The sequence below is a fragment of the Pinus tabuliformis genome, chromosome X (genome assembly GCF_031772625.1).
Source record: "Pinus tabuliformis cultivar Carrire ecotype Pingquan chromosome X, CPIR1, whole genome shotgun sequence".
NCBI classification, from domain to species: Eukaryota; Viridiplantae; Streptophyta; class Pinopsida; order Pinales; family Pinaceae; genus Pinus; species Pinus tabuliformis.
In genome coordinates this window covers 1146851550-1146923638 of record NC_142308.1, presented here as the reverse complement: position 1 = coordinate 1146923638, position 72089 = coordinate 1146851550, and the positions used below count along the sequence as shown (strand labels likewise).

The following is a 72089-nucleotide window of genomic DNA, read 5'->3' as shown; positions in this document are numbered from 1 at the left end:
TAGAAAAGATTTTTTTGAAGAATTTACTGACAATGTTGATGGAGCATTATACTTTACAAACCAATCAAAAATCAAGCCATCAGGGCTTGGCACAATCAAGCTTAAATTGCCTAGTCTTCCAGACTTTCTTCTGCATCATGTTCTATATCTCCCACAGCTGAAGAGAAACTTGTTGTCCTTGGTCCACATCTGCCAGAAAGGTCACTCGATTCATATGTTTCATGGCAAGCTTGAGGTGAGAAAAGCATCTGACCGCTCACTTGTCATGAGGGGAATAGAAGAAGAAAGGTTTTTCAAGCTGCAAGGTACGTCTGCTCGTGCACAACATTTCTCATACAATTCTCATTCTGAAGAAGGTACATTTCCATCAAGTTTATTATGGCATGCTAGATTTGGATATTTGAACTATGACAACCTCCGCTTGTTGAAGAAAAATGGTGTTGTTGGTTTGACTACAATTCCTAGGAAACTTAAGCAATGTGATGCTTGTATTCTAGGAAAGCATAGCAAACAGTCTTTTCATGATTCAAATTCAAGAGCACATAGAAAACTTGAATTCATTCATTTAGATTTATGTCGTCCAATACCTTTTCCTTCTGCAAATGGAAATAAATATATGATGACATTTATTGATGACTACACCAGAATGTGTTGGGTTTATTTATTAAAGAACAAATTTGATGCTTTTCAAACATTCAAGAACTTTCTTACATGGATTGAAAATGATTCACAATCTCATATTGCATCTATTCGCACTGATAATGGAAAAGAATATATTTCAAATGAATTTGAAAACTATCTTCACCAACATGGGATCAAACATCAAACAATTGTGCCTTATAGCCCCCAACAGAACGTTGTAGCTGAAAGAATGAATAGGACAATCTTAAATATGGTATGCTCCATGATGTTTTTAAAAAATGTAAGGTTGATGTTTTGGGCTGATGCAGTTCTATGTGCTGTATATATAAAGAATAGATGTCCATCTAATGCTATTAGAAACAAGACTCCATATGAAATGTGGTATGGGCACGTTCCTTCGATAAAGCATCTCAGGGTCTTTGGTTCCACCTGTTATGCCTTGATACCAAAGGTACATAGAAACAAACTTGGTGCAAGAAGTCATAAGTGTATCTTCTTGGGGTATTCAAACACCTCCAAAGCATACTGTCTCTATGATGAAGTAAATAAAAAGTTTGTTGTATCTAGAGATGTAATCTTTCTGGAATCATCCAAAATTGACAATGTTGTTGAGCAACAACTTGATCGCTTGGATAGATTCGCAAATGCAAAATCATTTCAAGAATTTGATAATTAGATTCCACATCTTGAAGGGGGGATTCCTATACTAGATCAAAATGTGGAATCTTCTTCTAAAAAACTCTCTCCCCGCATGAAACTCCAACAACGGGTGATGATTTAAGTGATGTGATTGGTAGAATTGGGAGACTCAATCCTGATTCAGTCCTAACTCAATCAATGGAGTAGCCTAGACCATCTGAGAAAGGTCCCCCAAAGTAGTTGATAAAGACACTTGAAAGTGTTCATCTTGATGAGGTTGGAAAGTCAGGAACTAGAAATTCAAACTGGAAAAATGGAGGTGATGTAGATGACTCTGCTTCACCTGTTGATATGGATGTTTCTTATAATTGTGAATTAAATTTTTCTATATGTTTCAAACTAACTTCCTTCAAAGAAGCTGCTTCTCATGATGAATGGAAATGCAAAAGGAGTATGATGCCCTAATAAAGAATGGCACTTGGAAGCTAGTTGATCCTCCATTAGGAACCAAACCAATTGGCTGCAAGTGGGTCTACAAGAACAAGTTTAAAGCTGATGGCTCACTTGAAAAGCACAAAGCCAGGATTGTGGAAAAAGGTTTTTCACAGAAGGAAGGGGTCGATTATGAGGAGACTTTTTCCCCCATAGCAAAATGGGCTACCATCTGGACACTCTTTGCCCTAGTAGCTCAGAACGGTTGGAAAGTCCATCAAATGGATGTAAAAACTGCTTTCTTGAATGGAGATCTAAAAGAGAATGTTTTTATGTCCCATCCTAAAGGATTGGCTGTGAAAGGACAAGAACATAAAGTATGCAAACTTGTGAAACCATTGTATGGCCTCAAACAAGCACCACGAGCTTGGTATGAAAAACTAACTGATCATGTTTTGAAATTCAATTTCAAACGTTATGATCTTGATGATGCAACTTTATCTGTCAAGAAAGTTGGCAAAATAGTTGTATATCTTGTGGTATATGTAGATGATCTTTTGATGATAGGGAACAATGAAAGCTACATTGCATCCGTAAAGAAGGAATTGAGGAAAGGTTTTGAAATGACTGATTTGGGCTATGTTCATTACTATCTTGGTATTGAAGTAACTCAACATCCAAAGTCCATATTCCTTTCTCAAAAGAAGTACATTGGAGATTTTTTGAATAGGTTTGGCATGACAGAATGCAATCCTCTTACTACTCCAATGGAACAAAACTTAAAGCTCACATCCATTGAAGGAAAAGAATTTGAGGATGCAACAAAGTATAGACAGCTTGTAGGAAGTCTCAACTACCTAACTACTACTAGACTAGACATTTTGTTTTCTGTTGGAATCCTCTCCAGGTTTATGCAAAAGCCTTGTGAGGGACATTGGTCTACTACAAAAAGAGTTCTAAGGTACTAGAAGGGAACTCAAGACTTTTGAATCAAGTATACACAGGTGGATGACTTCAGCTTGATTGGATACTCTGATTCAAACTTCGATGGAGACAAAGAAACTGGGGTATCTACTTCAGGTTATGCTATGAGTCTTGGATCGGGAGCTGTCTCCTAGAGATAACGCAAACAATCAGTTCCAGCAGATTGCACAACAGAAGCAAAATATGTGGCAGCAGTTGAGGCAACAAAAGAAATTGTGTGGCTCAGGAAAATTCTTGAAGATTTGAAGGTAAAACAAGAGCAATTGACTCCACTTATGATTGGCAACACCTCGGCAATAAATTTGGCCAAGAACCCAAAGTTCCATGATCGAATGAAGCACATCAATACTAAATATCATCTGATTTGACATCATGTTGAGGCCAAAACAATCCATCTACGCCATTGTTCCACTAATGAGTAAATTGCAGACATCTTCACCAAAGTGCTTGGAAGAGAAAAGCTTGAACGATTCAGAATTATGCTTGGACTCACCAACATCCCTTCAGATTAAGGGGGGGAATGTTGACACCTAATCATCAGGATTGGGTGAATAAGTGTAACTGATGTAAATAAATAATAAGAAATATGACTAGTCACTGGGACATGAAGTGAACACTCTCTCCCTCATGTATATAATAAAGACCAACCTAAATGAATAAATTTAAATTGATTTGGAGTTACTGCGTGGCCTAACAATTATTAATATTTATAAATATTAATTTTAACATTAATTATTAATAGTAATAACGTTAAATAATCATGGTCCACTTTGGTCAAATGTTTCACTGTGATAGATTTTCTCAATATGAAAATCAACCATGTTCAATCATGGTTAATTATGATCAATCATGGTCAACCATTGTGCAACATCAGATTGTGACAAAAATTTCCTTCATATGAAAATCAGCAATGGTCATCCATCCTCGACCATGGTTAACGTTGGTCAACCATGCTTAACCATGGTAAATAATCATAGTCACATTGTGACGAATATTGTCTCTTTGTCCAACGTCACATCATGACAATGATGGTCATCCATGGTCAACTATGATCCAACTTCACATTGTGATAAATATTGTCTCACTATGAAAATCAACCATGGTCAACCATATTCCAACATCACATTATGACAAAGATTATCTCAATATGAAAATCACTCATGGTAAACCATGGTCCAACATCCTATTGTGACAAAGATTGTGTCAATAGGAAAATCAGCCGTGGTCAACGATGCTCAACCATGTTTATTTTATGGTTTATATACATTGCGTTTATAATATTAAACCCTTGGGTTTTAATATCAAACCCTTGGGTTTATTAGTCCCTTTGGTTTATAATATAAATCCCTTGGGTTTATTAGTCCCTTTGGTTTATAATATAAATCCCTTGGGTTTATTAATCTAAAGGTTCATATTCCTCGAGTATAATATTATTCATATGGTTTATAAAATTAATCCTAGGGTTTAATATAACTCCCTTGGGTTTATAATCATGGCCAACCATGGTCAATGACGGTCCAATGTCACATTGTGACAAAGATTGTCTCAATATGAAAATCAATCATGTTCAACCATTGCCAACCATTGTCATCCATTGTCATCCATGGTCAACCATTGTCATCCATGGTCAACCATGGTCCAACATCACATTGTGACAAATATTTTCTCAATATGAAAAACAACCATGGTCAACCATCTTCAATCATGGTCAACCATGGTCAAATGTCGCATTGTGACAGATTTTCTCAAAATGAAAATCAACCATGGTCAATCATGGTTAATGATCATCAATAGCCATGGTCACATTGTGACAAAGATTGTCTCATGGTACAACATCACATTGTCACAACCATGGTTAACCATGGTCGAACCTTGCATTGTGACAAAGCTTGTCAATATTGAAACCAACCATGGTCGAACATCGCATTGTGACAAAGCTTGTCAATATTGAAACCAACCATGGTCGAACATCGCATTGTGACAAAGCTTCTCAATATTGAAATCAACCATGGTCAGCCATCATCCAACGTCACATTATGACAAATATTCTTTCAATATGAAAATAAATCATGGTTAACCATGGTTCAACATCACATTGTGACAAATATTGTCTCAAAATGAAAATCAATGATGGTCAACCATCTTTGTTTTAGGGTTTATATACCTTGGGTTTGTTGGCATTATGATTCAAGTGTTGTCCTTGATGGCAACTCACTCAGAGGTTGGTACAGGTGCTCAGAGGTTGGTACAGGTGATGGCAACTTAATCAGAAGACAGATCTTAGTACAGCATGCCAAGGAAGTTCATATACGCAGGTTCGTTAAGCCCAAGTCGCGTGTACACGCTAGTTGGCTTCATCAAAAGCGCGTGTATGTGGAAAAGTACCTTTGGTCCATGGCGGTTAGTCCTTGGAAGTTGTGCCTATGGTTTCGGACCATTGTGTCTCGACGGACGTGTTGATTCCTAGTTTTGAAGTTGATGGTATTGTGTTACTATGGTTTTGGCTCTTGGTATTGAGCAAGGCCTAAGGCTATATAAGGAGAAGAAGATCATTAGGCAAAATCATCTTTCGACAAGGCTTGAATATCTAAGAGAGAAAGAGATCTGATATGCAGGGTCTGGGTTGCTTGATATGAGCTAAGGAGAAATCACATCGGATGATGGAAGACTAGATCTAAGGATAAATCGGGATCTAATGGTTTGAAATGCACTATTATGATATGGTTGATTATGCGTATTTCTAGATCTGCATACTGTTGCAATGTTATGTTCTGGGTCTAACTGATGTCTGGTACAGCTGCAAGTTGAGAGAATCTATTTTTAGATCTGTACGCAGGTTGGCTTAGGTAAAAGCGCGTGTATACGCGGGTTTCGCTCATTGAAGTAGCGTATATCTCTTAAAGCTTGATTTTTGGGTTTGCAGTTGGATCTGACTGTTATTGCAGAGTTCTGTAGACTGCTCTGTGTTCTGGTATCTGGTGATTGACAGGGTTCAGTGGTTCAGTGATTCAAAGTTTGATAATACTAGTATTGGTTGTTTTATGCTTCAATGATCTGTTGTGAAAGTTGAATGAATTGGGGTCTACAGATTGTAATGTTGTGCTTCAGGAATATCCAGTCTGAAAATGTATGAAAGGTGGTATCTGAAGGAAAGAAGATTGTAGGTCAGCACCTACGTACTAGTATCTTGGCTAGTACAAGAGCAAAGGGGGTTGGAGCTCCCTTCCAAGGAAGTTTGGAGAACGAGAGAAGGTTGTAGCCTTCTGCAGGTTGTAGCCTGCGTACTGGTATAAGGCTGCACCAGTACAAAAGATTGTAAACTGAAGTTTCATATTAAAGAAAGATAGAGACAACTTGCAGCAGGTGGTTTTCACCCACATTGGGTTTCCACCTTATATCTTGGTGTTCATGTGTGTGGCTTTTGATCTGTTCTGTTATACTGCACCTGTTTACTGTTAATGTGGTGAATAATGTCCTGATGAACTTAACTGAAGAATAAGCTAACTAAATTATGAGTTTTCTTCTTATACGCTGTTTTATTTAGTCACAGTAGCGTGTACACGCTGATTCACTTAACTGAAGTAGCGTATATGTTTCTGAGCATTGAAAAAGTTTGATTGATCTGATAATACTGATTCACCCCCCCTCTCAGTATTATTTCCAACAGGGTTTACAATAATAATCCTTTAGATTTTTAGTATTAATCATTTTTTTATTAATGCCTTGCATTTATAATATCAATCCCTTGGGTTTATTAATCTAAGGGTTCATATTCCTAGGGTAGAATATTATGTTGGGGTTTATATATTAATTCAAAGGTTTAACATAAATCCTTTCGGTTCATAATCCATTGCAATTATAATATAATTTCTTAGGGTTTATAGTATTAATTATAGGATTTATATTCCTAGGATTTAATATTAAGCCTAGGGTTTACAGTATTAATCCCTTGGGTTTAAAATAATTCCCCCCAGTCTATAATCCATTGAGTTTATAATATTAATCCCTTAGGTTTATAATTTCATAGGGTTTACATTCCTAGGGTTTAATATTAAGCCTAGGCTTTACAATATTAATCCCTTGGGTTTATTAGTTTTAGGAAATGGTCAAAGTGAAAAGTATTGTTAATATTGATATTAACCATGGTCAATCATGGTTGAACATCACATTGTGACAAAGATTCTTTTGCATATGAAAATTAATCATGGTCAACCATGGTCCAAAATCGCATTGTTGCAAATATTGTCTCAATATGAAAATCAACCATGGTCAACCATGTTTATTTTAGGGTTTATAATATTTAGCTTTTGGTGTATATAACTTGGGTTTACAATATTAATCCTTTGGATTTTTAGTATTAATCCCTATTTTTTATTAATATCAATCCATTGGGTTTATTAATCTGAGTGTTCATATTCCTAGGGTAGAAGATTATGATAGGGGTTTATGATCCATAGGGTTTATAATATTAATCATAGGGTTTATATTCCTAGGGTTTAATATTAAGCCTAGGGTTTAAAATATTAATCCCTTAGGTTTATGAGTTTTAGGGTTTATATTCTGATGGTTTAATATTATTCCCTTGGGTTTAAAATTATTCCTTTAGGTTTATAATATCAATTCTTTGGGTTTAAAAATAATCCCTTTGGCTTATAATCCATTGAGTTTATAATATTAATCCCTTAGTTTTATAAATTCCTAGGGTTTAATATTAAGCCTAATATTTACAATATTAATCCCTTGTGTTCGAAATTATTCCCCTTGACTTATATACATTGAGCTTATAGTATTAATCCCTCAGGTTTATAAATTCCTTGGATTTATAGTATTAATCTGTTGGGTTTATAATATTAATCCTCATGTTTATAAAATTAATCTTAGGGTTTATATTCCTAGGATTAATATTAATCATAGGCTCTAATGTTATTCCCTTGGGTTTATAATCCATTGGTTTTTAATATTAATCCAATGGTTTATTAATATCTTAGGTTTATAATGCATAGTTTAAGGATAGAGGAGAAACAACTATCTGATAGAGAGGGTGAGCTCTGCGACAATAACGATTTATGGTTTTTGACAAACTCTGCGACGACATGCCTACTAGGATAATGGCAACCTTGCAACTATTCCTCAGTAATACTGGCAATAATTTACAACACCGACTAGAGTACCCGTCATGGAAGACCTTCAGGGGGAGGACATGGGGCCTCCCCCCAATGATCAGGACAAAACTCAGATGCACATGGGAAATGATGGGAAGAAGCCACAGGAAGAAGTGAAAACGACTCATAAAGCACAAACAGATAACACAGGAAGGGATGAAGCCCCCAAAGCAACCTCAACAACCTGCAAACTTGTTGTAGCAGAAAGACCTAAGATTGAACTACCAAGTCAAAGAATCAATACCCAAATCCAGTACATGAAGGATCACGCTTTAATAGGAAAATTTATCGGCTTCTGGCCCACTAAGAAAGCCCTGCATGGTTGGATTGCAGCCAAATGGAAACCAAAAGGGCACATCACCTTGCAGCTGGGACCAAAAGGTTTTTTCACAGCAATCTTCAACTACATAGAAGACCAAAATAGTATCATCGATGGAGGTCCATACTTCTTCAATGCAGCTGGTCTTTACCTAAGAGACTGGATCGAGTGCTTCAACCCAGACAAAGAGGATCTAAGTTGGGCACCAGTCTGGATCTGTCTTTATTCCCTTCTTCTGGAATATTGGGATGAAGAATCACTAACAGATATTGGAAATGGCCTAGGGGAGTTCATTAAGATCGCTGAGGAGACAAAATTCAGAAGATACACTTCCTATGCATGCATTTGTGTCTACATGCATCTAAGAAAAGCTCTTCCGGATGTGGTAAGTTTATATCATGAGGATTTTGAGTGGATTCAGTCGATAGATTATGAACATGTGCCATTCAAATGCGGAAAATTTCATGCCCTTGGCCATCTCTTTCATTATTTCCCATTAAATATGAAACCCCCAACTCATTCCTCCTCAAAAAAACCTGATTCGGACGGTTTCACCAGGGTAAATAATCACAAAAAGAACCACAAAAAACCTACATCAAACCCTCAAAAGCCTTCTACCAACGCCTCAATACCATCCACCAGTAACAACTTTGATATCTTAGCTCAACCTGAGCCGAAAGCATCTGAGTCCCCCTTACTCTCTGAGGAGCCTCCCAAGGCAACCTCTAAGCTAAACCCCTTGGGCCCATGGCAATCTCAGAAGTCGTCGCAACCCACTGATTTAACCACCTCCACACCCAATCTGAAACCGATTTGGAAACCTCATGGCATGGACATAGACATTTTGCAGCAAGAGACTACTGTAGCAACATACTTCGCAGTAGAAAGTAGTGAGGCCAAGCATATTGAAGAAGAGCCCAAAAGTACAGACATAGGAGATCTAGACATAATGGGACTAGAACAAGCTTGTAGGAAAAAGAATTTGACAAGATCCCAGAAAGACAGTTGGAAAGTTTGGAAGTCATCCTATCCAAAGCACACCAGCAATGATCTCTAGGTATCCAACCTAGAAGTTAATGGGATGGAAAAAGCAAAAGAAAATCAAAAGCATGGGAGAATGATAGAATTCCAAAGAACCATACATATTAGGGAAATGATGGTGGAATCAGGAAGATATTCTAAGCTTACAAAGTATTACAGTCCCCTTCCCATTATTGAAATATGAAGCTCACATCTTGGAATATAAGAGGGCTAAATAGCCCAGGGAAATATAGAAGGATAAAAAACATGATTCAGCAGGAGAAACCCCAAATCTTCTTCATGCAAGAAACAAAATGTAACTCTACCACACTGGGCCAAACTCTCACCAAAGCTTGGTCAGGCAGTAAAGCAATAGCATTGGATGCCTTAGGAGCTTCAGGAGGACTCGTGATAGCCTGGGATGAATGAGCTATCAAACTAACTAATATCCATGCAAATCATCATTTCATTTAGGCCACATTTCATATAATAGGAACAAATGTGCATGGTCACCTCACCAATCTCGAATTCCCCCAGGAGGCTGTGGATAAAATAGACATTCTAAATAGATTAACTCTGATCAACTCCACTAGAATTCATCCACTCTAGATCACAGGAGGAGACTTCAATATGATTACTAAACTGGAAGAAAAAAGGAAGTAGGAACAAACTAGATAGTGAAAGTATCCATCTAGAGAAATTCATCCAAAATAACTGGCTAATAGATATGCCATTCAATAATGGTATCTACACATGGAATAATAGAAGAACTGGAACTCATCAAATTGCCTCCCGACTAGATAGATTTCTGCTTTCAGACAATGCCATTCATCTTGGAGGAGATCTTTCTGCCTCGATCTTACCTCTTACTGGCTCAGATCATTGGCCGATTTCGCTCCAATGGCAAAGGCCCGGGAACACCACTCGGAGACCTTTTCACTTTGAAGCTTTCTGGTTAATGCATCCAGACTTCAACAACCTGATACACACAACTTGGAAAAGCTTCAGTCCACCGGAAGGTTCAAAAATGTATCAATTTCAACAAAAACTCAAGCATCTCAAAAAGAACATTAAGCAATGGAATCAACTGACCTTTGGCAATATCTTCCAAGCTCAGAATGCTCTAGCTCAGGAAATGAACAAAATCCAACAGACTATCATCACGGAGGGAAGAACTAAAACCCTCTCAAAGTAGGAAAATCTCCTTTAGATACAAATAATAGAAAGATAAAAACAAGAGGAGACACTCTAGAAGTAAAAATCTACAGTTAGATGTCTTAAGGAGGGAGAGAGAAATACAAAATTTTTCCATCGAACCACCATACAGAGAAGATTGCATAACAATATCAATCATATTTAGAATCAACAAGGAGCATGCCTAGAAAAACATGAGGACATAGAGCAAGAACTTCTTACTTATTTCGAACAAATGCATCAAGAACCACAAGTTAATCGATAGCCATCTATAGAGAAGATTATACAGAACATTCTGAAAACTATAACTGAAGAACATAATCAGCTCCTTCTTCATCTGACAACTCTACAAGAAGTCGAGTCCGCTATGCGACAGCTCAAGGAAGGAAAAGCACCTGGTCTAGAAGGTTTTACCTCAAATTTCTTTCATAATTTATGGGATCTCACAAAAGAGGAGGTTTGGCAGGTTGTTGAAGAATCCTGGACTTCACGATGGATGCTTCCCTCACTGAACGCGACTTTTATTGCCCTCATCCCCAAAGAAGCGCAATCTTTAACACTGGATAAATTTAGGCCTATCACTCTTTGTAATGTTATTTACAAAGTCATATCTAAATTTATTGCCTCCTGCCTAAATCCATTGGTACCTCTGCTCATCTCTCCAAAGAAATTGGGATATGTGGAAGGACGGAAAATCACAGATGGCATCATTCTCACCCATGAGATCATACACTCCCTGAAGTAGCTCAAAAAAGCAGGTATGCTCCTTAAAATTGACCTTTCAAAAGCTTTCGATAAACTAAGTTGGACTTACATTCAAAAGATGCTGATAGCCTTTGGATTCTCCCCACCCTGGGTTAGGTGGGTTATGAGTCTTATATCCTCCACTTTTTTCTCCATTCTGATTAATGGCTTACCTTCCACCCCCTTTCACCCCTCTAGAGGTATACGACAAGGTGATCCTCTTTCCCCCTTTTTGTTTGTTTTAATGGTGGAAGGGCTTGGACGAAGTATAAAAAATGCTCTTCAATCCCAACAGCTCAGAGGTCTTTCTTTCCCCAACACCCCTCCTTTTACATACCAACAATTTTTGGACGATAATATGCTGTTTGGCCATCCCTCGGTTCAAGAAGCCCGTAAATTAAAATCCCTTTTGACTGAGTTCTCTGAAGCCTCTGGTGCCAGCATTAACAATGCAAAATCCCAAATTTTCTTCTTTCATACCCCTTCCATCACTCAATCTTCTATAGCATGCATTTTTGGATTCTCAGTTGCCTCTCTCCCCTCTAAATATCTGGGTGCACCCATGACCAACTCTGCTCTAAAGCACTCCACCTGGCAATTGCTCCTCGAGAAAATGGAAGATCGCCTTTCCTCCTGGACTTATAGAGCCCTCAATATGGCCAGTCGTCTAGTATTAGTCAAAGTTGTCCTGCAATCCATGCCTCTTTATCTATTCTCTATCTTAGCAGCCCCAAAATGGGTGCTTAAGAAAATAAAAAATATTCAGAGGAATTTTTTATGGGGATCATCGGGACAAAATAGAAAATGGGCACTGGTCAAATGGGCTATGGTTTGCCATCCAAAAATTTCAGGGGGCACTGGTCTTCATGATCCTCAGCATAGCAATGCAGTTATGGGAGCACATTTATGGTGGAAATGGATTTCTGCTCCACACACACCATGGGCCATCCTCTGGAATGCCAAATATGCAAACAACCGACTGACAGATGAGTTAATTCACCTCACAGAAGTGGGAAAAGGTTCCTTAATTTGGAATGCGGCTAGTCAGCACAAAGCTCTAATCCAACAACATAGTTTCTAGGAAATAAGGGATGGCAACAATGCATGTTTTTGGGATGAATCACGGCAGCAGAGACTCAAGCTAAGTGAATTGATTAGACCTCACCTAATACAGGAATTGGAAGAGCATCAGATGGATAAAGTTAGCCAACATTGGATGCCTAATATCACGTAGGGATATAGACAGTGGATAAGCACGGACAACATCATCTGACAAGGAACCAAATCTATTCACAAGAAGCTAGAGACAGAGCTCATCAATAGGAAAATACTTTTTTCTGACAAGAAGGATATAATATGATGGGGTTACAAGGCACGAGGAACTTTCACCACTCAAGAGGCTTACAATCTAATACTCGGCCATCAAACAATTAAATATCCTCTATGAGACAAAATATGGTCCCAAAAGTTTCAACTTTCCTCTGGTTGTTATGTCAAACAAAATAATTACTTGGGAAAATCTAGGGAAAAGGAGCTTCCATGGGCCCTCCATATGCCCTAATTGTAAACAACAGGAAGAAACAATTCTGCATCTCATGAATTCATGCCATCTAGCAAACAGACTTTGGGAAAAAACAAGCTTTAGATGGCAAAAAGAAGGAAGAATTAAAGAGGATATTACCAACACCATTCGTAGGTTGGCAATCAATCCGTACAAGAGAAAACTGTTAAACTCTTTATGGAAAATCATACTAGATCTTCTTATGTGTACTATATAGAAAGAAAGAAATCGACGCATCTTTAAACATCAATCTACACCATTAGAAGTCCTATGGAATAGCCTTTGCAATAACCTTCAGGAAACTTTAATGCTTAAAACATGGATTGAAGAGGATTTTCCTTCCCTTCCTCAGGAGCAGAATATATGGGCAAATTGGAATATTCAGATGAACCAGGTACAGGCAAAAAAAAAAAAATCCTCTTTACATCACACTATACCGAACAAATGGATTCCTCCACCACATAATATGATCCAATTAAACTTCGATGGCACCTCCAAAGGTAACCCAGGCAAAGCAGGCTATGGAGGAGCATTCAGGGATCACAAAGGCAAACCTCTTCTAATCTTCCTAGGCTCAATAGGATGGGACACGAACAACTCTGTAGAGCTAGAAGGGCTATGGCAAGGGCTTATTTTAGCTCAACAACACAGCTTCTTCCCACTAGTAATTGAAGGTGACTCTCAAATTCTCATTAACATGGTTAATCAGATTCTGCAGGGGACCCCGGCATACAAAGTAGTCAGCAGTTGGAGATTGGTAGCAAGATTAGAGCTCATTGAACAATGGCTCACCACCAATAGAGCAGTCACCTTCAAACATATCAGAAGAGAAGGCAACAAATTGGCTGATTTCTTGGCTAATTTAGGGGTGGACAGTGATCGGACTCTACATACAGGTTTGCTCAATACTTTGGCCACTGCTTCCCAAATAAAGGAATTTCATGAATTGGTACAGAGTGAAGAGGCATACCCAGATGCGGGTGATAATGAGGCCATTAATGAAGAATAGACGGCAGGACGGCGGGCGGCTGGGCCACATGGCCACCCGCGTCCCTCCCCATGCCAATTTATGGCAAATTCCAGTCGACCTGCAGGCACATTTACTCTGGTGCTTCAGTCGAGAAATACACAGCAAGCATAAGGCAATGGTGGAAGCAAGCCACATTTCATTCATCCCTCCCTTGCTAAACTATTCTTGTCCCCCTCACGCAGTGGAGCCAAGCTCACGCACCATCACTAGCAGGAGGTGTTGGATACTCAGTTGTGTCGACTTGGGAAATGGCTTCCATTTCTCCCAAACGACACACTGTGTGCTAAATCATGCTCAGAATTCCTCTGTTCTTCCTCAGCATAACCAATTCAATCCCTGAGAAACCTCTGCCTCCCCACCTGCAAATCCTGAAATCATCACAGTCATGGCGCGCACTCACCATCGCATGCGTTGCAGACATGGGGGTAGTTGAGGTGGAAGCATACGCCCCCCCACAATGCCCAACCCTGATTCTGCTACTCCATTCTCCTCCCCATCCATCACTCATTCCCGTGGTCCCTTCTCCAGAAGATACCCTGATACACGTAGTGGTAGAGGGAAGTCACAGGCCCATGGCATCCAAAGCACAAACGCAGCTACCCAAACAGAGAATTCCCCCACCCCCCCTCACCCCTCTCACCATACCACCCAATTTCGCTTCCAGAGTTCGCTGATTTGGCTAGAAATCTTAGCCACGGTTAACATAACCTTCAGTGAGGAAACTAGTTCGCAGGCTGAGCAGGATGCTCAGACCCATGACTTTAGACCAGGGAAAAGGAACAACGACGCAAAGCAGAAGGCAACTAAGAGGAACAGGGATGACAGTGAACTAAGAAAGCAACAGAAGGCAGGGAAAATTGAAATTCTGCATGGCAAGGAGCTCGCTGGAAGCGAGCATGCAACTGAGGGCAGAGCGGGTGGCACGAAGGCTGCTGGTGGCACCCCGGATGACACATCAGGCATGCATGTAGTGGAGGGTAGCTCAACAGGCATTCAAACAACAAGTGGCATCTCATGTGGCACATCAGCAAAGGATGAGTACGTGTTTCATGTTGTGGAAGAGCCCAACCCATACGACATCAAGGGGTCCCTTGCATGGTCAGAGTGCCCAACCCATATGTCTAGTCGCCAGGTGTCACCTTGCAGATCAACAGAGGTTTTACAAGCTTGCTGTCTGAGGTTTTTACTCCTGTTTTTTCAAACCTGTTGGTATGTTTTGATTGATTTTGAACTAGGACCCCTGTGTGGGCCTTTTAAAGTTAAGTTTCGAGACCCCTGCGTGGGCTTTTTGTTGTAATCTCACTCGGACTGGTTTCCCCTCGAAGGGCAGTCGAGTTTCTTTTTTTGACAATTATGACATAACGTTGTTCCGCACCGCAGAGGCTGGAGCCTCGATGTATTATTATTTTGCTTAATTTCAATAGAATAGTTTTACTTAGAAAAAACAAATATCTTAAGTTTATAATATTGATCCTAGTGTTTCTAATATTAATCAGAAGGCTTATATTCTAAGGATTTAATATTAAGCCTATGTTTATAATATTTATCTTAGGTTTTAATATTAATCCCTTTAGTTAATAATCCCTTGGGTTTATAATATTAATCCCTTTGGTTTGTTAATCTTAGTGTTTATGTTACTAGGATTTATTATTAAACCTAAGGTGTAATGTTATGTCAACCATGGTCCAAGAAAAATTTTAGGGGGTAATATTCACAAGTGGGATAATTTTCCATGTTTTTTCGAAAAAAAGATTTGTCAATTTCCATTTTTTCTAAAAATTATTTGCCAACATTTTATAGTATAAAAATATTTAACCTTAAAAATCACCAAAATTTCATATAGACTAATATAAAATCATTAGAAATATAAATATTTTTACAAAAATAATACCAAACATTTTACAATTTACATATTAAGGACTAGTAATATTCACCAAGGTTTCTAAACTTTAAGATAAACTTCCATCCTTAAAATTTTCCTTTCCATGGTCCAAGGTCACATTGTGACAAAGATTGTCAATAATAAAACCATCCATGGTTGGTCAACTATTCCAAATTCACATTGTCACAATGGTTCTTTCAATATTAAAATCAATCATGGTCAACCATGGTCCATCATTGCATTGTGACAAATATTGTCTCAATATGAAAATGAATCATAGTCAACCATGTTTTTTTTAGGGTTTATAATATTTACCTTAAGGTTATATACCTTGGGTTTACAATATTAATCCTTTGAGTTTGCTGGTTTTTAGTATTAATCCCTTGTTTTTATTAGTGTCTTTTCATAATATCAATCCCTTGGGTTTATTAATCTAATGGTTCATATTCTTATGGTATAATAAAATGATAGGGTTTATATATTAATCCTAAGGTTTAATACAAATCCCTTGGGTTTATAAGCCATTGGGTTTATAATATTGATCATAGGGTTTAAAATTATTCCCTTTGGCTTATAATATTATTCCCTTGGGTTTAAAATTATTACCTTAGGTTTACAATATTAATCCCTTAGGTTTATAAATTTCTTGGATTTATAGTATTAATCTCTTGTGTTTATAATATTAATGCCGAGGTTTATAATATTAATCTTAGGGTTTATATTCCCAGGGTTTAATATTAATCCTAGGCTCTAATGTTATTCCCTTAGATTTATAATCCCTCTCGTTTTTAACATTAATCCAATGGGTTTATCAATCTCTTATGTTTATAATATTCATCCTAGGGTTTCTAATATTAATCACAGGGTTTATATTATGAGGCTTTAATATCAATCCTATGGTTTATAATATTAATCTTAGGGTTTAATATTAATCCCTTTAGTTTATAATCCCTTGGGTTTATAATCTTTTGGGTTTATTAATCTTAGGGTTTATGTTCCTAGGATTTAATATTAATCCTAAGGTTTAATGTTATTCCCTTGTCTTTAAAATTCTTTGGGTTTTTAATTTTTATACCTTGAGTTTTTAATATTAATGTCTTATGTTTATAATATCAATCCCTTGCGCTTATTCATATAAGGGTTCATATTCATATGGTAGAATATTATGATAGGGTTAATATATTAATCCTAAGTTTTAATATAAATCCCTTGGGTTTATAACATAAATTCCTAGGGTTTATAATATTAATCATAGTGTTTAATATTAAGCCTAGGGTTATAATATTAATTCATTGGGTTTTTGAGTTTTAGGGTTTATATTCCTAGGGTTTAATATTATTTCCTTGGGTTTAAAATTATTTCCTTAGGTTTATAATATTAATCGCTTGGGTTTAAAATTATTCACATCAGTTTATAATCCATTGAGTTTATAATAATAATTCCTTAGCTTTATAAATTCGTAGGGTTTACATTACTAGGGTTTAATATTAAACCTATGGTTTATAATATTAATCCCTTGGGTTTATTAGTTTTAGGGTTTATATTCCTAGGGTTTAATACTATTCCCTATGGCTTAAAATTATCCCCTCATGTTTATAATATTAATCCCTTGGGTTTAAAATTATTCCCTTAGGTTTATAATATTAATCCCTTAGGTTTATAATATTAATCCCTTTGGTATAAAATTATTCTTCTGAGCTTATAATCCATTGAGTTTATAATATTAACCTTAATGTTTATATACCTCGAGTTTACAATATTAATCCTTTTATTTTTTTTGTTTTTAGTATTAATCCCTTGTTTTTAGTAGTGCCTTGGGTTTATAATATCAGTCCCTTGGGTTTATTAGTCTAAGGGTTCATATTCTTATGGTATAATATTATGATAGGGTTCGTATATTAATCCTAAGGTTTAATATAAATCCCTTGGGTTTATAATCCATTGGGTTTATAATATAAGGTCTTTGGATTTATAATATTAATCATATTGTTTACTATTAAGCCTACGGTTTACAATATTAATCACTTGGGTATATTAGTTTTAGGGTTTATATTTCTAGGGTTTAATATTCATCCTAGGGTTTAATATTAATTCTAGGCTCTAATGTTATTCCCTTGGGTTCATAATATTAATAATCAGTTGGGGTTACTAATCCCTTGGGTTTATTGATCCCTTGGGTTATTAATCCCCAAAGTTTATAATACTAATCCTTTAGGCTTTTAGTACTAATCTATTGGGTTTTTAATAAGTTGGTTTCTAATATGAATAATCCCTTGGGTTTATTAATCTCTTTTGTTTATAATATTCATCGTTGGGTTTATCTATCAATCCATTTGGTTTATAATATTTATTCATTTTAGGAATAGTAATTATTGATAATAAATATTTAATAATTTATGATTATTAATTATTAATAATTAATAATTAATAATATTAATTTTAGGATTATTAATTTCTAATATTAATATTAATATTATTTTGAATTATTAATTATAAATGTTTATATTTATATTTATATACCAACGCTATATTATGCATTTATAAAATTATTTTTTTTTATAATCTTAAGGTTTATAATTGGAAGGTTTATAATAATAATCTTGGGTATAACATTAGGGCTTATAATCTTGGTTCTATAATATTAATTACTTGGGTTGATTCCCCCTTTGGTTTATAATATTAATCTTTTGAGTTTATAATATTGGATTTATAATATCGTATTTAGTGTAAGCGTTTGAAATGTTGTATTTTTAATATTGGGATTTACAATATTGGATTCTATAATTTTAGTGTTTATAATATTAATTTGAATATTAATCCTAACATGAATAGTAGTAGAAGTTTTGATGGTTTAAATCAACATGCTTAGGACAATAAGGTTGCATACATGTTGTTTCGGCAGCTCTACAACTATCTGACCTAGGGTTTCGCTTGCAGTCTGCGCACTGTTACACACTCTGGCAGGGGGCAGTGCCCTGTTCACGGATCTAAGACAGCGGGGGCTTGCCCTGGCCCAATGGATGAAGCAAGCGGGGGCCAATGGGACCCCTTCTTACAAACAAATAATGATGGACAAAGGTAAAAGTCCTTTGGAAGGAGTGCAGATCATGGGCTCAAACACCATGGGGAAAAATGAGCCCAGCAAGAAGACAAAAATGGATGGCAATACGAAGGAAACCCAGTTTCCACATGGGACAAAAGGCATAAAAAATCTAGAAGGAAAGGACAAACCAGATCCCACTGAAGGAGTGGGAAAGAACAACAAAGAAGTGGAGGATGCAGAAACCTCCCCCTTGAAAGTCCCAGACCCAGAAGAACCAGCCGCGGAAAATAGGCAACAAAAATACCACTGGAGATGTAAACCAAAAACTATAGAAAGCCTAAGGGTTATCATCACCGACCCCGAACTACAAGCCTATAGGGATCACATGGCTATTCATGTGGTGATATGCAAGTTCATGGGCTTTTGGTCCACAGGAAAACCCTTATGCCAGTGGATCAAGCAAACTTGGAAGCTCAGAGGAGATGTCACACTCCACCTGGGGCCAAAGGTTTCTTTACGGTGGTATTTGCAAACCTTGAAGACATAGACCACATTTTTTATGGAGGCCCCTACTTCTATGCCTCGGCAGGCCTCTACATGAGGCCCTGGAAACCAAATTTCACACCAGAGCATGAAACGTTGAAGCATGTTCCTGTGTGGTTCCACTTGTTTTGCCTCCCTATCAACTACTGGAGACCAGCGGCTTTAGAGCAAATCAACAATAAACTGGTCAACTTCATTTAAGCGTCGGAAGTGACCCTCCAATAAAGGTACACATCTAGTGCTAGAATCTGTGTTGAAATGGATGTTTTAGGGGCTCTCCATGAGGGTCTATGGTTGGAATACAGAGACGAAGTCTTCTTTCAAGCCATAGACTATGAAAAAATACCTTTTAGATGCAGAAAATGCCATGAACATGGCCATCTGATCCAGAAATGTCCCATGCACAAGCCTGTAGATAAGGCCAAGGATCCCCCAAGTAAAAATCAAGATGGTTTCATCCAACCCACAGGTAGACACCGCAATAACAAAAGAAACCAACCGAAGACAGGAAACATCAACAAAAGGTCCATAAATTCCTTTGAGGTGCTTGGAGAAGAAACTTGAGTAGAGGAGGATACCCAAACACCGACAGTAGGGCAGAACATCCTGGAAAAGAATGCTCAGAACAACCAAATGACAACTTCAATCTCGACTGATGATTTTCTCTGAGAACCAAGATTGAGAAAAAATGTAGAAGGGGGCGAGGAAATGACACTAAGTGAATTGGGCACAGAGGATCAAGACCTCAATGACACTCAAGAACAAGAAGGAATGGACCTTAACACCATAGTTGAGCAATGGAAACAAAAAGGGGTGGAGCACATTCCAGAGGAAGAGATTGATAGAGTCAACTTCCTCTTTCTATCAAGGCAGGATGTAGCCTTGAAAGGGCAGAAAAAGGGTTTGGGCGCAACAAAAGGACTGGGCATCAAGGCACAAAACCTACACCAAGCCTATTATAATGCTAAAGACAAAAAGAAACGAGGTAGAAGAAAAAACAATGAAGCACTACATGAGCTCGGCCAAATGCTCATCAACTCAGGCAAGATGAAAGTCTTGGAGGCTTTCCCTTTCTCCTCGTAATTATAGTTTAACTATGAAGATACTCTCACGGAATGCAATAGGGCTCAGTAGCCAAGACAAACAACGATTATTGTAAAAGAAAGTCACTCAGGAAAATCCAGACATTGTTTTCCTATAGGAAACCAAATGCTCTAGGCTAAAGCTGGAAGGAATAGGCAGAAGACCAGGAAAGAGAATGGAGCATTTGGATGTAGAGGGTAATGGTTTGGAAGGGGGCTTAGCCATCTTATGGAACCCCCTCTCCCTACTTCTCCTTAATGTCGAAGCCTCTAGATCATACATTTCCATTGAAATGAAAATCCTGGGAGAAGCTGGCACCTACTTATTCACAAATGTCTACAACCCTCAAAGGCTGGAGGGTAAACTATAGCTACTAGACAACCTATCCAAGATGGAACAAAGGCACTCTCATGCTAAGGCCATCCATGGAGGAGATTTCAACATGATTACCTCTCTGAGGGAAAAGAAGGGAGGACTTCGAACCCTAAACAGAGATGTAGAGGCTTTCATATCTTTCATAAGAACGACTAACCTAGTGGACATCCAACCAAAAAATGGCATTTTCACTTGGAATAATAAGAAAGGAGGAGACAGGCTGATCACATCTAGGCTTGATCAGTTTCAAATCTCGAATACCATTCTCCTGGAAGGAATCATAGTGGAATCTGAGATTATTCCATCTAGAGGATCAGATCATTGGCCCATCTCTTTACAGGCAACCATTCTAGGCACACCAAAAAATAGACCCTTTCGTTTTGAAAAATTCTGGCTCAGTCATCCAACTTTCACCACCAACATCCAACTTTGGTGGAACGAGCATCTGGACATTAGAGGAACCAAAATGTTTCGGCTCCAAGCTAGATTGAGGCACATTAGAGCTAAGCTTCGAATTTGGAACCAAGAGGTTTTTGGCAACATCTTTGAGGACAAGCAAGCCCTGGAGGATCAGATGACTCTAATACATAACAACTAGATCAAGGGGGACATATCTCAAATCTCCACTAACACGGAGTGTGAACTCTTGCAAAAATGGAATGACAGATTCAATCAAGAAGAGACTTTATGGAGACAAAAATCGTGTATTGGCTGAACGAAGGGGAGAAAAATACCAATTTTTTCCATCATTCAACCATGGTTATAGAGGCACTAATAAAATAACCAAGCTTAAGGTTGAAAAAAGAACCTCCTTTCAATCTCATCAGGAGATTGCCTCTATTCTCAGGAACCACTTTAGTCTTATTGCCACAGAACCAGACATCAACAGACAAGAGGCAATCAACTTATTCATTACCTCTATTCCCAAGCTAATCACAGAGGAACATAATATATCTCTAGACCATCTGGTCACCCTCCTAGAGGTAGAAGATGTAGTCAAAGATATGGCCAATGGCAAAACCCCGTGACCAGATGGATTCACCATTGATTTTTTCAAAGCTTGCTGGGACATAGTGAAGTAGGACATTTGGGCGGTGGTCGAAGACTCTAGAAGTTTCTCCTCCATTCTCAAATCCATAAACTCCACTTTTATTGCCCTTATCCCCAAAGAAGAGGCTACCTATACACCTTCTAAATTTCAACCTATAGCCCTCTGTAATGTGCAGTACAAGATCATCTCCAAATTCATGGCGAATAGGTTAAAGCCTATTCTCCCTTTGATCATCTCAAAAGAGCAATCAAGATATGTGGAAGGGAGGAAAATCATGGACAATGTTTTATTAGCACAGGAAATGATCCACACCCTTCAGTGTCAGAAAAAGGCTGGAATGATCATTCAACTAGACCTCTCAAAAGCATATGATAAGGTTAGTTGGACTTATCTTGAGGCAATTTTGAAAGCTTTTGGGTTTGCCCAGCGTTGGATCAGTTGGATTTTAGCCATGGTAAAATCTCCTGGAGCTTCTCTATTTTAGTCAATGGAGCCCCTTTAGACCCTTTCTTCCCTTCAAGAGGAATTATTCAAGGAGGTCCCATCTCCCTCTTCCTTTCTGTTATCTTAATGGAAGGACTTAGTCTCAACATCAAATTGGCTAAGGATAGGAATATCATCAAAGGTCTTCAGCCCCTGATTCACGCTCCTACAACTACCCATCAGCAATTTCTAGATGATACTATGTTGCATGTTGCCCCTATAGTTAAGGAGGCCCAAGGTTTCAAAGCCATTTTGAACTTGTTCAATCGAGCTTCTGGTATGGATCTTAACTTGGATAAATCTTCTATTTTTTCTTCCATATGCACTTGGTAGTCCAAAAGCACCTCACTAATATCCTTGGTTTCAAGAGGCACAACCTTCCTTCTAAATATCTTAGCATTCCTCTCACTGGCAAGCCTTGGGAGAAACTCCACTGGGAACATTTGCTCTCTAAGCTAGAGGGCAGGGGGAATTACTAGACCAATAGAGTTTTAAATTTTGTATGAAGACTTGTAATGACTAAGGCGGTTCTGCAAGCCATTCCTCTCTATATGCTCTCTATCCTCCTAGCTCCAAAAATGCTTATACATAAAATTAGGAATATTCAAAGAGCCTTTCTTCGATCGGGTAAAGCAAATAAGTGGAAGTGGGCAGTTGTAGCCTAGACTAAATTATGCAAGCCCAAAGTTCTGGGGGGCTTAGGGCTACAAGACCCAGACACTATTAACAAAGCTTATGGAGCTAAGCTTTGGTGGCGATGGCTCAAGGAACCCCATACACCTTGGGAAAAATTATGGAAAGCCAAATATGCTGAAATGTGGAGATCGGAGGACCTAATCAGAATGACAGATGCCCCTAAAGGTTCCCTTATTTGGAATCTGGCCAGAGCTAACAACCACCTCATTCAGAACCACTGCTTCTAGGAAATTCAAAATGGCAACAAGGCTTTATTCTGGGAGGATGCATGGCAACAACTACCTAAACTAGAAAACCCCAACTATCATGCCCTTCAGAGATGGTTTCAGGCAATGGGCAAGATACAAGTCCATCAATATTGGTCTGATATCAATGAGAACCAGCACTGGAGGAAATGGAACCTAGAGCCTCTCCCCCCGGAGGAAGACATGATAGTCCTCCTCAGCAACCTAAACTCTGTTTTGAATAAGAGAATGATCCGGTCCACTTAGGAGGAGGATCAACTCAGGTGGGGAAAACTTGATGGAGGTACTTTCAACCTCAAGGAAGCCAGAATTTATCTTGAGCACCACAACCTTGAGGACAAAGTACCTTGGCACCCAAATGCATGAAATAGTGCTCTCTAGCCAAAGATAAAATCTCTTCTTTGGCTTATCATGCATCACAAAATCCTTACGTGGGAGAATTTAGTAAAAATGGGTTTTATTGGGCCTTACAGATGCCCCCTTTGTGAAAATGATGATTAAATGATGAACCATCTCGTTAATGACTGTAACTGGACCAACAATCTGTGGGAATGGATGAAAGGAATTTTCAAACAAACGGTCAGACATAGAGACTTTATTCAAGACTCCATTGCAAATTGGCACACAAATTACTCTAGCTGCAATACGGTTAACACCCTTTGGAGGCTCTGCCCTGGTTTTATAGTCTAGAATACTTGGAAAGAATGGAACAGAAGAATCCTTCAAAAAGAATTCAAGCAAATTGAAACCATCAAAACAATCATTATGAATAGTTTAAAAGAAACTGCCCTTACCACCTGGAAAGCGGAACAGGACAAGACGCTCACTCCCAATGACTCTCCCATCCTGCCGTTGTTTGCCATGAATGGTCTGACAAGTCACAAGGCTCAAGATAACCACCTTCGACCTGCTCCCACTCCTTTGGCTTGACTGCCCCCCACCTCGAGATTCTAAAAATTAAATTTCGACGAGGCCTCCAGGGGCAATCCTAGCCTTGCAGGGCTTGGAGGTGTCCTCCGAAATGACAAAGGTGAAATCCTCCACATTTACTGGAAAACGCTTGGGGAGGCTACCGACAATGAAACGGAATTGGTAGCCCTGGAACAGGGGCTGCAAATCCTCATTCGGCTGGGTAAAGGTTCTATTATAGTGGAAGGTGCTTCCCTCCTGGCCATCACTACGGTGAAGAGGTTGCAAAATGGAACTCGACTGGAGAAAGTCACAAAGCACTGGAGATTGGCCATGGTAACAATGCTCATCGCAAAACATCTCTCCTCCCTTAGAATCATTGTTCCACAAGCAGTCAGGAGGAAAGCACATGGCTTAGCAGATTGCCTTGCCAACCACACGGTCGATTGTCTGATGGAGATCACTAACACCTGTTGGCAAGACGTCACAGAAAATGAGCTTCGAGATTAGTGCACTCTCATCTCAAGGCAAGATCTTACTGGAACATCAAGAGTGGAAGAAGGGTTGCGAGCTATGACTCATTAGTTACTTATGAGAAATAACAACTCACTTCACACCAAACAATGGTACAACGGGCAACGGGCCCATGGAGTACTTGGGGAAGGGTGGGAAATCATCCACAAGGACACAGTTCATCGAACGGAGAGGAAAATCAACAAAAAATATGATCGGCGCCGTAAGCAAGACGCAGGGGAGGACACATGGCTCTCAACCAATAGCCTCAAGCGTGGCAGAGTTAAGGCTTTGAATCAGCATCATGAGCAGGAGATGGGAAATCATAATGGTAGTTATTATGGCAGGAATAGCATATCTTCGACGGCGAAGTGGGAGATCTCAAGCCAAACCTTACCAACCTCAGCTATATCTAAGGCATCAAACAAGGTGATCAGAACACTACTTTCTCCTGGCTCTTTTCTTATCAATCGCAATGCTGCTAGGTTTTTCATTGTATCCTCGACCTGAAATTACATTATGGCATGTGAAGGTAGTCGGAATGTCTCTGCTAACCAAGACCTGTAAAAAGCTTGGGAGGCTTATGAAACTTGGACCACTGAGAAAGAAAAATGCAAAATCCAAGAGCTCGAAGCTGCAGTTACAGAGGAGGAAGAACGTTTGGATGCTCAGGCTCTGGGGAAGGAAATGGACTGGATTTTTGATCCAGGTACAACGACTACAAGAGCAACATAGTTCGTTCGGACACAAGGAGAAATGTGGAGAATGAAGACCATGTTGGCCAAGGTGCTCAGCATGCAGGCTGAAGATATCAAGAAAGCTCACCAAGCCATCTCCCTCATTTCTATAGAGAATGTGGCTAAGCTAGATGCCATGGAGTTCAATTTCAGTGCCTTGACTCATGAAGTCAGAATCCTTTCGTAAAAGCTAAGTGTTCTCATCAATCTCCTGAGGCACTCCATCCATCAGGGATCCAATGCTGCAGTGGAAGTCCCGGCAGAGGTAACGGACACCAGCCAGGTGAAGCGCCCCACCCCGCAAAGGATTCAGCAGCTCGAGTTCATGACTGCAACGGCCGGCCCAAGTGCACCCAGTAAAGACTATGTGATTTTGAAGCTGTAATGGCTTCTCAGTTTCTTGTTTCTCTCTTTGTTTTGTATCTCTTTATCATAGCTGTGGAGGTCCTCCAAACCCTCTTTCTTTTTGGAATTACTGACAAGCAGCCCACGGTGGTGGTTTTTTCTAGTTTAGACCCCTCATTAGGTAGCCCTACGTGGTTAGCCTTGGTTTTAGTAGATGTAGGTTCAGCTACTTACAGTCATTTTGAGCATGCGTTGATGATTTCACTTTGTCTGTGCGTACAGACCTTTTGTATCCTATGTATTTTTATGAATTAATATAAAACTGTTGATTTACACAAAAAAAAAGAATATTAATCCTAAAGGTTTATAATATTTCTCCTTTCGGTTTATAATATTAACCCCTTGGGTCTATTATTCCCAAAAGTTTATAATACTAATCCCTTGGGTTTATTTTTATTAATGTTAAGGTTTATATATTAAGCCATTGGATTTTAAATATTAATCTTAGGTTTATAATCCTAATATTTATAACTGTAGGGTTTATAATATTAATAGTAGGTTTTTAATCTCTTGGATTTATAATATTAATGCTAGAGTTTATAATCATTTGTGCTTACAATATAAATCTTAGAGTTTAATATTGTTCTCTTGAATTTATAATATTAATCCCTTGAAGTTATAATATTATTGGACACTTTGGATTATTAATCTCTATTAATATAGTTAATATTATGAATAAACTGTATTATTTATATATGGATCAATATTATTAATACTGAGAAATAAATAAGTATTATTAATGATAACTGGCATACTATTATATTAAGTTAATTTTGTTATATATATATATATATATTTGTTATTATTTATATAGTAATTAATAAATATGTGGTTGTTATTAATAGCTACATTAACACTATACATCTAATAATTATTAATTAATTATTAATGTGATTGATAAATGTTTATGGGCATATATGAACCACGTTGATATATGTAGTTGTGCTACTTTTAATTACACTAAAAATGTTCCTCTATGGAGTTGGCAAAGTATTCCTCTATGGAATTGGCTCGACAAACACCCCTGCTAAACCTGGGTGCAGTCAAATAATTGACCGCCGCCCTGTCTCTTGATTGCCAAACATTCCAGTGAATCAGCAATCATGATAAAGATGCAAAAATGCCCGACCAAATCCATCCAATCTCTGTGCTCCTTTTTCGTCCTCCTCCATCCCGTCAAAACTCAATAAGGATGCCCGACAAAAACTAGCCAATCTGTGTGCTCCTCCATCCCGTCAAAACTCGACAGGTGGAAATTTTAGTCTATCGCCAGATCTCTGGGGAAGAGGTAGCCATGGCGACAGCGGGTGGGGTAATGAATTGGCAGGGGCAGAGAGGCAGCCATGGCGGCAGCGGGTGGGGCAATGAATTTGCAGGACCTTTCTCTTAGACCTGTGGCTTTGGTGAAAGCAGAAGCCATGGGGAATTTGATGGATGGGCAAGCAGTGGAGGAAGAGGAGGGCGGTGGGCTGAGAGAGGAATGCAGTGTTGTTGGTGTTTAAGGCGCCTCGGAGGCCAAGAACTTTGTTACCTGGCGCTGCATGCCTTGCAGCACCGCGAGCAAGAAGGGGCTGGTATAGTGTTTACGGATAACGATTCTTCGAAGGCCATGGTTGGAGTGGATCTTGTCTCGGAGGTCTTTAATGAAGAGAATCTCTGTCAGCTGAGCGGTGCACAGTGCCCGGGGTCGTCCGACACCTAGCCCGCCTCAGGTTCGATTCTCCGCTTGTGAGGTCCCGCCTCACGTTCGAGTCTCCGCTTATGCGGTCTCCTCACTGTAATTGCAACCGAATACATTATTCGATTCTGCCAGTGCCATCACTTTACTGTGAATAAATTTACTTTATCGTGAATGGAGGTTGAAGAAGTAGGGAAAGAAATATTTAAGAAAAGTGTGATCAAATACACTAATCCCTCTGGGAATTTGTGATTGATCTTGATTTTGTAATGACCTGAGAAATGATAACGGTACGAGTGACCCACTAACCCCACGTAACATGGCATGAGGCATTTCACCCTTAGCCGGGGAAACCAAGAAAACATTATACGATCTTTGTCGGAGCTTCTGAAACACTTTAACATAAATCAACGTTCCCAACAATGAAGATAATATTTGTCGGTGGTGGCGTATCCATCACCCAAAGGAGACATCCGCCATCACCATCTCCTCCATTTCATTATTATTGTCTATTATTCGAAGCTAAAAGAAATCTTAACACCATTATGCTATGAAAATACCAATTCAGCACTTCCAAAACAATGCAATGCCACTCTCAAAATCAATGCAATGCCACTCTCAAAATGCCCTAAAAGAAATATATAGAAGTACACATTACGCAAAACCGGATAGGAAAGTGAGGTTTAATCCAAACAAGCTCTAATTCAAGCAACCGAACACCATTTGTTCACAAAAACAGACAAGTCAAAAGATGAGCAACCAGGGAAAGTAACGGCAAGAGAAGATTTACAGACGTATTAAACGGTAAGTAGATAGAGATCATAATATGATGAGGATTTAATGAAAGAAAGAAAAATCATCTTAACCGAAGCTTACAGCCACAAAGCACTTGTTAGGCCATCAACCATTATTATTATCATAACCTTTGGGATATTTAAACGAGAAAATTCTTTTGGTCCAAACGATAAAATTACATGATATGCAATGGCATGATATGCAGAACTTGAAAATAGAGAGGAAATGGAAGAAAATTTGCATTTCTTTGTGTCTGGATCAAAAATTGCATTTCTTTGTGTCTGGATCAAAATTATCTTGGAGCTCCAAAACAAAGCTCATAAGATTGAAATACAAAATTTAACAATAGCAAGAAAGACGAGCATAATCAAATCATTCTTTCTTGCTTGCACACACTTTCGGGACATTAAAAATAAACCCTAAACAATTATGGCCATTGGTTTTGCCACAAAACAGGACTTCAAGTCGCCAACCATTATCCCCACCACAGTGTCAGTGTCCTTCTCCTTATCATCAAAAGCCGTAAACTTGTTCTTCCCACAACACTGATCATCTGTTGCAGTGGAGGTCAGAAAATCAGAGTTGATATAATGAAGGGTGCGCATCTTCTTTAAGTAAGAAAATGCAATAACTACGAGAGCAATGATACAAGTAAGAGAATGCAATAATGATGAGAGCTCTGATAGTGAAGTGGCGGCAATTCCTATTTCTTACCCTATAGGAATTTTAATGTGGCCTGACATGGGGCAGGTATAAGGCGATACAACACGTCGCTAACTTTTTTTTCTCTCTCATCACCTAGCGGCGTGTTGTATCGCCTTATACCGGCCCCATGTCAGGCCGCATTAAAATTCCTATAGGGTAAGAAATAGGAATTGCCGTGAAGTGGCTATTTTCAATAAAACGTCGCTGGCATGCATGCAAAGAATGGTAAGGTTGCGTTGACGAATCTCCTCCCCTGTGCTAAAGTGGTCTACAGCCTGAGCCTGAGCCTGCATCTGTCGTGTAAATGGGCGGCTAAAACCTCTCCTTTTTACAATGATTCTCTATTTTAGCTCCTTGTCATGGAGCGTGGAGACCAGCAATAAATGAATGCCAATATCGCTAGACCCCGCCGTCGCTGGGCGAGTCCTATTTCCACCTCCATAGCAAAGTTAATGCTATGGAGGTACCCCTCTGACAGCCTCATAGAGCATCATCGACCATACATCATCGGACCATGCATCGTAAACTTTATCTGTCTCCGGCATCCCGCTCCGGCTGCCCATCGAAACCCCCGGCGACCCTGCCCGCAGCCACCCGCAGCCTCCCATCAGATGGTATTGATGACGACGAAGATCGTATTGATGACGGACGGGAGAGCGTGGCCTCCACTCAGATCGGATTAATGACCGACGGGAGAGCTCATTTACCTCACGCACGAACGGGACCAACCTCCTCCGACCTTCAAAGTCCCGGCCAGCTCATCTGCAAAACCATTCCTGAGCACTCCGCGGTGAACAGAACATTATCTGCAAAACCATTCTTGAGCACTCCGCGGCGAACGTTACATTATCTGCAAAACCATTCCTGAGCACTCCGCGGCGAACAGAACAGAGGAGACGTTCAATACCTGGAGGAGCTGGCCATTGGTTATCGAGATTTGCTGTTGGCAAGGTTAGTACATCTGAAGCCTGCGAATTCTTGGTGAATTTTAACATCTATTTGGACTCGCCTAACATTCTAATTTGAGCTGCAAATCACTTCATTGAAGTGCAAAATTTTAATCTGGTGTAATAATTTCCATCATCACTGTCTCTGCGTAAAAGACCATTTATCTCCTCCGCGAATTTATGTCCGTTCATCAATATGTTGATAAAATTGTTGTTTTTGAATTTATTGCTCAGTTATGTCCGTTCATCCATTTGGTGATAAAATTGTTGTTTTTGAATTTACTTTCATTTTGTTCAAATTCGAGGGTTCATAATCTCAGAATTAACAAATATTTTAGTGACGCCCAAAATTCCATTATTGAGCTCCGCTGGAACTGAATTCCAAAAACTGTATTACACAGTTTCGAGGTTTTTTTTTTTTTTTCAGCGAGAATCAATTATAACTAACTTTATATCAACATAGCATATAGTTTACAATTCAAAATATGCTAAATTTCGCATAATGTCAAAGGTACTGAAGGCGAGAAACCTCTAATACGCAGATTCTATTAACATTGAAAATATATATCAAGGGCCATCAAAGAACTCCGTGAGGGCTTCTGCTTTCAGACATCGAGCTCATATATCAACCTAGCATATAGTTTACAATTCAAAATATGCTAAATTTCACATAACGTCAAAGGTACAGATGGCAAGAAACCTCTAATACGCAGATTCTATTAACATTGAAAATATATATTAACCGACATCAAAGAACTCCGTGAGGGCTTCTGCTATCAGACATCGAGCTCAAATTCTTCTCCAGTGGCTGCGAATTTGTTGACAAGGGCAAGGGCATTACTGATTAATTTACTCACTTTCTGTACGTGGGGCGTGACCATGGCCTTAAGCCTCCCACTGGCAGGCTGAAAGCCGTCGAGAGAGGAGTCCTCGTTGGTGAGCGCCGCGCTCATCCACGTTTCCACATTGCTCATCTGAGCCTTGAACGTGTTACGCCTCAAGTGCTTCAGCTCCGCCAGAGATTGATGAATCTAGCCCGTGGTGTCCCCGAAATCCTCAATACAATACACAGTTCGAGGGTTTGCATGATTATCTGATGGATCAAACCCTTGATTGGGCCTCTTGACGCATTTCCCGCCCCACAAATTTATTACTTTTTAAAATACTTAAGTTAAATCAACACAATTAAATTTTATAGAGAGAAATTAAAAAATTGAAATATAAATTGTTTTTCTATTTTTTAATTAATTTTTAAAATTATTTTATTAAAAAATTTATAATTTTAAGTAGTTGAGTTAACACAATATTTTACTAAACTAGTTAATAAATATGTAACATAAAATATATTTGAATTACTGAATCTATTAATATACTATTTATTGAATCAGTAAACTAACTAATAAATCAATTTTTGACAACTTTATCTTCTCCCGGTGAAACTAATCCTCTCTCACATTGATAACTTTTTCATAAAGGGTATCATTATTTGCTTCATTAGATGTCACGAAGACAAAGTGAGAAAGGATACAGTTAATGGAACATATTTTCGATATTGGGGGAATGCCTTTTTATTAAACAATGGGTATTTTATGCTTTATGAGCATACTGAGAATGAGTGTTGTTCTTTCTTCGCAGAGGCATTGCAGCTGATGTTACATCATAATTTATTCAACTCTCAGCTCAAACCCAGAGAAAATATCGATGTTTCTATGTCCAGGATTGAAATCGGAAACCTTTCCGTCGAGATGCTTTTAGTGAGTTTAATCATGGAATCTTGTCATCATATTTTTCAATTCATTTATATTCCAAAGATGCATCACATTTTGTTGGCCCAATCAAGGGTTGCCTCATAAATGGATTTAGATTTTGTAGTGTCTTTGACTAATTCTACTTTTAGTCGCTGCATACAAATCAAATGCGTTCAGAAGTCAAATTTTAGTCAAATATCATATCAGAGCTTACTGGGTAGTCCAAGAACCAGTGGTAATTAGGCTGGGACTTGTATGACTGGTAACAATAAAAGGTCAAAATTATAATGTATTGTAACAATGGTGACAGCAATTAAAGTTTGGCATTCTCATCAATTGTATATAGTTGTATAACTAAAACCAGAAATAACGTGAGCCTGTTAATTCCATCTAATTGATTGCGTTTAGAAACTCTCTATACACGATTTCATTGAGTATACTATTCTACTTTAGTTTGCTTGAGGTCACTTTTTCTTTTTAAGATTTGTTTTATGTAAGAATTTTTCAACAGAGTTCATCATTCTCATACTTGTCTCACTACTTATGGAGAGCCTGCCATAATCATTCTCTATTTTATCATGTCCTTTTATTCCTAAGCCTTGCTATTATATTTTGCAGTTTATTTTTATTTCGAAAGAGATTTTTGAGTCTAGAAAAGCACATACGATTTAAATTGTTATACTCTGATAAGCTTTGTTATTGCGTTTTGAACTTTATTTTTATTTCTAAAACGGTTTTTGAACAGCTATAAACTGATACGCTGTGCTTGTGGAATGTAGCATGCATTTTTTAAATTTCTTTAAATAATTTGTTAGCTGTGTCTGAAAATAATAGTATTTTTGTTGTGCCGGAAAGTAGATTCACGGCAGGTAGGTAGATTTTCCCAACGGATGAAAGTTTCAAATTTTATCATGAAACTAATTAATCTAAATTACAAATGGAAATAGGAAGAAATGAGAGTTGACATTATTTACATTAAATATTAACACTTTAGATATTCAGACTAAAATCAGTTGATGAAAGCACTTACAGACTTTGTCCTTGCCGGATGTGCAACAGTGACCACAAAAAAATAGATATGAATATTGATTTTTATTTTAATGTGTTTTTATGATGTTTTTAACAACATTGTTGTTTACATATTCATTTATAAGGAAGTAAGAAAATGGAGGAAATTAGACATGAATGGGAGGTAACTATCAAAGGCACCAAGCAAGTGTTCACTTGTCTTGTTGGTGGTTGTGCGGAGAATTTGAGTCGATCTAAGATATCTGGCCTTAATCATCATCACGCTACCACCCACAATCTCCCACCAATTCCTCCACGTCAAAGAGTTCGAGCAAGAGATGCAAATGCTACATGGGCGGTCAAATCAACAAGTGCAGTTAAAAGGCAAAATGCCAAAATACAATATGACTTAGATGCAAGGCTATGTCGTGCACGACAACAAGCATATAAAAGATTTGTCAATGAAGAAATTCTTTCAGCTGTAAGTATTTATTAGTATTTATTTGTATATGATTTTTTATTAATATTGTCAATGAAGAAATTCTTTCAGCTGTAAGTATTGATTAGTATTTATCTGTATATGTTTTCTATTAATATTAATTTATTGTTGTGGACTAAATTTATTGAAACTTGTTTTCACAGTCAGTTGTTACATTTGATCAGCTTAATGACACTTCAAAGCAAAGGATTTGTGAAAAAATTCAATGTTGGGATCAGAGTCTACCTCGTAGACGCATGGAGACAATGAAGCGCATAGATATTGCTTTAAAAGAGAAAGCAAGCACTGAGGTTCCCGATGATGTGGGGGAAGAAGGATCAGATGGGCACAACCATATATTAAACTTTGATGAAACCAATCAGGACAATGACAACACAGTTGAGTCCATTTTTTTGCATATATTAATTTTTTAGACATTTTAACATTAAATAATATTTATATTTATTATAATTGTATACTAATTTCTCATTGTTATTGATATGCATAGCCTAATCAACAAAATTCCCCAAATTCAAGCCACCAACCATTGCGACGCTCACCTAGATTTCAAGGTTTTCAAGGGGTTACTGGGCCAGTAAGTTTTTAATCCATATAACCTATTCCACCGAAAATATTAATATATAAATTGTTATGTTTTACCATAATGATGGGATGAGAAATGGATGTTCTGTATTATATATCGTTATCTTTGATTTTTTTTATTATGTGCGTGTGTGTTATTTCTTATTTATGGTGCAGGTGTTCCCTTTGGAACCATCACAATCAATGAAAACCCCTTGTAGAAGCCTTAAGAAGAATGGAAATGAAATGGTTCAAATGCTACAACCATCTTCATGTCCAATGTCACAATGCAAGGTAAGACTATATTTATTTATACTCTTATAATTTTATCATATTTTTACATTTAATTCTTTTTGAGTCACATACTTATATCTATGTATAATCTAATGTTCAGAGTAATGAATATACATCTCCTAAAACACCTTTGCACATGTATGATGGTGGACATGATACTCAGCAAAAATCACATTCTCCTCAACCATTGCGGCATTCACCTAGACTTCAAGATAAATTAAGAGAGGTAAGTTATATACTACATATCTTAGCTCATAATAACATTGACATATTTTTTTATGACTAGTTAATGCATTTTCTTTTCATATTCGTTACATGTTCACCATATTCTCATTATATCTATATAGATTTTGATATTTATTGATAGCTAGTCAATGAAATGTCTTTTCATATTCGTTACATGGTCAGCATATTTTCATTATATCTATGTGGATTTTGATATTTATTGATAATGTTTTAATTTCCACAGAAAACAAAAAAGATAAATGTTGATGCTATGGTTAAAAGGACCAAAATCATGCCAAAGGACTTGAAAGCACGTGGGTTCAAGTCACGCAAACAATACATAGAGCATATATGCTCAACTAGCATTGCTCTCACTAAACCCACTAGGTTTGCTACTTTGAAGGCTAAACATTCCAGCAAGTTTAAATGACTTAGGCTACAATAATATAACTTTAGCCATTGTTTTATCTATAAAGGGGCTACAAGGACAGTTTCAATATATGTAATCTCTGTATTCTTTAGACTTTTTAATACATCATTTTTTTTTTCCAAAAATTGTTTCCAGGTGTTAAGTATGTCTTTAAAATGTCAACATCATAAATATTTTAAATATATTTGCATGATATTCCTCTGAAGTACTGCCCTTCACTAGCTACGTTTGCCCTTATCTGTCCAACTTTATCCTAGCTGCTATCGCATCAATCCAAGAAACAGTGAATCCGTGACTTTAAAGGCGAAATAATGCACACAAATATATACAAAGGAATAAAAACAGGATAATATATTCCTGAACGATTTAGTGCTCAGTCTCCTGGCATCCTTGTCAAAGCATAATTAACAAAATCTAATGTTATTAATTATTAATGCAGTAAACCACTCCAAGACGTCATTATCTCCATATGTGACCGCATTTCTGAGCACCCATTTCAATCATCCCTCTGCTCACGTAGATAGTTTCTGGTTATGTTAATAGGTGTGATAGGTCTTCATAATTTTAGTTTTAAAAAAGGAAAATAATAATGTTGTAGATTTCAACTATATATTTGTTAATTTTTAGTGGTGTATTTTAGAATAAGTTTTTCCAGAATTTCCATTCTTTAAAGAAAAATTATGAATGTTATAGATTTCAACGATATCTCTGTTTACATTAATCTAGTTATATGAATAGGTGTAGTTTAATTTAGTTATATGAATAGGTGTGATTTATTTCTACTTTAAATTTTTAGTGTTTTATTTGGTTTATTTTAGAATACATCTTTCAAAATTTTTATTTTTTAAAGAAAAAATATAAATACTTCATAAAGATGTTGCAGATTTCAATCTTATCTTTCTTTTTCTTTTTTTTTTCCCTTTTTTTTTCGTAGTTGGTTTTAGTGCAATTTTTTGGATTTTCTAGTGTGAAATCCGGTGGAAAAATCTGAGGTGAAATCTTGATTTGTGCTATTTAAACTAGTTTTTTTCACTGTATATAGGGACTCAGCACCCTAGAAAACCCCTAGGGCACTTCGTTTGCACAAGATTACCCATCTAGCTTGTGATTTCAATAAATTTCTGCTAGATTTTAGAGAAATTTGACGGAAAAAACCCTAGGGCACTGCTATTGCACAGGATTTACCATGAAGCTTGTGATTTCAATAAATTCCTCCTAGATTTTAGAGACATTTGATTAAAAAAACCCACCATTTCCAAATAAAGGGGGGGTCAAAATAAAGTAGGCCTATCTGATCTAGTGTCTCAGGTGATTGGGCCTTAATTTGTCATTTGGTGCCACTAATAAATGTGATGACAAGGAAGAAGGAAGTGATTCTCTTCATTCGATTTGGCCGAGGAGAACCACCTAGGGTCTTGTTATCTTTTCATTTAGTAGGTTGTTGAATATTCTATACAACCTGCTATGTCTGGCACACAGAACAAAGGCTTTTTGTCTCTAATTGTTTCGATGATATGGTAATTTTTCTTACCGTTTTTTATGCAGCCTTATACAGGTGCATTGGTCTTGGTATAGCTATCAATGTTTTCCCAACGTCATGGAAAATATGTCTTTTTGTATATGTTCACAACTAAAACAGGTGCATATAAACTCTGGTTATATGGTCGCTTTTGGGTCTATATATTTTTTGGCCGGCCCATCGGGAATTTTTTTCTTTGAGATCACACTTACACCTTGTTGGCTAGGTGGTGTAGTATTATGGTTATGCAGAACATATTGTACATTGAATATTGGCATATGTAAACTGGCTTTTTATAGTAAAAACATGTTTTTTCTTTCCTGAAAAAAAGGCTAATGTTATGTTAGCATCATCATGTCAATGCAATAACAACTAAGTTACTATTTCCTGCTACTTTTGTCCGTGAAATTTGAAATTCATCGGATTTCAAGAGACATCGAACTATCAATTCAAATTCGTCTTTTATATTTGGTTCATCTCATTTCCATTAATTAAACTCTTAAATTTACCCGTATTTTCACTATTTTAAAGGAGAATTTGTTGATATTTGTTTAATTCTTATAATTGTAGGAATGTATGGTTCAAATTATGCTTTATGGGTCGAGGATCAAAGGTTTTCTTCAATAGTTAAACTATTTTTTTGATATTGTTGCTCAAAAGGTTACATAGTAAGTCTCGCCCGAAGAGAAATTGGAATATTGTTGCAGTGGAAATTTGGATCAACTTGAATCACAATTTGTCCATTCATACATGCACCTGTATAAAGCATCTAATCTATGGTTTTGTAGATTGATAGATAACTTTGTGATGTGGACAACCTCGTTGAATCTCCAATTTATTCGCAACCCATTAACACTCACGTACTTTATTTGTTTAATTCTTATAATTATAAGAATGTATGGTTTAAATTTATGCTTTATGGGTCGAGGATCACATGTTTTATGTAATAGCTAAACTATTTCTTTGATATTGTTGCCTAAATTGTTACATCGTAAGTCTCGCCCAAAAAGAAATTGGAATATTGTTTCAGTGGAAATTGGGACTGACTTGAATTGCAATTTTTCCATTTATACATGCACCCACAATGTTATAACAAATATAAATAATCCAAACTATGGTTTTGTACATTGATGGATAGTTTTATGAGGTGGACAACCTCGATGAATCTCCAATTTATCCACAAGCCATTAATGTTTACAGTCAACTTATATATATTCCTAAGTTTGTTATAAAAATAAAATATAAAAACTAATATAATATATTTAACTTATAAATTAATATTAATTTACATATAATTTTTTTTTGTCTTTTTCTATGTGGTTTATGTTCTCGGAGATGAGTGACCACTATGTTCACATAATAGTTGTAATAGGAAGATCTACTCAAAAGGATCACTTTCTGTTGACTCAATCACAAAGTCTAACCCCAGAGTATTGAGAGAAATCAACTCATGACCTCTCAATAACAAAGATGCCTTAATTAGAGAAGCTCAACAAACTATATTAACCCTCAAAGCTATATAAAATCTATTTATATATACATAATTAAAATTTATATATTTTTATTATTTATAAAATTATATTAAATATATATCCTCTCAAATTTAGGCTAAATTTTTACTTTTAAAATTTTAATTAAATTACAATCTCACAAAAATGAGCTAAATTCCAATCTCACGAAAATTGAACTAAATGATTTATAATAATAACAGTGCACTGCAATGTAATCATCAACTTTCATTGATTCCCATCAAACCAATTATATTGGACCATTTCGGAATATTAAACATTGTTAATTTGCAAATATTCCAATCGCAAAATAATAATATGTAACTGATTCTTTATTTTCACAATCACACAACATAATGGTTTTTTTAATATTCGACCATTAAAACTTATAATTCAAAATAAGCTAGCTTTGGCATAGTTTAATTATTAAGTTTCCAAAAGTATGAACTAGTTCTCACATTTGAACAAAGACTGCAAAGTAGCTATCTTTACTTAGTTTAAATATAGTTAAATTAGAGTAAAAAACAATAAAAACATATCACTTTCTATTAATAAAAAGTACAATTAAAATAATGAGATATTTCATGATTGCATTATCTATAGCTACCCAGAGATAATACAAACTCTATTTATGAATGATTTTTTTGTAAGCTTTAATATCATATTTGTTCATATTAATCTATTGTCTGTATAAAATTTTATGGAAAATTTATATTTTTTTCATCAAAAAGTAAAGGTGCCTTCTAAAAATGTTAACTTAGTTTAAATATAGTTAAATTAAAATACATGTTATTTGTTAAATATGTTATTTCTATTATTAATCCGTACTATATACATTATTAAAGTAAAGGACAATAAAAGAAAGATTGCAATTGATAAATGTTTCATGGAATTTAAGGTTTTCATCACCAACACCATCCATGCATGTGAAGGGAAGATTATGGATAGATGGAGAGGAAATTTTACAACAATAACACTTGGTTATTAATGTTAAATGGTGATAACTAATTTGATTTTGTGTTTTCCCCAACATCTAATTTTAGTTACAACTTTAATGTACTAAAAAAAAACCATTAATAAAATAATGAAAATTATCTCCGCGTTATTGTTATTTTCTCCTTGCATTTAATAGAACTACTTCAACCAAAAGAAAAAACAAAAAACAAAACCTAAAGTTTAGAGGATCATTAGTTGTGGGTTTGTTATCGAGGTAGGATTCTCCTTAAAACAAATAGTATCAATATCCCAAGGTTATAATGGGAGTTTTGTTCCAAAAATATCTCTTCTCTTGGCCATAAAAACAAACAATATCAATGTCCAAGGTTATAACGGAAATTTTGTTCCAAATAATCTTAATCTTAGCATCATTACATCCTCGTTACAAATAAACTCAATTATTTAGAATTCATAATATTTGATAAGACTGAAAGTATACCCTAACTCACTTATAAATAATGATTAATTACGTTAAATATTAATTCTTTCCAAAAACTAAAATATAAGAATTACAATTAAAAGATGTTGTTATTAGTTGAGATATAGTTCCTACTTTAAATTTATTTTTAAATAATAAAGTAAAGGTATAAAAGTTATAATTTTTTTATAAAAAGTTTATTTAGAAATTTTGTAAATTATTTATTTTTAATTAATAAAATAATTTTATAGAAAGTTTATTTAATTTTTTGTAAATTATATTTAAGCCATGGGTTGGAAAAAATATAATAATTACTTTTTAATTAATATAAAAATTAATATTTAAAATATTAATATTTAATAAATCTTATTTTATTATAAAACTAAACAAGTTTTTTTTGTTATTAAAATTATGGATATGATTATGTATATTATATATATGGATAAGTATTATGAAAGTAAGAGGTTTCTTAAAATTATTTTTCACTTTATTCAAAGTCACTTTTTGCTCAAGCTAAAATGACATAATATTTAATGAAAAGTTTTGCCGTGATAAAGAAATATGAAGAAGAATAAAACTAAGATATTATAATGATGAGATTAACTCGAATTTCTAAAATCAAAAGTCATTCCTTGTCTTAATTAGTGTGAAGAGGAAAAAAAGGAAATTAAGCATGTTAAAATATGAATTAACACTAAGATATTATAATGATGAGATTAATCAGAATTTCTAAAATCAAAAGTATCTCCTTGTCTTAATTAGTGTGAAGAGGGAAAAAAAAAAGAAATTAAACATGTTAAAATATGAATTAATTCCCAAAACATATTCAGATAAATATGTTTGTCACTTTTATGAATCTAAAAAGATAGAAGATCAAAAATATTCTCTCTTATAATATCCAACCTAGAATTAAAATTAAATCTACATTTTAAAATATGTGTCATGCTACTCACATTCTTAATTTTTTAACTCAACAAAACTATGATGTTAATGGAATTTTTTGAATACTTTTTAGACAATCAACAAAAGTAAAATATTTTTAATACATTTTGAAGAATTAACAAAATTATATTAATGTTGGAATATTTATGATAATTTTTAAACATGAAAATAAAATTGTAAAAAATGAAATACCTTATTAATTTTTTTATTTTTTTTTCAGATCTCATTTGTCATTATCATATTGTTTTAATATCAAACAAGGATAAACATGATTTAAAAAAATAAAGATAAATTAAAATAAGATTAAAAATAAATATAAATTTGAACTTACAAAATGTTAATTAATTTTTTAATATTTAACAATAAGGGGAAGGTTCGTTTAAAGTGTTCATGGAAATGTATCGATTAATCTTACGAGGTAAGCATGCTATATATATGTGTGTGTGTGTGTGTGTATAAAATAAAATAAAATGTTTTGTGAAATGAGAAGTTCTAGATAAAGAGATTATATAATAGCATGCTTTAAAGCAAGTAAGTTCCTTATGATAAATGGAAGATCCCTAACTATAACCACTTCTATAAAAGATAATGGTATCTAAAATCGATTAACTAATTGATACAATAAAGAGAATATGAAATATACTTTCAAAGTATTATATCAATTCAAGCCCTTGGTACATGGCTTACATATATATAGCAATTGTAGAGAGTATTCATTATGTTGAAGCTCCGGTTATATCTCAATTTTACATTCATTTCGAGATTGATGATGGGATGTGTATTTCCACTAGCATTAAAAGTATTTTTCCATATGCATGAGCTAAGTGTTATCACCACTTATGAAAGAAAGAGAAAATACAATAGAAATTATTTGTCTTTATTGTTTTTTATTTCAATTTAGCTATATTTAAACTAAAAGGCAGAACTAGCTACACTAGCGACTATGTAACACTTGTTTTTCATGTGTTATAATTTCTATAATAATAATTTTTAAAACATTTTATTTATTTTTAATCATTTAAATTTGTATTTAAAACAATGTTTTCCGAACTTTGAATTCTTTTAAACATGGTTTTGTTTTTGTTGAAATTATTTTACGGGAGCATTGTTTAATTTTATGGTTATATAAAGTCAATGTTCTCGATACTTCCCCTTGAGATTCACCCAAAAGTGCCTGGGAGGAGGTTAGAAGGTATAAGTTTGGACTATTTAAACCACTTTTAATCCTTTAGGCCTGCAATAAAATGATTTTCTACAAAGCTGAAAATTCATTATGAGGTCTTGGGGTCAAAACCCCTTGGGTACGCAACATAGAAATTTGTTTCAACAAAGAAATACATTTATAAAGGGTTGAAATAACTAAATCCATGCTATATTTTCAAGATATAAACTTAATAAATAAATCTGAGCTAAAACAAGGCAAATAAAATATATTTGCTTGTAAAAGGGAGCTTTGTTGAGTGAAAATATGCAAATGAAAGTTTGCTACAGCTATATCTTCCTGCACATCTGCACACATAAACTAGATATACTCGTGTAAATGTGGCAAAATAATCTTAAAAATAGATATATCAATTCCTTGGCTGTGATAAATACTTAAGCTCTTTTTCTTCAAGGTTTACTAGCGCTATATATGATAGGTAAATTGCAGGAAGCTAGTAATAAAAATATAAAAGGAATTTTTTTAAAGAACTTTTAAATGATGAGATGGTTGAAGGGTGAGGTTTTACCTTTTCTGTTTAAGCTTACCGATTTGCAGAGTTGCGATCACAACCTTTTTTTTGTTGATTTTCCCTTTGAGACTAGAGATGAGTGGGGAGTTGGGGGCAAGATTATCCCCCTCTTTTAGCCTTGGACAACCTGCAAGAAAATTCAACCACACTAGGAGGATCTACTCCTTTGAGATCCCCCAACTATAATAGCAACACTAGTGTCAATAGCTCACAAATGTGAAGGGAGATTCCCCCCTAAGAGAGCTTGTCCAACACTTGGAAAAGAGTATTTTTGGCAACTAGCAAATTGTGAGGTGAAGACCTGGGCCTTGATCTCCCCTTCCACATGACCCTCTACAGACTGTTGTGATACTATTGTGATAGCTTAAGTATACCTGCAACTTAGTCCTTAAAAGCACAAGATTGTAGGAAAAAACCAAGAAGAAAAGGCATAGAAGATCAACTCAATGCATAAGAGAGTATTTTCACAAATAGTTTCTTTGTATTATCGCGTCAAAATCATCTCCTACTCAACAACACTTACTAGAGGAGAGACTAGCCTTTTGTAAAACTTTTCTTAATGGTTAGATAACGACTAGCTAATGGCTAGTTGGACTCTTCCTCTATAATTTGTTTTTACTAGTCATCCACATGTTGAAGACTCAATAACTTTTAATTAAAACCAATTCATGAATTTTCCCACTAAGGGGTTGAATTGACTCAAGATTCCTTTGGAGGTCCAACAACTCCTTTGCTTATGGCTTGGGAGTTGAAGAATGGTCAAAGATGATTCAACATTCCACTTGACATTCCAATAGGTGTGGTTTATTTCAGAGTAATTTCTAGTTATGTCAATAAGTATTATTTATCTCAGAATCAACATTTCTCAATTTAGATTTAAATAATGTTTTGTTTCAAATTTAATACATAATTTATTCAAAAAATATTAAATATTAATTTTAAAATGTTTTAATTAAATTAGTTTAATTATATTATATTTTTAATAAATAAATTTAGGTAAAAGTTTTACTAAATATATTTTTGTTAGTGCTTATTCATGTTAATATCAACTATGCTCTTTGGTACATATATGACATTTAAAATTAGCCTACATTTCTATTTTCTTTCTTTTTCTTTTAAAAGGTTCTTAATAGTGTCACCTTGGAATTCAAACCATGCTAACTCTAAGCATGTACACAGGTCAGATCAATTAACAAAACTCACTATCGTTTGAAGTGCATCAAATAGTCATATATGAAATGTGCATAAATTTACTATGCTCTTTGGTACATTGACACCTCGATGTAAGGGTGATAATGAACTTTAACACAATCCAAACTCATGTATATTCGATTCCGTATATTATGATAATGACAATTATCTAAAGCATTTTGTGTATCTGTCATTTATTTACATATGCACTTTTCACCAATTTTAACAAAATTGAAATCAAATACTCTAGTTAAGATTAAGGTAAATTTGATAATTGTGAAAACTTAATTATTATTAAAATGTAAGTTTACAACAATTTCAATTTAGATTTAAATAATGTTCTGTTTCAAATTAGATACATAATTTATTCAAAAAAAATATTGAATATTAATTTTAAAATGTTTTAATAAAATTAGTTTATTTATATTATATTTTTAATAAATAAATTTAGGTAAAAGTTTTACTAAATATATTTTTGTTAGTGCTTATTCATGTTAATATCAACTATGCTCTTTGGTACATTGACACCTAAATATATGAAATGTGCATAAATTTACTATGCTCTTTGGTACATTGACACCTTGATGTAAGGGTGATAATGAACTTTAACACAATCCAAACTCATGTATATTCGATTCCGTATATTATAATAATGACAATTATCTAAAGCATTTTGTGTATCTATCATTTATTTACATATGCACTTTTCACCAATTTTAACAAAATTGAAATCAAATACTCTAGTTAAGATTAAGGTAAATTTGATAATTGTGAAAACTTAATTATTATTAAAATGTAAGTTTACAACAATTTCAATTTAGATTTAAATAATGTTTTGTTTCAAATTAGATACATAATTTATTCGTCCACATGGGGTAGCTCAAGCGGCAAGGGCCGTGGAAATGAAGTCTCACCGAACCGGAGATCTTGGGTTCAAATTTTGGGCTACCCTTCCCCTGCAGAGGGGTTCATAATGGACATGTAAATCAAAGAGTCCCACCCCAGCCTACAAAAAAAAAAATACATAATTTATTCAAAAAAAATATTGAATATTAATTTTAAAATGTTTTAATAAAATTAGTTTATTTATATTATATTTTTAATAAATAAATTTAGGTAAAATAATAATTACCTATCCATAATTACCTATCCATAATATCGTGAATAAAATAATAATAAAGACATAGGAGATCATATATTTATATATACAAAACACCTAAGTGCTATCGATTTATGATTTTATGCACATTAATTAACTGAGCTAAACATTGATTGATTTCTATTCATTATAATATGGCTTATGACTTAGGAGCTATTATTCATTTAAATTTACCAAATAAGGATATGAGCCAACCATACTTTGTGCATATGTGTGAGTAAAAAAAAGCACAGTATAGTGCACACTACCTAACAAAAGTGCACTTGTTATTCTACCACAAATATTGACATCATTCCCTTCTTGAATTACTGCAAAAATTGTAACAAGTACATTTTCAAGAACTTTTTTTCTTCTAGGTGTACATGTAGTAAAAAAACCACCAAATTTTGCTGCAGACATCAAGATGGAAGAAATCTTACTCATGGTGTTCTAAAAGAATAAATTGTATGACATAAAATTCTCATATATATATATATCACCATACAATTCATATGTAATATATCTTCTACAAAAAAAGCTAAAACCGTCTACATTTAAAAATAATTTGTTTAAAGGGACTGTAATCCAATTAAATTATCTCATAAATGATGTCAAATAATCAAGTTTTCTTTCTATTAGGTTTGTATCGCTTGATCTTGCAATTTTTTTTAATTAAATAAGACACTCCATAATTATATGCTTGTTTCTACGATTTCCATTCACAACTCTAAAATACTAACCATATTTCCACATTGTAGAATATGATAGTACATGCATGCCTAGAAAAGATTATTTATAAAATAAATAATTAGACTTCAATGTGTAACAATACATAGAGATGTTTAATCAAAATTTATGCAATTAATATCATGATCAATCCAGTATCACATACTTTTGCTTCACATCTAATTCCTATGGTCAATTCAGTTAATTTACTTTCCTTGTTGGTTAATTCCAAATTCCAAATTTTCTACTTCACCCATGTGTTTATTTATTGAAAATATATCTTTTTAAGGACTAGAACATGAGTTTAGATTGACCATGTAAGTGATTGTATGTCTCCTAATCATTTTTTATGTATCTCACAATACATATGTGAAGCCATAGATATTGAGTTATTGCATTTCTTTGTTATACTAGTGTTTTCCTTATTGGCTAGCTAGACCCTTTAATTGTAATTGTACTCATTTTCTTCTATATATGAGGGAGACCAAGTTTTAGTGAGCATCTCATCTTGTACATTGGTTATATTGTAGAATAAGGTTTCCCTATCGAAGTTACTTCTCGTCCATTCTTCTATCTAATTCTCAAGGCATTGAGTTACTTATCTTTCTATTTCTATTTTAATTGTGTGTTTCATGTATAACATTTGGTATCAGAGCATATGATTCTTAGGTTTGACTAATTCAAATTAGTCATATTAATATTTTCATGATAATTTTTTTTTAATTTTCATAGATATTTCAGATTGTGACATTTTCTGAAACTTCAAGTAATGTAGCAAGTAAATTTGGCTAAGATTTCTAGTTTTTGTTCACTATACTTTCAACGATATAGGCTATGGAAATTTGCATTTCTAACAAGTCCTAAAATTAGTCTTAAATAAGTCATGTTGGTGTTTTCTCTATACATTTTTCTAGGATTATTCAAATAGTGAACTTTTTGGGAGACTAAGGAGACATAACAAAGAACTTGTGGTACATGTTTTAGGTTTTATTTTTTTATACTTTAAGAAATACAATCTATGCAAATCATGATTTTGGATTATTCTTGAACCTAGTTTCAAATGAGCATTCTTGATAAAAATTATTGTAATATTAGAACCTAGTGTTATAGCCCTAGTTTCCACTCCACTATAATCAGAGAGACCCTATTTAAACTTACCTCATTTTCTTTCTATAATGCATCCCCTCTTACCTTTATTTGTACTTGTACGGGTTTTATACAAATTTTATTAGATATTATAGCGGTGAAATTACATAGTTGAACAATTTATCATAATTCTTATGTCACAATTTCATAATACTATGAAATAATATTTTTTTCATAATATTATGAAATAATATTTTTTTCATAATTGAGGAAAAAATCTTAATTGAGAACAAGGTTCTCAGTAAGTTGGGAAATTCTCATTATTGAGCATGAAACTTGTGCATGAGTTGTATCCACCCAATTCACATGCCACCAAGCCTAAATTCTCATGGCCCTAGTTGTTTAGATACATTCTCTTTGATTTAGGAAAGGCATGTACAATGAGACCCTCTCAAGGGGGAGGGAGAAGTAATAGAGAGAATAACTCTGTAATGATGGTGAATTTCTACTAGAACTTTATTCTTTTTTCATGTGAGACGAGCATGGTCTTCTTGTGAGCTAAGGGGAGAAAAGTGCCAAGTATTAGAGAAGAGTCTGTTGGTGAATTAGGGTATAATTTTTTTTTACTATTCTTGTTTATGAATGGAAATTGTGAAAAACTCTTAGAGGATAAGTATTTATTGCTCGACTGATCTTGCCTCAAGATTAACTAGATAGTTTACGACGGATCTAAGTAAACTCCCTATATTTGATGCAATAACAATCATTCATATCATATAAGAGGATGATAAGAACATAATTATGTACCCATGCAAGTTGGTGTCATTTGTAGACCCTATAGAGTTATTGGAAGCCCCAATCCAATTTGAATATCTCACTCCAAGGTCCCTTATCTAATCCCCTACACACATATGCCATCAACTAAGATGATATTTTCCTCTACAAAAGGAAAGTTAGTATGCACAAAATTCTATAATAATGACCATATCACATTCATACATATAATAATATGAAATATAGAAGGGAATTCACAATTTCATTTATAAACAAGAATAGTACAAAAAGACAATATACCTTTATTAACCCATAGAATTTCCTGTGATCCTTGGCAGTCCTCTCTCCTTGTCTTACAAGAAGATTGGGCTCATCTCACATGCAAAGGAAGAATGTCTTAGTGGAAATTCACTAGCATTACTAAACTATTCTCTCTATTTCTCCCTTATCCCCCTTGAGAGGGTCTCTCTATATAGGTCTTTCCTAACTCTGGGAGGATGTATTTGGACACCTAGGTCTATGAGAAGTTAGGATTGATGGAATGTGAATTGGATAGATACAAGTAATGCACAAGTTTCCTACTCAATTATGCACCTTTACCAACTCACTGAGAACCTTCGTCTTAATTATGAGTTTTATTCTCAATTACAAAATAATTATTATTTCATTATTATGAAATTGTGACAAATAAATTATGATAAATTACTCAATTAAGTAATTTAAACCCTATAACATCTAATAACTTCCTTGTATATGGAATCTGTGCATATACGGAAGACATGCGCATGTCTTCCGTATATGCTCAATTTCCATATATGCGCATATCTTCCGTATATGCCCAATTTCCGTATATGCGCATATTTCCATATATCCGCATATCTTCCGTATACACGGAAGACATGCGCATGTCTTCTGTATATGCCCAATTTCCGTATATGCGCATATCTTCCGTATATACGGAAGACATGCGCATATCTTCCGTATATGCCCAATTTCCGTATATGCGCACATCTTTCGTATATGCACAGTTTCCGTATGTGTGCAATTCCTGTATACGGAAGATATGAGCATATACGGAAATTGGGCATATCTTCCGTATATGCCCAATTTCTGTATATGCACAATTTCTGTATATGGAATCTGTGCATATACGGAAGATATGCGCATGCCTTCCGTATATGCCCAATTTCCGTATATGCGCATATCTTCCGTATATGCCCAATTTCCGTATATGCACAGATTTCCGTATATGCGCATATCTTCCGTATACACGGAAGACATGCGCATATCTTTCGTATATGCCCAATTTCCATATATGCGCACATCTTCCGTATATGCACAGTTTCCGTATATGCGCAATTCTTGTATACGGAAACTGGGCATATACGGAAGAGATGCGCATATACGGAAGACATACGCATGTCTTCCGTATATGCGCAGATTCCATATACAGAAATTGTGCATATACGGAAACTGGGCATATACGGAAATATGCGCATATCTTCCGTATATGTCCAATTTCCGTATATGCGCATATCTTCCGTATATGCGCATATTTCCGTATATGCGCATATCTTCCGTATACATGGAAGACATGCACATATCTTCCGTATATGCCCAATTTCCGTATATGCGCATATCTTCCATATATGCCCAATTTCCGTATATGCGCACATCTTCCGTATATGCACAGTTTCCATATATGCGCATATCTTCCGTATATACGGAATATATGCGCATATCTTTCGTATATGCCCAATTTCCGTATATGCGCACATCTTCCATATATGCACAGTTTCCATATGTGTGCAATTCCTGTATACGGAAGATATGCACATATACGGAAATTGGGCATATCTTCCGTATATGCCCAATTTCTATATATGCACAATTTCTGTATATGGAATCTGTGCATATATGGAAGATATGCGCATGCCTTCCGTATATGCCCAATTTCTGTATATGCGCATATCTGCCGTATATGCGCATATTTCCGTATATACGCATATCTTCCGTATATGCCCAATTTCCGTATATGCGCATATTTTCCGTATATACTGAAGACATGTGCATATCATCCGTATATGCTCAATTTCCGTATATGCGCACATCTTCGATATATGCACAGTTTCCGTATGTGTGCAATTCCTGTATACGGAAAATATGCGCATATACGGAAGATATGCGCATATACGGAAATTGGGCATATACGGAAAATATGCGCACGTCTTCCGTATATGCCCAGTTTCCGTATATGCACAATTTCTGTATATGGAATCTGTGCATATACGGAAGACATGCGCATGTCTTTCGTATATGCTCAATTTCCATATATGCGCATATCTTCCGTATATGCCCAATTTTCGTATATGCGCATATCTTCCGTATATGCGCATATTTCCATATATCCGCATATCTTCCGTATACACGGAAGACATGCGCATGTCTTCCGTATATGCCCAATTTCCGTATATGCGCATATCTTCCGTATATACGGAAGATATGCGCATATCTTCCGTATATGCCCAATTTCCGTATATGCGCACATCTTTCGTATATGCACAGTTTCCGTATATGCACATATATTCCCTATATACGGAAGACATGCGCATATCTTCCGTATATGCCCAATTTCCGTATATGCGCACATCTTCCATATATGCACAGTTTCGGTATGTGTGCAATTCTTGTATACGGAAGATATGCGCAAATACGGAAATTGGGCATATCTTCCGTATATTCCGAATTTCCGTATATGCCCAATTTTCGTATATGGAATCTGTGCATATACGGAAGATATGCGCATGCCTTCCGTATATGCCCAATTTCCGTATATGCGCATATCTGCCGTATATGCATATATTTCCGTATATGCGCATATCTTCCGTATATGCGCATATTTTCCGTATATACGGAAGACGTGCATATCTTCCGTATATGCCCAATTTTCGTATATGCGCACATCTTCCATATATGCACAGCTTCCGTAGGTGTGCAATTCCTGTATATGGAAGATATGCGCATATACGGAAGATATGCGCACGTCTTCCGTATATGCCCAGTTTCCGTATATGCACAATTTCTGTATATGGAATCTGTGCATATACGGAAGACATCCGCATGTCTTCCGTATATGCTCAATTTCCGTATATGCACATATCTTTCGTATATGCCCAATTTCCGTATATGCGCATATCTTCCGTATATGCGCATATTTCCGTATATGCGCATATCTTCCATATACACGGAAGACATTCGCATATCTTCCGTATATGCGCATATCTTCCGTATATGCCCAATCTCCGTATATGCGCATATCTTCTGTATATACGTAAGACATGCGCATATCTTCCGTATATACGTAAGACATGCGCATATCTTCCGTATATGCCCAATTTCCGTATATGCGCACATCTTTCGTATATGCATAGTTTCCTTATATGCGCATGTCTTCCGTATATATGCGCACATCTTTCGTATATGCATAGTTTCCTTATATGCGCATATCTTCCGTATATACGGAAGACATGCGCATATCTTCCATATATGCGCATATCTTCCGTATATACGGAAGACATGCGCATATCTTCCGTATATGCCCAATTTCCGTATATGCGCACATCTTCCATATATGCACAGTTTCCGTATGTGTGCAATTTCTGTATACGGAAGATATGCGCATATACGGAAATTGGGCATATCTTCCGTATATGCCGAATTTCCGTATATGCCCAATTTCCGTATATGGAATCTGTGCATATACGGAAGATATGCGCATGCCTTCCGTATATGCCCAATTTCCGTATATGCGCATGCCTTCCGTATATGCCCAATTTCCGTATATGCGGATATTTCCGTATATGCGCACATCTTCCGTATATGCCCAATTTCCGTATATGCGCATATCTTCCGTATATGCCCAATTTCTGTATATGCGCACATCTTCCATATATGCACAGTTTCCGTATATGTGCAATTCCTGTATACAGAAGATATGCGCATATACGAAAATTGGGCATATCTTCTGTATATGCCCATTTTCTGTATATGCACAATTTCTATATATGGAATCGGTGCATATACAGAAGATATGCGCATGCCTCCCGTATATGCCCAATTTCCTTATATGCGCATATCTGCCGTATATGCGCATATTTCCGTATATGCGCAATTTCCGTATATGCGCATATTTTTCGTATATATGGAAGACATGTGCATATCTTCCGTATACGCCCAATTTTTGTATATGCGCACATCTTCTATATATGCACAGTTTCCGTATGTGTGCAAATCTTGTATACGGAAGATATGCGCATATACGGAAGATATCCGCACGTCTTCCCTATATGCCCAGTTTCCGTATATGCACAATTTCGGTATATGGAATCTGTGCATATACGGAAGACATGCGCATGCCTTCCGTATATGCTCAATTTCCGTATATGCGCATATCTTCCGTATATGCCCAATTTCCGTATATGCGTCTATCTTCCGTATATGCGCATATTTCCAAATATGCGCGTATCTTCCGTATATGCCCAATTTCCGTATATGCGCACATCTTTCGTATATGCACAGTTTCTGTATATGCGCATATCTTCCGTATATACGGAAGACATGCGCATATCTTCTGTATATGCCCAATTTCCGTATATGCGCACATCTTCCATATATGCACAGTTTCGGTATGTGTGCAATTCCTGTATACAGAAGATATGCGCATATACGGAAATTGGGCATATCTTCCATATATGCCGAATTTCCGTATATGCCCAATTTCTGTATATGGAATCTGTGCATATACGGAAGATATGCGCATGCCTTCCGTATATGCCCAATTTCCCTATATGCGCATATCTGCCGTATATGCGCATATTTCCGTATATGCCCAATTTCCGTATATGCGCATATTTTCCGTATATACGGAAGACTTGTGCATATCTTCCGTATATGCCCAATTTCAGTATATGTGCACATCTTCCATATATGCACAGTTTCCGTATGTGTGCAATTCCTGTATACGGAAGATATGCGCATATACGGAAATTGGGCATATACCGAAGATATGCGCACGTCTTCCGTATATGCACAATTTCTGTATATGGAATCTGTGCATATACGGAAGACATGCGCATGTCTTCCGTATATGCTCAATTTCCATATATGCGCATATCTTCCGTATATGCCCAATTTCCGTATATGCGCATATTTCCGTATATGTGCATATCTTCTGTATATATGGAAGACATGCACATATCTTCCGTTTATGCCTAATTTCCGTATATGTGCATATCTTCCGTATATACGGAAGACATGCGCATATCTTCCGTATATGCCCAATTTCCGTATATGCGCACATCTTTCGTATATGCACAGTTTCCGTATATGCGCATATCTTCCGTATATACGGAAGACATGCGCATATTTTCCGTATATGCCCAATTTCCGTATATGCGCACATCTTCCATATATGCACAGTTTCCGTATGTGTGCAATTCCTGTATACGGAAGGTATGTGCATATACGGAAATTGGGCATATCTTCCGTATATGCCGAATTTCCGTATATGCCCAATTTCCATATATGGAATCTGTGTATATACGGAAGATATGCGCATGCCTTCCGTATATGCGCATATTTCCGTATATGCACATATCTTCCGTATATGCCCAATTCCCATAATGCGCATATTTTCTGTATATATAGAAGACATGTGCATATCTTCCGTATATGCGCACATCTTCCATATATGCACAACTTCCGTATGTGTGCAATTCCTGTATACAGAAGATATGCGCATATACGGAAATTGGGCATATACGGAAGATATGCGCACGTTTTCCGTATATGCTCAGTTTCCGTATATGCACACTTTCTGTATATGGAATTTGTGCATATACGGAAGACATGCACATGTCTTCCGTATATGCTCAATTTCCATATATACGCATATCTTCCGTATATGCCCAATTTCCGTATATGCGCATATCTTCCGTATATGCGCATATTTCCGTATATGTGCATATTTTCCGTATACACGGAAGACATGCGCATATCTTCCGTATATGCCCAATTTCCGTATATGCGCATATCTTCCGTATATACGTAAGACATGCGCATATCTTTTGAGCACTAGGATTACATAGATTACACAAAGTAAATTTACAATTTAACAAGTTTTTGATAAATCAATCTCAAATGACCCCAAAAAATACCCGAAAAAGAGCTAAAACATAGAATAGTGGTAATACTTAAAATGTTTTAACCAAAATAAATTATATTTTCAATTATTGAAATATTTTAACCGAAAAATTTTATTTTTCAAGGTGTTTTATATGATAAATACATATATATTTTAAATATATGTAATATGTATATATTTGACATTGAAATATATACTTCATAAGTTCATTAAAATATTTGTTATAAATTCTATTTTCCATGTCAAAATGTTTTTGCAATCTTGATTATTAGTAAATAATTTTTGGAATAAACATCAAATCACTCAACTCTCCATATTGAAATATTTAATTTATAACATATATATATATATATATATATATCTTGGTTGTGTTATCAATATTTTTTAAATGCCAGAAATTTAAAATTAAACAAAATACATAGATCTCTAATTATTCTAGGAAATAACTAAATTTTTTATTCTCATTTACTACATTTTTCAAGTTCAAATATTTTTTATACATATTTTTTTTTTCGACTTTATTTATCTACATGTATAAAGTTGATAATGCAGATATTAAGATAGTTTATTCAAGTTTTATATTGGAATATTTTTAAAGAATGTAAGAATTATGCATTTTACACACACATATATATGACACTTTCTTTTTGTAAAATTGATACAAATTATGTTATTTCACATGAACATCTAAATATTTTGTTTTTGGTTAAGAGTGAGTGAAATATTTTTACTACATCTCTTTCATATAGGGTTGTAATATTAACAACAAACTTAGCTAAAAGAGAGTGAGATTATTGATGTTTTTAATTAAAACTTTTAAAATTGATATAATATTATGTTATTTCACATGAGCATCCAAATATTTTATTTTTTTGTTAAGAGTGAGTAAAATATTTTTACTATATCTCTTTCATATGGGGTTGTGATATCAACAACAAACTTAGCTAAGAGAGAGTGAGATTATTGATGTTTTTTAATGTTTTTAATTAAAACTAACCAAATATGTATAATTTTTTTTGTTTTTAATTACGTCCAACATTGTTTATTATTTAGAATAAATATATATATACTTTTCTTGCTGAGAAAAAATTATACCTCTATCGTAGTATGAGTCTCTCTGCACAACTATTATATCATTATAATGACTTTGACTTGTGTTTTTAATTAACCGTATTCCTTGAAAATTGTAGAGCTTACCTTAGATAATATATAAAAAGTAAAAGAAAATCTTCTTAGTATTTCTTTTTGTAAATTTGACAGTTATACATCTTCATCATGTCCAATAAATTAATTTAACATGGCGGGTAATTGAAGCAGTGTTTTAACAGAGCACTTGATCATCGTTTATCCAAGATGAGTAAACCAAATCTTCTTAAATTTTAGTGGAGTTGTAAATTGGAAAAAAAAAATATTCAAATTTAACATTACATCGATTTATTTATTTCAATTTAATATTACGTATATGCCAATCACTTGTTTATGTAATTTTTTTATTGCCAGCCTATACTATTCATTTTTTATAAAACAATGTTTTAAAGAAAAGACTTGAATATCAAAACCAAAATTCACAGTTTGGAGGTTTGAAATTAATGGAATTCACATTTTTGGATTCCAAATACATACTTTTATCCATCGATATTTCCACTCTCAAAAATCAATATTTCACTTTAGAATATTAACCATCTCAAAATTATAAAATACAACTTTTAACTTTATACTTCCTTACTATTTCAATTGTAATTTTATTTTGGTAATCTTAATATTCTCTCTTCTCCAATCACACCCTTAACCCCATAAAACAAAAAAAAAATCAATAAAGGTTAAAGAGGTTAAATAACAAGTACATGTTTATTAAATGGGTTGATTCTCACATGTAAAATATATGGAATATGAACATAAACTATAAACTATAATTCATATGTAAAGAAATAAATGAATATTCTAAGGTTGAGGATGTGAAAATATATTTAAGCTTTCATATTTTTTTCGATATATATTTTGTTTATACTTAAGAGTCGTTGTTGTATGGTAGCTTATGATAAAAATATCTACGGTTACATATTTGTTAAGAGACTTGGTAAGAATATTTTTAAAGCGATATTGGATTGTAATGTGTGGTTATTGTTTTTTTATCTAGTATCAAGTTTGAAAGGCATATGTATTTTTAGACAGATTAATCTTGAGGTGCGAGGTATAAGTCTTAAGATTACATTTTAAACATCAAATAAGATATAAATATAAAAGTAACTTAACTTATAAACTTGATAATTTGTAACTAATAAAAACAAAATCCGTTACAACTATTCATCAAAAAGTAATGTAACATTGATAGAATATAACATCGCATCCACATAAGGATTTAAAATTCAATGAAGATGTTGTCATAAACACAAATATAAATTTATGTATTCTTTATTCAAAATCGGTCCAACTATACATGTTTCTTTTTTACAAAATAGAACTTCATTTCCAACATAAATAATGGAATCTCATGCCCATCAATGACATAATGGAAAAACAACATCATGATCGATCTAACGTATGGGTCTATAAGTCACCCTCGTCCCATGAGGCACTCCCAGGTGGATTTCCAAATTGATGTCTCTGCAAAAAATTACAATAATCAATTAGTTGTAAAAATTGAAAGGCATATAATCAATTTCATTAATTCATGATGATATTTTGATCAAATACTCATTCTCACCGTGAGGATTTGAGGCAATGGAGAAGACAATCCTTCGTGGGTAGATGGCGGAGCACTTGGTGACGGATATAGGCATGGTTCAGGGGCGCTGGATAAAGGCATGGTGGATGTGAAATAGGGAAAAGGTAGTGGGTGCGGGCGACGATACACCCCCACCGGTTGTACAATAGTGGGAATCACTCTAGGCCGGGGGATTAACCTAGGGGGGGGAATTGGAATGTTAAGGGTGGACGATTGAAAAAATGAGAATGGTGGATGATTGAAGGGTAGGGGTGAGCATTGGGAAGGTATTACAGAGGTGGTTATAGGCATGGAAGAATTTATGGAGGAAAAAGGTGGTGGGTGTGGGCGATGATACATATTAATTGGTTCAACAATAGGGGGGAGCACCCTTGGGGAGGATATTGGGGTGTTAATCGCTGAAGCAGTGTTCCCAATGCTAGATCTTTTTTCAGTAGCATGTTCATCGAATAAACGAATTCGACAACTTGGAATGTTGTGAGATGTGGGTCCCTCAGCTGTAACAATAAAAATAGTTCGTATAGTCATGCAAATGTGTTGAACATGATAATATATCGCATTTATCGTAAAACAATGCATAGCATGAAATTTCCCTACCAATATTGGGTATAATAGAATCTTGAATTATCTCAGGCGCGTGGTCCACATTTCCTTGTTTTTGAGAAGATGACTCCAATTGTTCATCCATTCTTTTTTTCTTTGCATGAACTCGTCCAACCCTTTCAAATTGTAGTATATCTGTCCCTGACTTTGACTTGCGACCACATCGCCTCTTTTTATTTACTGGACTCAAGAAACTATGTTTTCTCTTGGTAGTGATCTTGGATGGAGTTATAGTATTGAAAAACATTTTGTTGTATTCTTGACATGCTTTGTCTACCAAGTTGTTCAATGCATATGCCTGTTCCAAATTTGTAGGTATTATGGATCTCAATTTCTCAAGAGTTAACACGTTTCATCTCATCATGTTCAGATTGGGAGTAGAATCAAAGCATGGAAAAAGCTCTGTTTGGATTTCTGGGACCAATATAGGTGTTTCATTCAAATCAAATATAATTCTAGGCCTTTCTGTCATGGGATCAGTGACACCAGGTGCTACATTTTCACCCAAAATAGTGTTACTCACTAACATCTCAACTTTCAATACATGTTTACAGATATTTCCATTTAGGGCCCAATTGCAATTGCAGAAGTGTAGATTAGAACCCTTATATATGACATTGTACCAAATGTCACGAGTATCCTTATTTTGGCTACGAACCCAGTAGTCATTACTCTTTTCATCAGGCACACAATCTTCATTTGGGATTTTCTTAGCTCTACACTTGGATGAATTCAGTTGTTCCTGTATTTTTCTGGGTCGTACAAAACCAGCTTCTTTTAAACGGTGCATATGATTGTAAAATAATACAACCTTTGTCAACAAAACATAGATTAACCAATCAACCCTTCTGTGGCATGCATTGTTCTTCTCACATAGGTACCTTTCCTTGATATACCGATGGTAAGATTCAATGGCGTTGTTCGTATCTTGATTTGAATGTGGAAAATTTCTGTATGCTTTTGCCCACATATCTGTAGAAAGAAATTTATTAGTTATATATTACTAAGTATACATATGACATGAAAAATAGAGTCATTATAACCACCAATAAGAAGCTTACATATTTTGTTGTTGGATAGCCAAGTATTTCTAAAATATTCCAAAAATCTTTTTTGTTCACTGAATTCTTCAAATAAGCTTTCAACTTTCTTTCGCACAGATTCATCATCTTTACACATGTGCATGATTTCACCTAATCCACGAAAAATGCGTATTTGGTTTTCCCTCCCTTTGACCTTGTTTCCAACATTTTTCAACCATGCACGACGAACATGCCACACAGATAATAATACTTTGCACTTGATTGCAGACCTGCAATAACATAATTTTTAGAGAGATTATACAATAACAATATTTTTTATGCCTCTTATAAAAATAATAAACACATCACCTCAATGCTTCAATTTCAGCAGTAGCATCATCCGTGATGAAGGCAAGAACATGCCAATCTGGTCGCTCTTTGTTTCCAATTGCAAGTAAGGCCAACATCCATTTAGAAAGATCAGCTATAGTGTTGTGTGATGATATCACCCAAGCTATTGGAACCCCATTGTGATGTTCGTCGAAAACCATTAAGGTGTAAAGTTTTAAGTTGATACTGCATTACAAAAAATATGCATAATTATATTTATATAAGATACATGCATTAATATGAGGTTAAATAAATGAATCGGATTTAGGATAAATATGTACTCACCCCGTACTTATTTGTACTAAAGGTTGAATCCATTGAGATAATATTATTGTGAGAGTATTTCAGCATCATTGAACACATCCACTTTGTTTGTATGCCTATGATAAAAGGGATATTTTCAACAAGATCTTGTTTTTGGTAGAAGAAAAAACTCTCTGGGTTTTCCTTGTACCAGCACTCCACACTCTTTGGATCACTTTGATCTTTAACATACTCTAGCCTTATGATATCATTGTAAATGTTACTTATATCTTTTTTTGTCATGTAGGTATCTCGAGGTATCCCTGTGTATAACTCACCGGATCCATCCTTCACATCAGAGATGAACTTGTCCCATATCATTGTAACATTAAAACCTCTTTTAACGAAATGTTGGACTCTAGATCGCATATGCCAACTTAAATGTGGTGCATAATTGAATCTCATGGACCTTCCGATTGCATCTGTCCCATGACAAATAACATTGGATTCATCAATATGTCTACATGCAGTATATATTATTACAGCATCATCTGGTCTCATCACAAGTCGTCGCACAAAGAAGTGACATTGGCAACCAACTTTAATACTTTCATGTCGATTGCGGGTTGTCTTTGGATCTGATGATGCACTCCTAATTCTCCTTGTCGACTGTGGACCATATGAACACCAATAACTGTACGTAAAAAAATTACTGCAAATTAGATATAATATTTATGCATATTGAAAAAATTACACATATCTTGAAAAAGCATATAGAGACTCACACACTGTACTCCAAGAATGTTGAGTAATTGGTGACTTTGATATCCTCTATTTTGTTACTTCGATGATTCTTAAGAAGAAATTGAGTGGGTGCACTTTCATTTGATTCCTCTCCACTTATGAAATCATCAAGTCGACAATATGGAATAACTGCAACTTGGTCCCCCTCAATCTCTGTCTTTGTTAATTCTTCTGCTGAAAATTGTATCGTATCTTCCGGGTCTTCAACTTCCAACTCGTTAATCCTCCCCCACTTATTCATTCTTAAAATACCTATACAAATTGCATTGAAAATAATTTAGTTTGAGAAAATAATATGGTCTTGATCAATGCATAGCGTACTAAGCATGGAAGTCTCATTTTTTAGTGAATATTTTATACTTTTCACGTAAACCACTTTGGGATTAAGTAATATTCAGGGGATCTTAGATGACATTGTATGATAACTAAGATCATAAGAAATTGGGTCATTAATAAGCTTAAATATCTCTGACAAATTTAGACTAACCCATGCATGACATATGAATTCTTTCTGGAGGTGGGGCCACCATGTTATTGTCGAGGGGCGACTTGTGATGAGTCGTTGCGCTGGAATTGGTCAAAGGGAACTGCCTAACACTGACACATAAGATGGTGCGTTAATGGGTCCCTTCAAATAGGGATGAAAGGGAGAGACATAAAACCTGTCCCCAACAAACCCCCAATATCAAGAGTAATAAGCTTGAAGATTACCGATGATATATGAGAGACCATGCTCTGATCTGTAAGTTTATAGGATTTTGGCCATCCGAAAAGGATTTAACAAAATGGATTCAACAAAAGTGGAGGCCAAAAGGGCATATAGACCTAAAACTGGGAGCCAAAGGCTTTTTCACAGTCATCTTTGCGAACCTAGAGGATAAAGAAAGAACTTTTAAGGAGGGACCATATTTCATGAACAATGCATGACTGTTTATGAGACACTGGGAGGACAGATACAATCCGGATGAAGAGAAAATACTGGCAGCCCCCATATGGGTTAGACTGTTCGGATTACCAATGGAGTTCTGGGATCCTGAAATATTGGAAGGGATTGGCAACTCGATCGGAACCTTTGTAAAGGTGGCAGAGTCAACCAAAAGAGGGAAATACACATCTTATGCAAGGATTTGTGTGTATATGAACATAGCAGAACCCTTGCCGGAGTCCATAGAAGTGGAATACCATGATGAAATATGGCAGCAGCCCATAGACTATGAGCACATTCCCTTCAGGTGCAGAAGGTGTCATGAGTATGGACATCTATTCAGGGAATGCCCACAAAACTGACAAGACGAGGCAACAAAGAATCTGACGGAGGAACAGGGGAAAGGAGAAGGATCGGAAAACGATGAGAGGGAATTCCAAGGTTAATAACAAATGAACAAAACAAGGCTCTGATCAGGGCAGTAACCATGGAAGAGGTAGAAGAGATCGTGATGAATATGAGCAAGATCAAGGCACCAGGACCGGATGGATATACGGTGGAATTTTATCAGGCAGGGTGGCATTTTCTAGGAAAGGAGGTCTTGGAGGCTATAGAGGAATCAAGAATGAAGCAAAAGATATGGCCTGGTATAAATTCGACCTTTTTGACCCTGATCCCTAAGAATAACAATTCGGAGGAGGCGCAAGGTTTTCGGCCAATAGCACTGTGCAATGTCATCTATAAGATTATAGCCACTCTGATAGCGAAAAGGTTGAAGCCATTACTCCCGAATATAATTGCACCAGAGCAAACTGGCTTTGTGGAGGGTCGCCAAATACTTGACGGAATAGTAGTTACTCAGGAAGTGATACACTCCTTAAAGACGAAAAAGCAGAGAGGGATGATGATGAAGTTAGATTTGTCAAAAGCCTATGATCGGTTGAATTGGAATTACCTCAGAGCGATTCTTGGAGCATATGGATTCGATAATAGATGGATTGAATGGGTCTACAGTATGATTTCAACTCCGAATTTCTCAATTCTGGTAAATGGTACACCAACGAGTACTTTCAATGCAACAAGGGGAATCAGGCAAGGAGATCCTATTTCTCCATTCCTATTTATAATGGCAGTGGAGGGTTTAGGAAGAAATCTCATAAAAGAGCTAAGGGAAAAGAGAATTAAAGGCATAAAACTATGGGGAAACTATCTGCCCATCACACACCAGCAGTTTGTAAACGATGTGATGCTATTTGGCGAAGTTTCAGTCAAAGAGGTGAGGAACTTCAAGAGAGTATTGGAAATATTCATGGAGGCATCAGGTATGGAAATAAACAATGAAAAATCATGCACTTTCATATTTAATACTCCTGATTCTATCAAAGCTCATCTTACCAGAACTCTAGGCTTTAGACAGGGAGAACTACCTACTAAGTATTTGGGAATCCAGTTGGACATAAACCCTACTCGGATGAAAAACTGGCAGAGTACGTTGGAAAAAATAAAAAACAAATTGGCAAGTTGGTCCTTTAGATCCTTGAACATTGCAAGTAGGATTGTACTGTTAAAATCAGTACTGCAATCGATACCTATCTATCCTCTGTCCATTATGGCAGCACCCAAAGGAGTATGTTCAAGAATGAAGGAAATATTTGGGAAATTCATATGGGGCGGACCCAAGCAACAGAGGAAATGGGCTCTGGTTTCATGGAAAAATGTAACTAAAAGAAAAGAAGAAGGAGGTCTGGGTGTGAGAGATCCGGAAATTTTAAATAAGGTACTAGGGGCAAAACTTTGGTGGAGATGGGTGCAGGGGGGGAAATGATGTATGGAAGAGAATATGGAATCAAAAATATAATATGCCGGAAACAGTAGAGGGAAGACTGAGAGCTGAGGAAATCCCAAAAGGATCTTCATTCTGGGAACTTGCAAGCCAGAATAGGGACATAGTTAATAATCATGCCTTTTGGGAAATCCGTGCGGGGAGCAATGCCAGATTCTGGGAGGAAGGATGGCAGCAGCGAGATAAATTGGCAAGGATACAAACCCTACAAGAAGTCCAACAAAAAGCGAAGAGGGCAGGATTAGAATATGTGAGGGATTACTGGAAAGAGGGAGAGTCCAATGATATATGGAGGGTTTGGAGGAGGCCAGAGGAATGGTATGAAAATATAAACCAGGATATAGAAAAATTATATACTAAGGAGGTAGAATTGAGGAAAATTAAAATCAGACCAGGAAGGGATATCCTCAGGTGGGGAAAATCTATGAAAGGAACCTATACAGTAAAAGAAGCGTATTATTTAGCAACGAAACAGGAAAGGGAGGAAGGAGCTGTTGATTGGAGAGTAATATGGGAAGGCAAGTGGTGGCCGAAAGTAACAATTTTTGCATGGTTGGTGAGCAAAGAGCGGACTCTGACATGGGACAAAATCCAGCAAAGAGGCTTCTATGGGCCCTCAATATGTAGCTTATGCAGAAAAGAAGCTGAAACCCAAGAGCATATACTTAATAAATGTCCATTTGCGAGAATAGACTGGAAGGAGAAGGTCAAGCCAAACTTTAAAGGGAAAGGAATGAAGCTAGCAATGGGAAGCCATAAGCCAGTCGCTCATGCCAAAGGAGAACCTCAATAGAGAGATGTCATTGGCAAGTGAAGAGTGGTTCATGAAACCCACACAATATGAAATTGAGAAGCTTAGGGTAGGGCCTATGTAATGTTGGGCACGTGGGAGAACCATTGGAAAAATGACTTCCCTCAATGGCAACAAAGTCGCCCAAGATCGTATAACGTACATGAAGAAGAGACTGTGAACGACATGGAGAGGTGTGCACCATGCATATATGCATCCATGGACAACAGATAAGTGGATCATCAGGCCTCAATAATCTAAATGGAAGGTAAGATCAATGACCAATCCATTTCTATTTTGTTAAACCCAGGACAAACTACGTAAGCCCATAAGTGGTCGAGAAGAGTTCCTTACTCAGGACAATTCATAAGGAGTCTTGGCTAGTCCAATTGGCTATTGAGACCAGGAAGAAAGTGGATTATTCCATCCAATTCATGCCTAATCATGCTAAATGACATGCCCATTGTAATTAATTTAAATTTGTTGCCCATGGGAGCATATGACATCCTCATTAGGGTGGATTGGCTGATGCAACACCAAAAAAAATCATTTTTTATAGAAATTCGATCAGATTCCTTAGTAACAATGGGGAAAATACCATATTATAGGGGAAGATCAAGCTAGTGTCAATCAGACTAGTAACAATATTGCAACTTAAGCATTGTGGTCACAAGGGCTATATCCTATTCATTATTCACATCTCCAGTGGATCGAGAGGCAACAAGAATAACATGAGGGAACATCCAATTGTAAATTAGTATGTAGATGTTTTCCTAGAGAAGATCCAATGACCACCACCACATAGGGAGGTTGATTTCTTGATTGAACTCATGCCTGTGGAAACTCCTTATCAAATGAGCACGCTTGATTTAATTGAGTTGTAGCTAGACGAAATGTTGGATAAAGGGAACATTAGGTCAAGTGTATCACCGTGGGTAACATATCTGTGTGAAGCTTCATTATATTATGCACTATTGTTTGATGTGGAAGGTTGTCTTTTGAATTAGCTAACTAGTTCACGAGCCTTATAGGTCCGTTATCAATTTTCTCTTTTGCTCACATAATATGCTAAAATTAGATTTCTAAGTAACATTTTACTCAGAAATCTGCTATCTAAATTCAATTTAATTACCATTGATATTAACTCAACTATTTCCTAATGTTATTGGTTAATCATTCACCATTAATAGGCCTCTAAACAGAGCATGTTTTTGGTAATTATAATATCAGCTAGTAGAACTTAATATGGAATGTTTTGTGTAGCATTGTCTTGTTATTCTTAATATGAAAAAGTAAAGTATTTATGTATTCTTAAAATGGAATGTGTGTCACTTTTGTGGTGAGGAGAGGAATGTGTATAAAAAGAAATTACATACATAAAGCAAAATGAAAAATAAAGTGTTACTTTCCCTTTAAGTTAAGCTATGTGATCAATCAAACAAGGAAAATATTTTAGATTGTTTTGCATATGATAAAAGGTCCTATGAAGACCTATTCGTCCTTTCCACTCTATAAGTAACTGGGCCTTGCGGAGATATCTTTTGTGACGGGTACTGGGGCTACGTCCCGAAAGAACTGGTGACGCTTCCAGCAGCCAAAAAATGACGGGTACTGGGGCTACGTCCCGAAAGAACTTGTGACGCTTCCAGCAGCCAAAGAATGACGAGTACTGGGGCTACGTCCCGAAAGAACTGGTGACGCTTCTAGCAACAAAAAGAATCAACCAAGGTATTGAATGAGGCTTTAGTGCTTCCCACACCTCCACCTATAGGGAAATATGCCCTAAAATTTGGCCAATAGGATACCTTCGTCTCACGGAGGCAGTCGAGTCTTTAGCTTCTTGGTAATCGGTTATCAGTACCGAGCACTATACAGGTTGGGTAGCCCCATATAGGACCGCACGCACTGAGCCTAAGCCGAACCCCCTCTGAATCGGGTCTCTGTGCTGCCTGGGTTGTCTTTTCTGTGGACTGATTGAAGGATTTGAAGCACCCTAAAAGACAACTTCTATGTTTCAAAATGTAACATGACCATGGCGGCTTATTGGATGCCTACCCCCAACAGTCCTAACCTAAACTATAAATTATTTTGTGGCCCATGTGGGGAAATTTAGTTTGTTCAAGTTATGATTGCTTTTACGTGTCTTCCTTCACTTATGGTGTGAAAAATTAAGCTTAAATAATCTAAGTACAAAGGGTTTTTACACTTGATTCCCTTTGTTCAAAGTTTAGAGTAGCTTAGTGTGTGTAGTGAAATGTGTGTGTAAGTGACATAGTGAACATACAAAGTTTGTAGTCATGTGGATATTCGATGATCCTTTTCAAATCCGTCTACTTACACTAAATTATGTTTGTTCCTTACCTGCAAATAAAATAATGTGTGGTTGATGGGCCACTTACTTCCTTCCTATTACACTATGTGAGCCTAAAAAGGGAGATGAAAAACTTAGTGCTTTGAGAAAGATTTCAGATGCAAGCCCAGGATCGTCTAAAAGACGCAAGGGAAGCAGGGGCTACTTCCTTTCTTTAATAACACCAGTTCCTAGTCCCAATGCTAATGAAGTAAAGATGCTTTGGTTAGTAAAAAATAGGAGTGAATTATGGGCCACTTACTCCTTTTCTAATTAAACTATTTGACTTCGGTAAAATAGCAAAACAAATTGAAAAAATGTGTGGATTATGGCCACTTACTTTTCCCGTTATTAAGCTATGTGTGAAATGTAAAAATTTTAAAGTAAATGCTAAGTAATTGCCCTACTAATACTGATTATTAAAAAAATCTGAACTATATGGAAAAAAATTGCAGAGGTGAAGGCAATTCACTAAAGGTTGCTAGTCACCCACGAAAGAAAAATTACAATGATTGTTTTTGTTCTTTGTAAACTGTGGGGTTAGGCTCTGCACAAGCGAGCGAACTGTGTGTCAATCTGCAAGAAAATGATAAATGTTAAGCCAAATTATAGATATTAAGAGTGAGAATGATTATAAGCAATATGCATTATCAATGTTCTAAATTTAAAGTTATATGATTAAAGAACAACGTAGTTTATAAATGATACTATACTAGAAATAATTTGACTAAAATTTACAATCTCATTAAAACAAATTTGTATTGAAGAACTAAAGGCAAAATTTATACCTTTACCATAAATTCAGTTAAATTAAATGACATCTTAAGCAATAACACAAGGCCATGTGCAAGAAAATTAAAGTAGAGTATAAAGAAGTATCAGAGTACTTTGTAAAATAAATGTAGAGATAAAAAACTATACTAATTATATGTTATTAGTCAATCTGAAATGCATTATCTAATATTTTTTCTCAAAACTTTGGAAATGAGTGGATATTTATGGTAGGAATGTAGCTTGAATATGATATAGATTTAATACATTAAATTTTTTATGATATATTCCATTAAATAAATTCAATAATCTAAAATTATAATTATCTCAATTTCACACGGTGAATTAAAAAATCTTAAAAAACAAAAAATCTGATTAAAAAAAAATAATGCATCAAAAAAATTATTATGCATTCCATTAAATAAACTTAACAAATTAAAATTATAATTATCTCAGTTTCACACACTGAATAAAAAAATCTTTAAAAAATATATAAAAATAACAGCATTAAACTACATTTCATGTTAAAATTTATAATGAATTATATAAATATCATTAAACTCATCATAAAATTTAGGTAAAGAATTAAAAAATTAAAAAAAGAAACAACTCGTAAAATTTAATAATTTTAATAATTACCTTTTTAATTTTGGACAATCTTTTACACTATTTAACGAAGGAGGAATTGCACACTATGAATCCTTAGTATCCTATCCATGTTGGAGAGGGAAAAAAAAAAAATCCCAAATTTCTAGCACTGTTCTATTGATTGGTCCTACTGATGGGGATGAACAAAAATGAGTCTAATCCTATATCCAATATAATTCTATGTATAGTACTCAAAACTGTCAATGTAAAAAGTGTATGTATGAATTTGGGGTAATACATTGAAAAACTGAAGGCACTATTCTTTCTCTTGTACACTTCACTTGATTTGTCTGTAGATCTTCCAGTGTACCATCCACCATAGTTGTAACTTTTAGTGCCAATAGTAACCCAAAAATGTCTTTGCACCATCCACACTAGGGAAATAAGGTGGTTCAAAATATATATGACGTAGGGCATCACAAGCACCTAGATATGATGGACCCTTCATTTCAGTGCTACCCATGGTTGTTACTACCAGCTGCTGATATGAGAAGAAAAACCTTTTCACCGCGGCTTCTATTGCCTGGAAGGCCAACAGAACATGTATTGTTGCAACATGGTAAGCACCTGAAGTGTTATGTGAGCGCAGTCCATGTGAATGAAACAAATGCATAAGTGCCTCCTGGATCCTTGGTCCACCCTTTGGATCAGCCTCAACACCGATGACTTTGGGCACCAGATGCCTTAGTTCCTTGCATGCATTTGTAAGGTCTCTAAGGGGGGCAGACTGAAGGCAATATGCGCCTGCAAGTGTACTAGTGCTGCTAATTGCCAACTGGTGTTTAAGGCAAAGGAAATCATCTGGGTCCATCACTAGAAGCAAATTCACAATTTCTGTGAGCATGTTCCACATCCTTTCAACCATCCAACAGTCTGTGGATGCTCCTACGAAATCCCAGAGTCTATTCTTTCATATACTCTCTGCAACAATTCTTGGCCTACAAATACCCAGGCCTCAAAGATCTGGAGGACATTGCAAAGTTTGGCATCTTCTAGATTATGGAACTGTTTATGTTGTTTTAAAGAGTGCAAATATCTTGGCTTGCAGATTCTATCATACTCAAGAAGAAGCTTACCTGACATATTTGGTTCCCCCAGACCTAAAGTGAAGGGAGTCCTCTGCATATGGCCTTCAATGGCAAGCCATATTCTAGAAACCATAGCTTCAGCGCTTTTCCATTTACCCAAACGAGGAAGTAAGCTCTCTTCACTTGTTCTGCTAACCACAGATAAAGCACCAGGTCTCTGCCATACGTCATGGAAAACTTTCCATGAGAGAACACCACTACTTACTCACAACTGAAGAGTGGGAACCTGCTTGTCATTTTCACAAATCATTGAAATCAACTCAATCTGGGAACTAATTAAGGATTCAAGCCTTCTCTTCCATTCCTCTTTGTCAATGTAAGTCCTTGTGTCACAGAGGACAGACGAAACAAACTGAAAAGTAATCTCCAATGATTGTAAGGCAGCCTTTACCAACCCCTCTCTAGACCAACCAAGCCATTCGTTGAATTTCCACATGGCACTGAGCTCGGGGAGATGCACGTACTGCTCATAACCCGCACACTCCATGGGGGAGGGCTCTATGGATTCTTCAACAAAGGCAAAATAGGATGCCATTTTTTTACAGGACATATTTTTTCCCTGCAAACATAACGAGGAGAGTAAAGACACTAATGCTCTCCATATACCATAATCTAAAAAGAACAACATAATAATAGAATAAACACTAAAATCCATTTTAAACACTAAAATTTTGAAAACTGGAATAGAATAAAATGTTCTTAAATCCTTGATATATTTAAAAAGCTATATATAATACGTTACTGGACAAAAAACATATCTATTTGTTGCAACTCAACTTTTTATGTAGATGATAAAAACTCAACACATAAATAATGAAAAGAGTTAAATAATGTCAACACATAAATATATATTTTTCCAGTTAACAAAGTGAATAGATATAAGCTAAATATACGGTGGTTGGTCTGTTGGCACTTAAATTCTGAGCACATTACTGTTGCACATCCGGCAAGGACAAACTCTGTAAGTGCTTTCATCAACTGATTTTAGTCTGAATATCTAAAGTGTTAATATTTAATGTAAATAATGTCAACTCTCATTTCTTCCTATTTCCATGTGTACCTCATTTCTTTATTTCTCCATTTATACTTATTAGATCAAATTTATCTACTGTTTCCACTGTGCATATATACTCACAGTGTTAATAACTAAACAGATTCCTTAACAACAATATTCCACATTTATTAGACTATGCAATTGTTTTGTAATTTTTTACTATCGTTTTCCATTTCTCCATCCAAACAGATGACACCAGTTTCATCTACCGACATACACGTTTAAATGGGTACCCTGTAATTAAGATGTAAACCAGTGATTATTTAATGTTGGTTGCGTGATATGAGTTCATACAATATAGAAGACATTCTATTGCAGAAGTAGATATTAATCTATGAAGGAAAAACATACTCATATCACGCAACCAACATTATCAGATTTCAGAAACCAACCTAATAAAATGGACTTTTCTTTATACAGTTTTGTTTTGTTCGAGTTTTTTTGTGGATGGTGATGACATCATTTTTATTATTTAATTAAAAATGAACTTTTCTGTGTACGTATTTGCGTTGATAGAGTCTATGGATGGATAGAGTCTATGGATGTTGACGATATCATTATCATTAGTAATTAAAAAAAGGTTATAGACTATGGTTGGTATAGGCGCAACCCTTGTTTCAAAATTATGCGGGTGCTTGATACAAAATTATGCGAATGATGGTTGAGTTCTAAAGTAATTAATTTATAATTTCATAGTTAAGATAATGAAGAGTAAGATAATAGTAGTTGAGATAATCAAAAGTAGTTATCTTAAACCGTTGCAGCTCCACTTTTGCACACCTCAACAGCTCATAATCTTTTATACGACTGCGTATAATATATCTACAGTATTCATAATTCATTTGTATAATATAAAATTGAATGAAATGAGGACAGATGATTTGTTGTTAGATTTTGCAGGCAACACGAATACTTATTAATCACAAGTTTTAATGTTATGGTGAGAATTGTTGCACAAATCTAATGAATTCCAGAATGATTATGGCAGGCTCTCCATAAGTAGTGAGACAAGTATGAGAATGATGAACTCTGTTGAAAAATTCTTACATAAAACAAACCTTAAAAAGAAAAAGTGACCTCAAGCAAACTAAATTAGAATAGTATACTCAATGAAATCGTGTATAGAGAGTTTCTAAATGCAATCAATTAGATGGAATTAACAGGCTCACGTTATTTCTGGTTTTAGTTATACAACTATATACAATTGATGAGAATGCCAAACTTTAATTGCTGTCACCATTGTTACAATACATTATAATTTTGACCTTTTATTGTTACCAGTCATACAAGTCCCATCCTAATTACCACTGGTACTTGGACTGCCCAGTGAGCTCTGATATGATATTTGACTAAAATTTGACTTCTGAACGCATTTGATTTGTATGCAGCGACTAAAAGTAGAATTAGTCAAAGACACTACAAAATCTAAATCCATTTATGAGGCAACCCTTGATTGGGCCAACAAAATGTGATGCATCTTTGGAATATAAATGAATTGAAAAATATGATGACAAGATTCCCTGATTAAACTCATTAAAAGCATCTCGACGGAAAGGTTTCCGGTTTCAATCTTGGACATAGAAACATCGATATTTTCTCTAGGTTTGAGCTGAGAGTTGAATAAATTATGATGTAACATCAGCTGTAATGCCTCTGCGAAGAAAGAACAACACTCATTCTCAGTATGCTCATAAAGCATAAAATACCCATTGTTTAATAAAAAGGCATTCCCCCAATATCGAAAATATGTTCCATTAACTGTATCCTTTCTCACTTTGTCTTCGTGACATCTAATGAAGCAAATAATGATACCCTTTATGAAAAAGTTATCAATGTGAGAGAGGATTAGTTTCACCGGGAGAGGATAAAGTTGTCAAAAATTGATTTATTAGTTAGTTTACTGATTCAATAAATAGTATATTAATAGATTCAGTAATTCAAATATATTTTATGTTACATATTTATTAATTAGTTTAGTAAAATATTGTGTTAATTCAACGACTTAAAATTATAAATTTTTTAATAAAATAATTTTAAAAATTAATTAAAAAATAGAAAAACAATTTATATTTCAATTTTTTAATTTCTCTCTATAAAATTTAATTGTGTTGATTTAACTTAAGTATTTTAAAAAGTAATAAATTTGTGGGGAGGGAAATGCGTCAAGAGGCCCAATCAAGGGTTTGATCCATCCGATAATCATGCAAACCCTCGAACTGTGTATTGTATTGAGGATTTCGGGGACACCACGGGCCAGATTCATCAATCTCTGGCGGAGCTGAAGCACTTGAGGCGTAACACGTTCAAGGCTCAGATGAGCAACGTGGAAACGTGGATGAGCGCGGCGCTCACCAACGAGGACTCCTGTCTCGACGGCTTTCAGCCTGCCAGTGGGAGGGTTAAGGCCATGGTCACGCCCCGCGTGCAGAAAGTGAGTAAATTAATCAGTAATGCCCTTGCCCTTGTCAACAAATTCGCAGCCACTGGAGAAGAATTTGAGCTCGATGTCTGACAGCAGAAACCCTCACGGAGTTCTTTGATGTCGGTTAATATATATTTTCAATGTTAATAGAATCTGCGTATTAGAGGTTTCTCGCCATCTGTACCTTTGACGTTATGCGAAATTTAGCATATTTTGAATTGTAAACTATATGCTAGGTTGATATATGAGCTCGATGTCTGACAGCAGAAGCCCTCACGGAGTTCTTTGATGGCCCTTGATATATATTTTCAATGTTAATAGAATCTGCGTATTAGAGGTTTCTCGCCTTCAGTACCTTTGACATTATGCGAAATTTAGCATATTTTGAATTGTAAACTATATGCTATGTTGATATAAAGTTAGTTATAATTGATTCTCGCTGAAAAAAAAAAAAAAAAACCCTTGAAACTGTGTAATACAGTTTTTGGAATTCAGTTCCAGCGGAGCTCAATAATGGAATTTTGGGCGTCACTAAAATATTTGTTAATTCTGAGATTATGAACCCTCGAATTTGAACAAAATGAAAGTAAATTCAAAAACAACAATTTTATCACCAGATGGATGAACGGACATAACTGAGCAATAAATTCAAAAACAGCAATTTTATCAACAGATTGATGAACGGACATAAATTCGCAGAGGAGATAAATGGTCTTTTACGCAGAGACAGTGATGACGGAAATTATTACACCAGATTAAAATTTTGCACTTCAATGAAGTGATTTGCAGCTCAAATTAGAATGTTAGGCGAGTCCAAATAGATGTTAAAATTCACCAAGAATTCGCAGGCTTCAGATGTACTAACCTTGCCAACAGCAAATCTCGATAACCAATGGCCAGCTCCTCCAGGTATTGACTGTCTTCTCTGTTCTGTTCGCCGCGGAGTGCTCGGGAATGGTTTTGCAGATAATGTTCTGTTCGCCGCGGAGTGCTCAGGAATGGTTTTGTAGATAATGTTTTGTTCGCCGCGGAGTGCTCAGGAATGGTTTTGCAGATGAGCTGGCCAGGACTTTGAAGGCCGGAGGAGGTTGGTCCCGTTTGTGCGTGAGGTAAATGAGCTCTCTTGTCGGTCATTAATCCGATCTGAGTGGAGGCCATGCTCTCCCGTCTGTCATCAATACGATCTCCATCGTCATCAATACGATCTGATGGGAGGCTGCGGGTGGCTGCGGGCAGGGTCGCCGGGGGTTTCGATGGGCAGCCAGAGCGGGATGCCGGAGACAGATAAAGTTTACGATGCATGGTCTGATGATGTATGGTCGATGATGCTCTATGAGGCTGTCAGAGGGGTACCTCCATAGCATTAACTTTGCTATGGAGGTGGAAATAGGACTCGCCGCCGTCGCTGTCCCCAATATAAGAATGAACGAAAAGGATGAATCAGTAGCGAACGAACTCAGAATGCCAAGATCAATAGGCCCCGCCTTCTCTCTCCCTTCCTTTCCTTTTTGTAATGTTAATAACAGAAGGACCTTTTCAATGCAAAGAGTTGACATATTCATAGTATCATAGAAGACCGAACTAATTAAAACTTTT

The 72089-nt window shown here is 35.7% G+C and overlaps 2 protein-coding genes across 2 annotated transcripts; both read left to right on the top strand.

Annotated features, from left to right (window-relative positions):
- Positions 1–33308: 33308 nt before the first annotated feature.
- LOC149143944 (uncharacterized) lies at positions 33309–59889 on the top strand. Its single transcript, XM_089451991.1, has 5 exons — positions 33309–33449; positions 33560–33646; positions 33811–33927; positions 34028–34153; positions 59551–59889. The coding sequence occupies exons 1-5, from the start codon at positions 33309–33311 to the stop codon at positions 59887–59889; spliced, it is 810 nt and encodes a 269-aa protein (XP_089308117.1).
- Positions 59890–68296: 8407 nt separating this feature from the next.
- LOC149143943 (pectinesterase inhibitor 10-like) lies at positions 68297–70583 on the top strand. Its single transcript, XM_089451988.1, has 2 exons — positions 68297–68300; positions 70225–70583. Exons 1-2 carry the CDS (start codon positions 68297–68299, stop codon positions 70581–70583), a joined length of 363 nt encoding a protein of 120 aa, XP_089308114.1.
- The last annotated feature ends 1506 nt before the right edge of the window (positions 70584–72089 follow it).

Bases quoted from the DNA above. Each gene is read 5' to 3' on its own strand.
- LOC149143944 (XM_089451991.1), top strand. From the start codon at position 33,309: ATGGAGACAATGAAGCGCATAGATATTGCTTTAAAAGAGAAAGCAAGC. The intron at 33,450-33,559 runs GTTGAGTCCATT...TGATATGCATAG, and splicing joins ATCAGGACAATGACAACACA to CCTAATCAACAAAATTCCCC. The intron at 34,154-59,550 runs GTAAGTTATATA...AGACACTGGGAG, and splicing joins TTCAAGATAAATTAAGAGAG to GACAGATACAATCCGGATGA.